At 42.5% G+C, this 72,089-nt stretch overlaps 3 protein-coding genes across 4 annotated transcripts; 2 read left to right on the plus strand and 1 right to left on the minus strand.

Moving 5' to 3' along the window:
- Positions 1-20,497: 20,497 nt before the first annotated feature.
- Positions 20,498-22,466, plus strand: LOC123103954 (F-box protein At1g10780). The gene is made up of 3 exons (XM_044525658.1): positions 20,498-21,499; positions 21,623-21,903; positions 21,996-22,466. Exons 1-3 carry the CDS (start codon positions 20,719-20,721, stop codon positions 22,230-22,232), a joined length of 1,299 nt encoding a protein of 432 aa, XP_044381593.1. The 5' UTR covers positions 20,498-20,718; the 3' UTR covers positions 22,233-22,466.
- Positions 22,467-24,531: 2,065 nt separating this feature from the next.
- Positions 24,532-29,819, minus strand: LOC123107145 (alpha carbonic anhydrase 7). 2 transcript variants are annotated; one of them, XR_006451597.1, is made up of 8 exons: positions 29,534-29,819; positions 28,724-28,929; positions 28,493-28,599; positions 26,360-26,471; positions 26,107-26,277; positions 25,322-25,372; positions 25,010-25,194; positions 24,532-24,757 (listed from the first exon to the last, which is right to left on the minus strand). XR_006451597.1 is itself a non-coding variant. In XM_044529150.1 (7 exons), the coding sequence occupies exons 1-7, from the start codon at positions 29,721-29,723 to the stop codon at positions 25,111-25,113; spliced, it is 921 nt and encodes a 306-aa protein (XP_044385085.1). In that variant the 5' UTR covers positions 29,724-29,819; the 3' UTR covers positions 24,532-25,110. The 2 variants fall into 2 exon arrangements, 1 of the variants encoding a protein (XP_044385085.1); XM_044529150.1 differs by having other exon boundaries at positions 24,532-25,194.
- Positions 29,820-34,051: 4,232 nt separating this feature from the next.
- LOC123107146 (mitochondrial phosphate carrier protein 3, mitochondrial) lies at positions 34,052-36,302 on the plus strand. The gene is made up of 6 exons (XM_044529151.1): positions 34,052-34,499; positions 34,842-35,203; positions 35,311-35,354; positions 35,448-35,662; positions 35,764-35,888; positions 35,977-36,302. Exons 1-6 carry the CDS (start codon positions 34,254-34,256, stop codon positions 36,023-36,025), a joined length of 1,041 nt encoding a protein of 346 aa, XP_044385086.1. The 5' UTR covers positions 34,052-34,253; the 3' UTR covers positions 36,026-36,302.
- Positions 36,303-72,089: the final 35,787 nt, after the last annotated feature.

Consider the following 72,089-nt stretch of genomic DNA (forward strand, 5'->3'; position numbering starts at 1 on the left):
AGAACCTAGTATTGCTATGGTTAAAGATCTCTTGGAAGAAGATATGGATGGGCATGTTATTTACTTTTGTGAAGAAGCTGCTAGAATTGCCAAACCTGATAAAAAGGATAAACATAGACCTGTTGTTGGCATGCTCGTCATCTCAGTTAAAATAGGAGATCACTGTTATCATGGTTTATGTGACATAGGTGCTAGTGTGAGTGCTATTCCTTACACCTTATACCAAGAAATTATGAATGACATAGCACCCGCAGAGATAGAAGACATAGATGTTACTATTAAACTTGCTAATAGAGACACTATATCACCAATTGGGATTGTTAGAGATGTTGAAGTCTTGTGTGGGAAAATAAAATACCCTACTGATTTTCTTGTTCTTGGTTCCCCACAAGATGACTTTTGTCCCATTATCTTTGGTAGACCTTTCTTGAACACCGTTAATGCTAAGATAGATTGTGAGAAACAAACTGTCGGTGTTAGTTTTGGTGATGAGTCTCATGAGTTTAATTTTTCCAAGTTTAGTAGAAAGCTTCATGAAAAAGAATTGCCTAGTAAGGATGAATTAATTGGTCTTGCTTCTATTGTTGTACCACCTACTGATCCTTTAGAACAATATTTGCTAGACCATGAAAATGATTTACATATGCATGAAAGAAATGAAATAGATAAGATTTTCTTTGAACAACGTCCTCTGCTTAAACACAATTTGCCTATTGAAACTCTAGGAGGTCCTCCTCCACCTAAAGGTGATCCTGTGTTTGAATTAAAACAATTGCCAGACACTTTGAAATATGCTTATCTTGATGAAAAGAAGATATATCATGTTATTATTAGTGCTAACCTTTCAGAACATGAAGAAGAAAGATTATTGGAAGTTCTAAGGAAGCACCGAGCTGCTATTGGATATACTCTTGATGATTTAAAGGGCATTAGTCCCACTCTATGTCAGCACAAAATTAATATGGAACCTGATGCTAAACCCGTTGTTGATCACCAACGTCGGTTAAATCCGAAGATGAAAGAAGTGGTAAGAACGGAAATATTAAAACTTCTGGAAGCAGGTATAATCTATCCTATAGCTGATAGTAGATGGGTAAGTCCTGTTCATTGTGTCCCTAAGAAAGGAGGTATAACTGTTGTTCCTAATGATAAGAATGAACTTATTCCACAAAGAATTGTTACAGGCTATAGAATGGTAATTGATTTTAGAAAATTAAACAAAGCAACTAGAAAAGATCATTACCCTCTGCCTTTTATTGATCAAATGCTTGAAAGATTATCTAAGCACACACACTTTTGCTTCCTTGATGGATATTCTGGTTTTTAACAAATACCTGTTTCTCAACCTGATCAAGAAAAGACCACTTTTACTTGTCCCTTTGGAACCTATGCTTATAGACGTATGCCTTTCGGTTTATGTAATGCACCTGCTACCTTTCAAAGAATTATGACTGCTATATTCTCTGACTTTTGTGAAAAGATTGTTGAGGTTTTCATGGATGACTTCTCTGTTTATGGGAATTCTTTTGATGATTGTTTAAACAATCTTGATCGATTTTTGCAGAGATGTGAACAAACAAATCTTGTCTTGAATTGGGAGAAGTGCCACTTTATGGTTAATGAAGGCATTGTCTTGGGTCATAAAATTTCTGAAAGAGGTATTGAAGTGGACAAAGAAAAGGTTGATGCAATTGAGAAAATGCCATGTCCTAAAGATATAAAAGGTATTCGTAGTTTCTTAGGTCATGCTGGTTTCTATAGGAGATTTATCAAAGACTTTTCTAAAATTTCTAGGCCTCTTACAAACTTTTGCAAAAGGATATTCCTTTTGTTTTTATGACGATTGTTTATAAGCCTTTGAAACACTCAAAAAATCCTTAATTTCTGCACCTATTATTCAACCACCTGATTGGAACTTGCATTTTCAAATTATGTGTGATGCTAGTGATTATGCTGTTGGTGCTGTTCTAGGACAAAGAGCTGATAAGAAACTGAATGTTATTCATTATGCTAGTAAAACTCTAGACAACGCTCAAAGAAATTATGCTACTACCGAAAACGAATTCTTAGCAGTGGTGTTTGCTTGTGATAAATTTAGACCTTATATTGTTGATTCCAAAGTAACTTTTCACACAGACCATGCTGCTATTAAATATCTTATGGAAAAGAAAGATGCTAAACCTAGACTTATTCGATGGGTTCTTTTGTTACAAGAATTTGATTTGCATATTATTGATAGAAAAGGAGCTGAGAACCCTGTAGCTGATAATTTATCTAGGCTTGCAAATGTGCTTGATGACCCACTACCTATTGATGATAGTTTTCCTGACGAGCAGTTAGCTGCAATAAATGTTGCTCATAGTACTCTTTGGTATGCTGATTATGCTAATTACATTGTTGCTAAATATTTACCACCTAGCTTTACATACCAACAAAAGAAAAAAATATTCTATGATTTAAGACATTACTTTTGGGATGAACCACATCTTTATAAAGAAGGAGTAGGTGGTATTATTAGATGTTGTGTACCTGAGCATCAACAGGGGCAAATCCTACATAAATGTCACTACGAAGCTTATGGAGGGCATCATGCTGGAGATAGAACTGCTCACAAGGTATTGCAATCTGGATTTTATTGGCCTACTCTCTTCAAGGATGCCCGTAAGTTCGTCTTATCTTGTGATGAATGTCAAAGAATAGGTAATATTGGTAAGCGTCAAGAAATGCATATGAATTATTCACTTGCTATTGAACCATTTGATGTTTGGGGATTTGATTACATGGGACCTTTTCCTTCCTCTAATGGGTATACACATATTTTGGTTGCTGTTGATTATGTTACTAAATGGGTAGAAGCTATTCCAACCAGTAGTGCTGATCACAACACCTCTATTAAAATGCTTAAGGAAGTTATTTTCCCAAGGTTTGGAGTCCCTAGATATTTAATGACTGATGGTGTTTCACACTTTATTCATGGTGCTTTCCATAAAATGGTTGCCAAGTATGATATTAACCATATAATTGCATCACCTTATCATCCTCAGTCTAGTGGTCAAGTTGAACTTAGCAATAGAGAAATAAAATTAATTTTGCACAAGACTGTCAATAGGTCCAGGAAGAATTGGTCTAAGAAATTAGATGATGCACTTTGGGCTTATAGAACAACATATAAAAGTCTTATGGGTATGTCTCCATGCAAAATGGTTTATGGAAAAGCTTGTCATTTGCCTCTTGAGTTAGAACATAAAGCATATTGGGCCATCAAAGAGATCAATTATGATTTCAAACTTGCTGGTGAAAAGAGGTTATTTTATATTAGCTCATTAGATGAATGGAGAACCCAAGCTTATGAAAATGCAAAATTATTCAAAGAAAAAGTTAAAAGATGGCATGACAAAAGAATCTAAAAGCGTGAGTTTAAAGTCGGAGAATATGTTCTTTTGTACAACTCTCGTTTCAAATTCTTTGCAGGAAAACTCCTCTCAAAATGGGAAGGCCCCTATGTTATCGAGGAGGTTTATCAGTCTGGAGCCATCAAAATAAATAATTCCGAAGGTAATAACTCGAAGGTGGTCAATGGGCAACGAGTAAAGCATTATATCTCAGGTACACCCATTAATGTTGAAAACAATGTTATCCAAACTTTGACACCAGAAGAACACATAAAAGAGTCCTTCTGGTACACTCCGGAATCGTGAAAATAAGGAGGTACGTGATACGGTAAGTAAACTGACTCCGAAAAATCTGCAAAAATATTTTTATCAGTTTTGGAATATTTAGAAAATTTGGAAATAAAGAAACTTGTAGGAAGCATCCCCGGGTGGGCACAAGACGCCAGGGCGCGCCAGGCCTGGTGGGCACAAGACACCAGGGCGCGCCAGGCTTGCCTGGCGCACCCAGGTGGGTTGTGCCCACCTGGGACACCTTCCAGACTCCGTTTTTCTTCCGTTTTCTTGTCCCCCAAGATAAAAAAATCTATATATACTTCCCGAACCTGTTGATCACCGTATCGCGAAGAAATCTCATGTTCTTTTTTCTTGCTATTTTCTGCGTAGTTCTGAAAATATGTCGTCCCAAGACTCTGATGGAGAGAGCTATGTCTCACATCTCATTGCTGACCCAAAGACCTATGGGGACCTATCTCCTTATGGTTGAACTACTGATGACGAAGAGGATGCTCATTTGATGAGGATCGATGATTCAAACTCGGAGGAGGAGGATGTCCCTCTACCTCAACCTGGGGATATGCACATGGAGTTCAAGAAGTCAAGTCTCCCTAAGAGAGCTAACCGGTCTAAAAACCGATCTATTCCTCTTCGTTTTCGGTAGAGAAGCAAAGGGGATTTATGTGACAGGATCTTGAAACTGGAGCTGGAAGTCGACGATTTAAAAGAGGAAGTTGCTCTCCTCAACTATAATATGAAAAAGTTGAAGGCACAATTCTCTTCACCACCACCATCTTCACCACAAAAAGAGAACTGAGTATCGGGTATGGGCACTCCCCTTGGCTTCCGCCAAGCTTGGGGGAGGTGCCCCAGTATCGTATCATCCCACTATCTTTTTGTCTTTACTTATTTTAGTTCGATCGTTTGCTTTAGATGAATAAAAGTTAGTTCAGTCCTTTCTTCTTTGAGAGTTTGCTTAGTGATCTATCCTTGTAATCATGTGCAAGTTATATAATAAAGTTTAGTTTGAGTTTTTGCTCTCTTTACTTTCTTATTGCAAATAAAAATGAAAAGAGAAAGGAATCGAAAGAAAGAAAGGAAATAAACAAAGAAACGATCATATACTAATCTTATGGTAGGTGATGACACCACATAAGGAAAAGTATAAGTAGGAAAATTTATTAGAGATTGACAAACATAGCATTAGTCAATGATGCAACTCATGAAATAATTAATGAGGGAAGAGAAGATTCACATATAAATATACTATCCTATAAATCTTTTGTGATTGTGAGCCCTCATCAAAATATTATATGCCAAAATTGTTGACGTTGGACAAGGAAGACAACTTAATGGTTTATGTTTGTTTATATTCACATAGAAGTCATATTGTCATAGATCCTTTAACATGTGGTGCTTGCCCCTATCTTTGCTAGCCAAAAATTCCGCACTGAGTAGAATACTACTTGTGCATCCAAAAACCCTTAAACCCAAATCTTATTTTCAAGTGTCCACCATACCTACCTAGGGATTGACCAAGATCCCTCAAGTAAGTTGTCATCGGTGCAAAAAGGCAATAAAAATTGCTTCTAAATGTGTGAGATCATTTAGTGTAAGGGAAAATTGAGCGTTGCATGAACTTGTGATGGTGAAGAATAAAAGCGACAGACTGCATAATAAAGGTCGCTATCACAAGGGGAATGCAATGTGACATTCTTTTGCACTAAGGAGTTGAGCATACAAACAAATAAGCGCATGGCAACCTGTGCTTCCCTCTGCGAAGGGCCTATCTTTTACTTTTATGTATTTACTTTTATGCAAAGAGTCAAAGTTTTCCTTCTATTCCTTTTTATTTTTCTCCTTTGTCAAGCACGTGTTGAATATGTGGACTTTCCTAAAGGCTTCAACACATGACCCTTCCTGAAAAGATGATGAATTGTAGTTGCAAACTTGAGTGAGAACATAGTTTGTTGGTTTCTAATAGAGTTTTTGCTTTATACTTCAATTGTGTGATGAACTGTCACTTTTTCATGAGAAGTCTATGATAAAAGTCCTATAATAAAATTCTTATGTTTAATTTTGTTGCTATTATAATAATCTACATGATGCTTCTATGTCCGTATTTTGTTTTTATTTACACCTCTCTCTCGAAGCATGTGGACATGTTTTTCGATTTCGGTTTTCGCTTGACAACAAGCAAGGTCTAAGCTTGGGGAGTTGATACATCCATTTTGCATCATGTTTTCTTATTGTTATTTATAAAAAAATCCATAATAATGCTTTTTGGAGTAATTTTAATGCCTTTTCTCTCATAATATGCAAGGTATACACAAAGAGGGAGAATTCCGGCAGTTGGAAATCTGGACCTGGAAAAGCTACGTCAAGCCACCTATTCTGCACAACTCCAAATGAGCTGAAACTTTACGGAGAATTTTTATGGAATATTTGAGGAATATTGGAGCAAATAACTACCAAAGGGGGCCCACCAGGTGGGAACAACCCACCTGGGCACGCCAGGGAGCCCAGGCGCGCCCTGGTGGGTTGTGCTCACCCAGACCCACCTCCGGTGCCTATCTTCTAGTATATAAGTCATTTTGACCTAGAAAAAAAGGAGAGTACTTTCGGGACGGAGCGCCGCCGTCTCGAGGCGGAACTTGGGCAAGAGCACTTGTGCCCTCCGGCGAAGCGATTCCGCCGGGGGAACTTCCCTCTCAGAGGGGGAAATCATCGTCATCATCATCACCAACAAGTCTCCCATCTTGGGGAGGGAAATATCCTCAAACCCTAGTTCATCTCTTGTGTTCAATCTTGTTACAGGAACTATAGATTGGTGCTTGTGGGTGACTAGTAGTTGATTGCATCTTGTAGTTGATTACTATATGGTTTATTTGGTGGAAGATTATATGTTCAGATCCAATATGCTATTTAATACCCCTCTGATATTGAGCATGATTATCGTTTGTGAGTAGTTACTTTTGCTATTGAGGTCACGGGAGAAATCATGTTGCAAGTAATCATGTGAACTTGATATGTGTTTGATATTTTGATAGTATGTATGTTGTGATTCCCTTAGTGGTGTCATGTGAACGTTGACTACATGACACTTCACCAAATTTGGGCCTAAGGGAATGCATTGTGGAGTAGCAATTATATGGTGGGTTGCGAGAGTGACAGAAGCTTAAACCCCAATTTATGCGTTATTCCGTAAGGGACTGATTGGATCCAAAAGTTTAATGCTATGGTTAGAATTTATTCTTAATACTTTTCTCGTAGTTGCGGATGCTTGCGGGAGGGTTAATCATAAGTAGGAGGTTTGTTCAAGTAAGAACATCACCTAAGCACCGATCCACCCACATATCAAATTCTCAAAGTACCGAACACGAATTAAGCCAACATGATGAAAGTGACTAGATGAAATTCCTGTGTACCTCAAGAATGCTTTGCTTATCATAAGAGACCGTTTTGGCTTGTCCTTTGCCTCAAAAGGACTGGGCTACCTTGCTGCACTTTTTTACTACTATCGTTACTTGCTTGTTACAAATTACCTTGCTATCAAACTACTTTGCCACTTACAATTTCAGCACTTGCAGACATTACCTTATGGAACACCACTTGCCATTTCCTTGTGCTCCTTGTTGGGTTCGACACTCTTACTTATCGAAAAGAGCTACAATTGATCCCCTATACTTGTGGGTTGTCAAACCCCTATGCATAGATTACCCCAATGTCACCTCGAGAATCCACGAGTTGAGTGCCAAAACACATATCAAGTGAATCAATATGATACCCCATTATCACCACGAGTATTCATATCAAGACATACATCAAGTGCTCTCAGATCCATAAGAGTATTCAATCCGATAAAATCAAATCTCAAAGGGAAAACTCAATTCATCATAACAAGATAGAGAGGGGCAAACACCATATGATCCAACTATATTAACAAAGCCCCCGATACATCAAGATCATGCCATCAAGAACATGAGAGAGAGAGATTAAACACATATCTACTGGTAGAAACCCTTAGGTTCGAGGGTGGACTACTCCCTCCTCATCATGGTGGCCACAGGGATGATGAAGATGGCCTCCGGTGATGATTTCCCCCTCCGGCAGGGTGCCGGAACAGGCTCCCGATTGTTTTTTTGTGGATACAGAGGCTTGCGACGTCGGAAATTCCGATCTAGGGTTACTTCTGATGGTTTCTCTATTATAGGATTTTTTGGCATCGGTCTCATGCAAAGATGGGCCTCGAGGTGAGCACAACCCACCGGGATGTTGGAAATATGCCCTAGAGGCAATAATAAATTGATTATTATTATATTTCCTTGTTCATGATAATCGTTTATTATCCATGCTAGAATTGTATTGATAGGAAACTCAGATACATATGTGGATACATAGACAACACCATGTCCCTAGTAAGCCTCTAGTTGACTAGCTCGTTGATCAATAGATGGTTACGGTTTCCTAACCATGGACATTGGATGTCATTGATAACGGGATCACATCATTAGGAGAATGATGTGATGGACAAGACCCAATCCTAAGCCTAGCACAAGGTCATGTAGTTCGTATGCTAAAGCTTTTCTAATGTCAAGTATCATTTCCTTAGACCATGAGATTGTGCAACTCCCGGATACCGTAGGAGTGCTTTGGGTGTGCCAAACGTCACAACGTAACTGGGTGGCTATAAAGGTACACTATAGGTATCTCCGAAAGTGTCTGTTGGGTTGGCACGAATCGAGACTGGGATTTGTCACTCCGTGTGATGGAGAGGTATCTCTGGGCCCACTCGGTAGGACATCATCATAATGTGCACAGTGTGATCAAGGAGTTGATCACGGGATGATGTGTTACGAAACGAGTAAAGAGACTTGTCGGTAATGAGATTGAACAAGGTATCGGAATACCGACGATCGAATCTCGGGCAAGTATCGTACTGATAGACAAAGGGAATTATATACGGGATTGATTAAGTCCTCGACATCGTGGTTCATCCGATGAGATCATCGTGGAACATGTGGGAGCCAACATGGGTATCCAGATCCCGCTGTTGGTTATTGACCGGAGAGTCATCTCGGTCATGTCTGCATGTCTCCCGAACCCGTAGGGTCTACACACTTAAGGTTCGGTGACGCTAGGGTTATAGAGATATTAGTATGCGGTAACCCGAAAGTTGTTCGGAGTCTCGGATGAGATCCCGGACGTCACGAGGAGTTCCGGAATGGTCCGGAGGTAAAGAATTATATATAGGAAGTGCTATTTCGGCCATCGGGACAAGTTTCGGGGTCACCGGTATTGTACCGGGACCACCGGAAGGGTCCCGGGGGTCCACCGGGTGGGGCCACCTGCCCCGGGGGGCCACATGGGCTGTAGGGGGTGCGCCTTGGCCTGTATGGGCCAAGGGCACCAGCCCCAAGAGGCCCATGCGCCAAGAGATGAGGGAAAGGAAGAGTCCTAAAGGGGGAAGGCACCTCCGAGGTGCCTTGGGGAGGAGGGACTCCTCCCTGGCCGCACCCTTCCTTGGAGGAAGGGCCAAGGCTGCGCCCCCCCTCTCCCTTGGCCCTATATATAGTGGGGGGAAGGGAGGGCAGCCCAACCTAAGCCCTGGCGCCTCCCTCTCCCTCCCATGACACATCTCCCTCCTCCCGCAGCGCTTGGCGAAGCCCTGTTGGAATCCCGCTACTTCCACCACCACGCCGTCGTGCTGCTGGATCTCCATCAACCTCTCCTCCCCCCTTGCTGGATCAAGAAGGAGGAGACGTCGCTGCTCCGTACGTGTGTTGAACGCGGAGGTGCCGTCCGTTCGGCGCTAGGATCATCGATGATTTGGATCACGACGAGTACGACTCCATCAACCCTGTTCTCTTGAACGCTTCCGCGCGCGATCTACAAGGGTATGTAGATCCACTCCTCCCTCGTTGCTAGATGACTCCATAGATTGATCTTGGTGACACGTAGGAAAATTTTGAATTATTGCTACGTTCCCCAACAGTGGCATCATGAGCTAGGTCTATGCGTAGTTTCTATGCACGAGTAGAACACAAAGTAGTTGTGGGCGTTGATTTTGTTCAATATGCTTACCTTTACTAGTCCAATCTTGATTCGGCGGCATTGTGGGATGAAGCGGCCCGAACCGACCTTACACGTACTCTTACGTGAGACTGGTTCCACCGACTGACATGCACTAGTTGCATAAGGTGGCTAGCGGGTGTCTGTCTCTCCCACTTTAGTCGGATCGGATTCGATGAAAAGGGTCCTTATGAAGGGTAAATAGCAATTGGCATATCACGTTGTGGTTTTTGCGTAGGTAAGAAACGTTCTTGCTAGAAACCCATAGCAGCCACGTAAAACATGCAAACAACAATTAGAGGACGTCTAACTTGTTTTTGCAGGGTATGCTATGTGATGTGATATGGCCAAAGGATGTGATGAATGATATATGTGATGTATGAGATGATCATGTTCTTGTAATAGGAATCACGACTTGCATGTCGATGAGTATGACAACCGGCAGGAGCCATATGAGTTGTCTTTATTTATTATATGACCTGCGTGTCATTGAACAACACCATGTAATTACTTTACTTTATTGCTAACCGTTAGCTGTAGTAGTGAAGTAATAGTTGGCGAGACAACTTCATGAAGACACGATGATGGAGATCATGATGATGGAGATCATGGTGTCATGCCGGTGACAACGATGATCATGGAGCCCCGAAGATGGAGATCAAAGGGAGCAATATGATATTGGCCATATCATGTCACTATTTGATTGCATGTGATGTTTATCATGTTTATACATCTTATTTGCTTAGAACGACGGTAGTAAATAAGATGATCCCTCATTAAAATTTCAAGAAAGTGTTCCCCCTAACTGTGCACCGTTGTGAAAGTTCATCATTTCGAAGCACCACGTGATGATCGGGTGTATAGATTCTTACGTTCGAATACAACGGGTGTTGACGAGCCTAGCATGTACAGACATGGCCTCGAAACACATGCGAAACACTTAGGTTAACTTGACGAGCCTAGCATGTACAGACATGGCCTCGGAACACAAGAGACCGAAAGGTCGAGCATGAGTCGTATGGTAGATACGATCAACATGAAGATGTTCACCGATGTTGACTAGTCCGTCTCACGTGATGATCGGACACGGCCTAGTTGATTCGGATCATGTAATCACTTAGATGACTGGAGGGATGTCTATCTGAGTGGGAGTTCATAAGATGAACTTAATTATCCTGAACATAGTCAAAAGGTCTTCGCAAATTATGTCATAGCTCGCGCTTCAATTCTACTGTTTAGATATGTTCCTAGAGAAAAATTAGTTGAAAGTTGATAGTAGCATTTATGCAGACAGTAGAAGGCTTATGTCCTTAATGCACCGCTCAGTGTGCTGAACCTCGAACGTCGTCTGTGGATGTTGCGAACATCTGACATACACGTTTTGATGACTACATGATAGTTCAGTGTGTAATGCTAAATGGTTTAGAATTGAGGCACCAAAGATGTTTTTTGAAACATCGCAGAACATATGAGATGTTCCAAGGACTGAAATTGGGATTTCAGGCTCGTGCCCACGTCAAGAGGTATAAGACCTCCGACGTTTTTTCCTTAGCCTGCAAACTAAGGGAGAAAAGCTCAATTGTTGAGCTTGTGCTCAGATTGTCTGAGTACAACAATCGTTTGAATCAAGTGGGAGTTGATCTTCCAAATGAGATAGTGATGTTTCTCCGAAGTCATTACCACCAAGCTGCTAGAGCTTCGTGATGAACTATAATATATCAGGGACATATATGATGATCCTTGAGATATTCGCGATGTTTGACACCACAAAAGTAGAAATCAAGAAGGAGCATCAATTGTTGATGGTTGGTGAAACCACTAGTTTCAAGAAGGGTAGGGCAAGAAGGGATACTTCATGAAACGGCAATTCAGCTGCTGCTCTAGTGAACAAACCCAAGGTTGAACCCAAACCCGAGACTAAGTGCTTCTGTAATAAGGGGAACAGCCACTGGAGCAGAATTACCCTAGATACTTGGTAGATGAGAAGGCTGGCAAGGTCGATAGAAGTATATTGGATATACATTGTGTTGATGTGTACTTTACTAGTACTCCTAGTAGCACCAGGGTATTAGATACTGGTTCGGTTGCTAAGTGTTAGTAACTCGAAACAAAAGGCTACGGAATAAACGGAGACTAGCTAAAAGGTGAGATGACGATATGTGTTGGAAGTATTTCCAAGGTTGATCAAATATCGTACGCTCCCTCTACCATCGAGATTGGTATTAAAACCTAAATAATTGTTATTTGGTGTTTGCGTTGAGCATAGACATGATTGGATTACGTCTATCGCAATACGGTTATTCATTTAAGGAGAATAATGGTTACTCTGTTTATTTGAATAATACCTTCAATGGTCTTACACCTAAAATGAATGGTTTATTGAATCTCGATCGTAGTGATACACATGTTCATGCCAAAAGATATAAGATAGTAGGCACTGCCACTGGAGTTGTGTTGGTATAAAACGCATGAAGAAGCTCCATGTTGATGGATCTTTGGACTCACTCGTTTTTGAAAAGTTTGAGACATGCGAACCATGTCTATTGGTGTATATGCATGAAGAAACTCCATGCAAAGGGACCGTTTGGACTCACTTGATTTTGAATCACTTGAGACATGCAAATCATACCACATGGGCAAGATGACTGAAAGCCTCATTTTCAGTAAAATAGAACTAGAAAGCAACTTGTTGGAAGTAATACATTTTGATGTGTGCAGTCCAATGAGTGCTGAGGCGTGTAGTGGATATCGTTATGTTCTTACTTCACAGATGATTTGAGTAGATGTTGAGTATATTTACTTGATGAATCATGAGTCTGAATTATTGAAAGGTTCAAGTAATTTCAGAGTGAAGTTGAAAGATCGTCGTGACAAGAGGATAAAATATCTATGATATGATCATAGAGATGAATATCTGAATTACGAGTTTGGCACAAAATTAAGACATTGTGGAAATTGTTTCACAACTAATACATCCTGGAACACCATGGTATGATGGTGTGTCCGAACATCATAACTGCACCCTATTGGATATGATGCAAACCATGATGTCTCTTATCGAATTACCATGATAGTTTATGGGTTAGGCATTAGAGACAACCACATTCACTTTAAATAGGGCACCACGTAATTCCGATGAGATGACACCGTATGAACTATGGTTTAGAGAAACCTCAGCTGTCATTTCTTAATAGTTTGGGGCTGCGACGCTTATGTGAAAAAGTTTCAGGCTGATAAGCTCGAACCCAAAGCGGATAAATGCATCTTCATAGGACACCCAAAACAGTTGGGTATACCTCCTGTCTCAGATCCGAAAGCAATAAGGGATTGTTTTTACAATCGGGTCCTTTCTCGAGGAAAAGTTTCTCTCGAAAGAATTGAGTGGGAGGATGGTGGAGACTTGATGAGGTTATTGAACCTTCACTTCAACTAGTGTGTGGCAGGGCACAGGAAGTTGTTCCTGTGGCACCTACACCAATTGAAGTGGAAGCTTATGATAGTGATCATGAAACTTCAGATCAAGTCACTACCAAACCTCGTGGGATGACAAGGATGCGTACTACTTCAGAGTGGTACGTGATCCTATCTTGGAAGTCATGTTGCTAGACAACAATGAACCTACGAGCTATGGAGAAGCGATGGTGGGCCCGGATTCCGATAAATGGCTCAAGGCCATAAAATCTGAGATAGGATCCATGTATGAAAACAAAGTGTAGACTTTGGAAGAACTACTTGATGGTCGTAAGGCTGTTAGGTACATATGGATTTTAAAAGGAAGACGGACAATGATGGTAAGTATCACCATTAAGAAATCTCTACTTGTCGTTAAGATGTTTTCCGACAAGTTCAAGGAGTTGACTACGATGAGACTTTCTCACTCGTAGCGATGCTAAGAGTCTGTTGGAATTATATTAGCAATTACTGCATTATTTATGAAATCTTGCAGATAGGATGTCAAAACATTGTTTCCTCGATGATTTTCTTGAGGAAAGGTTGTATGTGATACAACCGGAAGGTTTTGTCAATCCTGAAAGATGCTAATAAGTATGCAAAGCTCCAGCAATCCTTCTAAGGACTGGAGTAAGCATCTCGGAGTTGGAATGTATGCTTTGATGAGATGATCAAAGATTTTGGGTGTATACAAAGTTTATGAGAAACTTGTATTTCCAAAGAAGTGAGTGGGAGCACTATAGAATTTCTGATGAGTACATGTTGTTGACATATTGTGGATCAGAAATGACGTAGAATTTCTGGAAAGCATATAGGGTTATTTGAAAAGTGTTTTTCAATGAAAGCCTGGATTAAGCTACTTGAACATTGAGCATCAAGATCTATAAGGATAGATCAAAACGCTTAATGGTACTTTCAAATGAGCACATACCTTGACATGATCTTGAAGGTGTTCAAGATGGATCAGTCAAAGAAGGAGTTCTTGCCTGAGTTGTAAGGTATGAAGTTAAGACTTAAAGCTCGACCACGGCAGAAGAAAGAGGAAGGACGAAGGTCGTCCCCTATGCTTTTGTCATAGGCTCTCTACAGTATGCTATGCTGTGTGCCGCACCTGAAGTGTGCCTTGCCATGAGTCAGTCAAGGGGTACAAGAGTGATCCAAGAATGGATCACAGGACAGCGGTCAAAGTTATCCTTAGTAACTAGTGGACTAAGGAATTTTCTCGATTATGGAGGTGGTAAAAGAGTTCGTCGTAAAGGGTTACGCTGATGCAAACTTTGACACTAATCCAGATTATTCTGAGTAGTAAACTGGATTTGTATAGTAGAACAGTAATTTGGAATAGTTCCAAATAGAACATGGTAGCTGCATCTAGGAGATGACATAGAGATTTGTAAAGCACACACGGATCTGAAAGATTCAGACCCATTGACTATAACATCTCTCACAAGCATAACATGATCAAACCCAGAACTCATCGAGTGTTAATCACATGGTAATGTGAACTAGATTATTGACTCTAGTAAACTCTTTGGGTGTTAGTCACATGGGGATGTGACCTTGAGTGTTAATCACATATCGATGTGAACTGGATTATTGACTCTAGTGCAAGTGGGAGACTGTTGGAAATATGCCCTAGAGGCAATAATAAATTGATTATTATTATATTTCCTTGTTCATGATAATCGTTTATTATCCATGCTAGAATTGTATTGATAGGAAACTCAGATACATATGTGGATACATAGACAACACCATGTCCCTAGTAAGCCTCTAGTTGACTAGCTCGTTGATCAATAGATGGTTACGGTTTCCTAACCATGGACATTGGATGTCATTGATAACGGGATCACATCATTAGGAGAATGATGTGATGGACAAGATCCAATCCTAAGCCTAGCACAAGGTCATGTAGTTCGTATGCTAAAGCTTTTTTAATGTCAAGTATCATTTCCTTAGACCATGAGATTGTGCAACTCCCGGATACTGTAGGAGTGCTTTGGGTGTGCCAAACGTCACAACGTAACTGGGTGGCTATAAAGGTACACTACAGGTATCTCCGAAAGTGTCTGTTGGGTTGGCACGAATCGAGACTGGGATTTGTCACTCTGTGTGACGGAGAGGTATCTCTGGGCCCACTCGGTAGGACATCATCATAATGTGCACAGTGTGATCAAGGAGTTGATCACGGGATGATGTGTTACGAAACGAGTAAAGAGACTTGCCGGTAACGAGATTGAACAAGGTATCGGAATACCGACGATCGAATCTCGGGCAAGTATCGTACCGATAGACAAAGGGAATTGTATACGGGATTGATTAAGTCCTCGACATCGTGGTTCATCCGATGAGATCATCGTGGAACATGTGGGAGCCAACATGGGTATCCAGATCCCGCTGTTGGTTATTGACCAGAGAGTCATCTCGGTCATGTCTGCATGTCTCCCGAACCCGTAGGGTCTACACACTTAAGGTTCGGTGACGCTAGGGTTATAGAGATATTAGTATGTGGTAACCCAAAAGTTGTTCGGAGTCCCGGATGAGATCCCGGACGTCACGAGGAGTTCCGGAATGGTCCGGAGGTAAAGAATTATATATAGGAAGTGCTATTTCGGCCATCGGGACAAGTTTCGGGGTCACCGGTATTGTACCGGGACCATCGGAAGGGTCCCGGGGGTCCACCGGGTGGGGCCACCTGCCCCGGGGGGGCACATGGGCTGTAGGGGGTGCGCCTTGGCCTGTATGGACCAAGGGCACCAGCCCCAAGAGGCCCATGTGCCAAGAGATAAGGGAAAGAAAGAGTCCTAAAGGGGGAAGGCACCTCCGAGGTGCCTTGGGGGGGGGGAGGGACTCCTCCCTGGCCGCACCCTTCCTTGGAGGAAGGGCCAAGGCTGCGCCTCCCTCTCCCTTGGCCCTATATATAGTGGGGGGAAGGGAGGGCAACCATACCCAAGCCCTGGCGCCTCCCTCTCCCTCCCATGACACATCTCCCTCCTCCCACAGCGCTTAGCGAAGCCCTGTTGGAATCCCGCTACTTCCACCACGCCGTCGTGCTGCTGGATCTCCATCAACCTCTCCTCCCCCCTTGCTGGATCAAGAAGGAGGAGACGTCGCTGCTCCGTACATGTGTTGAACGCGGAGGTGCCGTCCGTTCGGCGCTAGGATCATCGGTGATTTGGATCACGACGAGTACGACTCCATCAACCCTGTTCTCTTGAACGCTTCCGCGCGCGATCTACAAGGGTATGTAGATCCACTCCTCCCTCGTTGCTAGATGACTCCATAGATTGATCTTGGTGACACGTAGGAAATTTTTTGAATTATTGCTACATTACCCAACACGGGACGCGCCTGGGCCCCCTAGCGCACCCCTGGTGTCTTTTGCCCTACTCCTTCACCTTTTGATCCTTCCATGAAGCTTTGGGGGTCTCTTTTGTTCCAAAAAAATCATCAAAAAGTTTCAGCTCATTTGGAGAACTTTTATTTCTGCACAAAAAACAACACCACGGCATTTCTACTGAAAACAGCGTCATTACGGGTTAGTTCCATGAAAATCATACCAAAACCATATAAAATTGTTGTAAACATGGCATGAATACTTCATAAATTATAGATATGTTGGAGACGTATCAACAGACATCAAAACTCTCGTCGCCGCCAATCCCATCCTAGCAGCGCCAGGCGTATGTGAGCCGATTATATTATACATCTCGACCACAAATCAGGTGGTTAGTGTAGTACTCATGGTCGAACAAGACGTGGAGGGTCACAAGTTCCAGGTCCAGAAGCCCATCTATTACATCTCCGAAGTCCTAACCCTGTGTAAGACATGCTACCCTCACTACTAAAAAATAGCCTACTCCGTCTTCACGGCCTCACAAAAACTTCGGCACTACTTTCAAGAGTGCTTGGTGACTGTGGCATCCGACGTCCCATTAAGTGACATTATTAACAACAGGGATGCAACGGGACGTGTAGCCAAATTAGCCACATGTCGACCACGCTGAGCTATTAAATCTTAGGTGTTGGCCGACTTTGTAGCCGTATGGACGGAAGTTGAACTCCCTCGAGAGTACGACACCTATTCGCATTGGACCATGTACTTCAATGGATGCTGGCACTCAGCCTGGATGGAGAAATTGGACGAAAATCACATCCTGTACGCAGCCAAGGAGGCGTACATGAGCTACAAGATGTACAGGCGGATCATTGACATGAGGAACTGCCTCTATCTTCCTCAAAACAGCAAGGGATCCATCCAGAAGTAGAGCAATGGCAAGCGTCACAACAAGAAGTAGATGATTTGATGATCGTTTCTCCTAGTTTATTATGCATGTAATTGTTTACTTTGGTGTGTGCAAGTGTTATGTTTGTAGTCACTTATGTAACTGGATGTTTAATTTGGTTATGCAATCATGTTTTTATAAGTATATATGTTGTTGTTTTGTAGACATAGCATAGATGTTGTGCTGACAGAGCAGATCACATCGCACACGGACTAAACTACGGAACCCGTCAGTGATGATTTCATCTATCGTTGACAATTATATAGCAATAAGTGTTTGCCCATAACACACACGACTTATTAGCAGGAATCGTCTATGTTATTATCGGTCCCACACAATTCTGATTACTGACCTATTTTTCTGGTATTACACACATCTTGTTCAGCTAAACCGTTTGTGTTTATTTTGGCTTATCGCAAATAGTTCATCCAAGTGACGTGTATGCCATCTATCACACACACCTTCATCTGGCTAACCGTTTATATTGTTTTGGTTTATCGCAAATAGTTCATCCGAGTGACCTATATGTCGTCTATCGCACAAACCTTGGTCTGGCTGACCGTTTCTATTGTTTTGGCTCATCACGAACATATCATATGGATCAACTGTATGCCACGATTCGCACATGCAACTCTAATATGAATCATGCTTGATGGATTAGCCATCGCACACAGTTTGTTTTATTGGTGATAGTTTTATTACCATAACGTTTGTGATTCGTGCATCGCACACGTTTGGTCGATTGGTCTCCTATGGATGTGTCGCGTTCGGACCTTCCTGCAGTACTGACATCTGACGCGTCTCACAGGTGCCATTGCCACTTTACCTCACCCTCCTCCTTATTTGTCGTCCTCTCACACGGTCACACCACTTTCCACTTCCACATGCCATAGTTTTTTTGCCACTTGTGACATAGGGTTGATACTCTATTTGATCAAGCCTTTTCTTTGAGTCCAAGGCACTCTGGTGTTGAACATCGTGCTACCGGCTGACTTTTGAGCTAAGATGGCCATCCAACCCCTCTTCATCCTCTCGTCTCCCATGTAAATGCAAAGGGAGCAGATTTATCCTAGGTAACAAATTAATGTATGCCAATATTGCATTGATATATATACGGTTGCATCCATGTTGTGTAGTATATGTGAAGTTTGTTATCACTTCAACGAAAGCAACACAACATGGCCTCGCTGGTCTAATGCAACAACAACAATGCAAATTGTATTCCTTAATGGAGGCATCATATTCATGACTACACTCCTTTACCACCCACCGACACATATTTGCCATTGCTTGTGGATAATCTCTTGGTAGCACTTGGCATAGAGACCATGTATTTGTGGTTGGCAACCTACCATCACATGCAATTTCCTTTTTCTTTTTAGGGGTGCATAGCATGTGTAATAACGTGGCTATACACACCCTTAGTTGGCGCAAAATTGGAGGTAATGAGTGTTTCACTTTATAAGAAAAACCTTTGTAGAAAGCAACATGGGAAACAAGTTTGTGTGTATCACTTTTTGGGTGCGTTTTAGAGTGACGATGCCATGCCCTCGAGGTGTACCGGCCGGAGGTAGGAGTTGGCCTGTTGGCCACTGGTGGCCCAGACCCACGACACACACTGGAGCGCATCATCAAACTTGACGTACAAGAAAAGACATCTAGAAGACCCAGTGCAATCCCGTAGGATTAAGCTAAATCATAACCTACATGGATACCTATAAACCCTAGCCTCACCCCTCCTATATAAGGCAAGAAAAGAGGCATCCGAGCGGGCTCTCTTCGACCTTTTCCATAGCTACCTGATCCTATCGATCTCACCATTGCACGCCAAACCCTAGTTCTCATATGGGGCTATATCCATATTATACATCAAAGCAGGCGTAGGTATTAACGCGATCGTGAGGGCCCAAACTTTGGTAAAAGCTTTGCTCGTGTGAATCTCATTTGGGCATCCAACTACATGCAACGCCCCATCATGAATACCGCCGGGCTTATACCACAACACGATGTTACAATTCAAAAGGCTTGCGGCGGTAGTGAATGCCATTGCGTTTGAAAAAAATAAATAACAGAAATGGTATGACATCAAAGATAGATGTCTGACATTAAAGATAGTCATAGTGCATAAAAAGTTATGATTCTTTTGAGTATATAGTTACAACATAATTGTAAGGTTTCATAAAACCCTATTCGATCCCACCCTAACCGAAATATGTGTTTCTGTCCATTTTTCTTTCTTTCTTTCTAGTGTTTCACATGCATGAATAACTATTAAACTTTTGTCCATGAGATAATGCGCACACAATCGTCGAGGAGGCACAACTAGTTGCGCAGATTGTTAATACAACACATTGATTCGACATCCTAACATCCAGTGCATGATCCACCGACATGACACCGTATTCTTACGAGAATCATAAATTCACAATACCAACACATGACAAAACATCATAAAAAACACATAGAAGATATACTAAAACAACATATACACTTTTCTCATCCATCCTTATTCATATCCGCTTTGTCGTACGATCTCCTTTATCACTTCCCCTTTTCGTCTTTCTGGCATGGTTGCCCTCTCTCTTCTTTCCCGTCCTCCGACTTCCACACGTCACAGATCTGCCGCCACTGGTGACATCAAGTTGGGACTAGTTGATTAGGCATTTTTTTTGAGTCCAAGACACGCCGGAGTTGAACATCTGGCTATCAAGTCGCCGTTGAGGTTAGCCGCTCATCAACCCCTTCTTCATCCTCTCGGCTCCCAAGAATTCCTTTTGAGGGGATATTCAATTTTTCTTTTGAGAGAGAATTCGACGTTTTATTTTAGGAAAGCATTCCACGTTTTCTTTAGAACGAGCCACGTTTGAGAAGGCATTCGGTAGTTTTCTTTCTTTCTTCTGAGCATTAGGCATTCGGTAGCCAGTTTTCCACAGAAGAATGCAGCCGGTTCAGGCCCATGGCCCAGCCTCAAGAATGACCTAAAATTTCTGCACGCCGCCGCCGCCGCGTCGCGCCGCTACCCCCAAAACAGCGAAGGAAACCCTTTGCCCCATTTCAAACTCGCGAAACCTCCCGAATCCGAGCACCAAACTTGAAAATTTTCGCCTCACAACGGGCGGGCTCCCGACGCAGCCTCCCACTTTCCACCCGGTTTAAATTTCAAACCCCCCTTCATTCCCCACAAGCAGACGCAGCCCCCCACACTCGCCTGCTGATCTGACCGTCTGTCCGATCCGCCGCCGTCCATGGCGATGGAGTGCGACGACTGGGGCGACGGCGGCGGCGACATGAACGCCGTCCCGGACGGCGTGGTGCAGCACATCCTGTCGATGCTCAGCAACGTCCGCGACGTGGCGGCGTGCGCCTGCGTCTGCCGCCGCTGGCGCGACTGCGTCCCCTACCTCCCGGCGCTCTTCTTCCCGCGGAACGCCTTCGACGCCGCCGCCGTGGGCGGGGGCGCCGCGGACGAGGCCATCGGCCGGATGGTGGCCGCCGTCTCGCGGCTCAGGGAGCTGGTCATCTACTGCCCCTTCTCCATGGCCCGCCTTCCCGCCTGGCTCGCCATGCGGAGCGCCTCGCTCCGGGTGGTCGAGCTGCGGATGGACGCGGCCGCCGACAAGGAGGCGGCGGGCGGCGGCCACCTGGACTGCGTCGCCCTGGCGACGGGCCTGGAGGAGCTGAGGCTCTGGGGGGTGCTGATGACCAACGCGCCGGCGTGGGGCCGGCTGCAGCACCTCCGCGTGCTGGAGATCGTGGGCGCGCCGCTGCGCGATACCGCGATCACGGAGACCGTCGCCGCGTGCCCCAACCTCACCGACCTGTCGCTGCTTGGCTGCGACTGCTCTGGCGATGTATCCATCCAGCTCGCTATGCTCCAGCGGTGCCGGCTCGACTTCCTCGGCGGCGGCAACTGCTCGCTCTTGCTCTCCGCGCCCCGCCTCGAGTCACTCGAGGCCCAGGGCTTCACCTGGATCAGCCTGCGGGGCGGCCACAACCTCCGCCGCCTATCGATCGCCAAGAGCACAGGTGCGCAGCATACCTTGAAATCGATTTCGATTTCGAATCATCTGCCGCATCGTCATAACTTTGCAAGATTGTGTTGTTCGGATGCAATAAATTGTGTCGTGAATTGTGATGAAAACGATGCAGGGAGGGTGTATAAGGTGGACACCGGGAGGCTCCCAGATCTGGAATACCTCTCGCTGCGCGGTGTCCAGTGGAGCTGGGCCGCCGTCAGCTCGGTGTTGCAGTGTGCGAGCGAGGTGAAGCACCTTGTGATGAAGATTGAATTCTGCGGTGATTTTGATGTGCTCCAGCCGTTCCCGGAGATCGATTTGGTCGATTTCTTCAACGGCCATCCCAAGCTCACCAAGTTTGAGATCCATGGTGCGATGTTTGCTGCTCTGTGCCAGAAAAACAGCCTGAAAAACGTGAGTGGCACGCCGCCTTTATTGCTGTATCGTATACTAATATTAGCATGACTTGTGTGACCATGGTTAATTCCTGTGATTTCTCAATGCAGTTGGATTCAAGATTCTGCATCCCTTGCTTGGAAGAGCTTTTGATCACCGTGCGCTCGCCTCTCAATGCCGAACAGAAGTTGAGCACTCTTGAATCGCTTGTGAAGTACAGTGTCAGGCTGCAGTCGATGGTCATCCGAATCTCACAGATGAAGAATTGCCATGGTGCTGCTGATGATTTCTTTGAGGAGATATGTAAGTTCAAGTACATCAACTACAGGAAAGTGCGGATTGAATAAAAGGAGACCCTGTGTGTTTTATTCTTCAGTCAATTTGATTGAGGACTTCATTTTTTTACTGCATTCCCTGATTTTGATTGTTGTCATTACTGGAGGATGCATGTGTAGCCCTCTTGAATAACTTTGGAGTTGTGGTGTTTAGTCGATTGATATTCATCTAGTCGTTGGTTTGATGACTAGAACTTGTTGAAACAATTTTGATTAAATAATTGAGGACTTCATTTTTCCTCGTCATATACCCTGCTTTGAATTATCCACATTGTTGATGGAGGATGCCTTTTAGCAATTTTGAGTAATTACTAAGTTATGTTGTTTACATCATGTTCATCTGGTTGATAGTGTGGTGACTACACCCTCCTGATAAGACTATTTTGATTTGGTTCATGTACTTGGAAGCTCCTTAAACATTTCTATCCTTATTGAACAATTTTGTGCATGGAAACTCTTATACATGAACATCAATGCGTGTATTAACTTGATTCTTTTTATTTTTCACTATTTATTTATTTACCGATTTAGATCCATTGAGATGACTTTTACATTCCATTGCTGTTTATTTTGGAACAATTTAGATACTCGTGAATTTAGTACGTTTCTGTTATCTGTGGTCTGCTATGAGTATATGCTTATCGCTAGGGAAATCTCTACGGAATACCAAAAGAGTAATGTGTACTCCCTTTGTTACGAAATACTTGAAGTTTTAGATTTGTTCCTAACTCAAACAATTTTAAGTTTGACCACGTATATACTACCTCCGTCCCAAAATAAGTGTCTTAACCTTAGTACAACCTTAGTACAAAGTTGAGACACTTATTTTGGGATGAAGGGAGTAGAAAAAATATTCTACTCCCTCCGTTCCTAAATATTTGTCTTTCTAGAGATTTCAACAAGTGACTACATACGAAGCAAAATGAGTGAATTTACACTCTAAAATATGTCTATATACATCCGTATGTGGTAGTCCATTTGAAACTCTAAAAAGACAAATATTTAGGAACGGAGGGAGTAACATCTAAAACATCAAATTAGTCTTGATAGTTTCATCATAAATATATTTTCATACTATATATGGTTATTATTGTAGATGTTGATATATTTTTCTATAGACTTGGTCAAAGTTAAAGTTGCTTGACTTGGGACAAACCTAGAACTTCAAATATTTTGAGACGGGGGAGTATATTCTACCCAGGCATCACTCCAATTAAGTAACAATAGCCCTGTGCTTGTTTTTGTTTCTGTCAATTATTGGTAGTAATCACTTGGATACCACCAAAAAGATGTGAATTCAGTTTTGATTTTGAATTATGCAACAATGTTAAAACATCAAATCTTCTGGATTAGAATTGCACTCCAATTTAGGATATGAATAGTTTTGTGCTTGGTTTTGCAAAAGAAAATAAAATATATTGTAGGTGGTAATCGGTGGCCACCACCAAATATATGTAGATTTAGTTTTGATTTTAAATTCCACAAATGGTTTAAAATTCACATACTGAATGTTAATCTCCCAAATTATAACTGTACTCTAATTTAGGAAACAAAATAGCTCTATGCTTGTTTTTGTTATATTTTGTCAATTATTGGCGGTAACCGTTTGAATACTGTTAAAAAAGATGTGAATTTAGTTTTGGTCTTGAATTCTGTAGCCAAATTAAAGTAGTCACATATTGAATGTTGAGTCTCATGGATTCCAACTGTAGTCCAGTTTAGGAAACAGAATGGCTGTCTGTTTGGTTTTATTTATTAATTATTGGAGGTAACCTCCCCGCAAAAAAAATAATTATTGGAGGTAACCGCCCTGATACCAGCAAAAAGATGTGAATTCAGTTTCGATCTTGAATTAGGTAACTAAATTAAACTAGTCAAATGTCGGATGTTAAATCTTTGGGTTCCAGTTATACTCCAGTTTAGGAAACAAAATGGCTTTGTTATGATCCTTTTTTGCGTTTGTTTTTTGTGCCAACTGCTTGTTTAGTGGGGTTGGCGGTAACTACTGGAGGGCCGCCAAAAAGTTGTTAATTTAATTTTTATTTTTAATTTCGTAACTGGATTAAACCAGTCACACGTTGAACCTTTTTTTTTGTGGGGGTCACATATTAAATGTTGAATTCCTTAGATTCCAACTATATTTTGGATATCTCTGTTCAACATATAAAATCTTCATAAAAACATCCCCTACAGACCTGATGAGCCCTTCACTCAGTCCAACATATAAAATGTTCATCAAAAACGTCCCCTCCCGACCAGGTGAGCCCTTCATTCAGTCCAACAGAGAAATGCTCACATAAATGATGATACATTTTCATGAAAAATTTGTACTAGCAATAATTGGTTTACACCTGCACACAAATAATACAAGGTGCAATATTGAAAGTTTTTCTCTCCGTAGCAATATGGCCCATGTTAACAAAATTTTGCATCTCAATTCCCCTATCACCTTTGCACCATAGCAGCAAAGAGATGAAGAAAATCCATGATATCCACCATTGGGTCCGCTGTTTCGCCGTCCACAGCTGCAGCTTTAACTATGATGCAAATTTTACTGCAAAAAAATATATATCAGCAGATGAAAGAACTGACCCATCGGCTTGTAGGTGTATTACTTTGCACCAGTTATCCCGAATTTCTACCGTAAAAGGAAAATATTTTGAAATTGTTCCTTTTGTGAGTATTTCGCACTACCTCCGTAACTAAATATAAGACGTTTTTGAACTGCAAACGCGCCTTATATTTAGTTATAGAGGGTGTATGTGCTTATAGTTAAGCTCGGCTCAAACCTCGGAGCTGAATCGGAGGGCAAACGGAGCCACAGCTCCACGGCCCCGGAGAGCATTACCCCTACTTAAGCTTTCTTCTCTTTCTTGGCACCCTTTGCTGGTCAATCTTTTGCTTCTTCGCCTTCAAAGTAGCGAACAACTCGACCATTCATTTTCTGAGCCGGCCGGTCATTTGGCTCAGGTTCCTGCGTCAAAAAGGGAAATGATCATGGATTCACCAATGCAAATGATCATTCCAAGAGTGAAGTCAGATGAACCATGGTTCCTGTTCACTCGCGCATGCTCGCTAGCTTCGCAATCAAATTAACGTACCTCGCTCACCGACTCCATCATCTTGATATGCTCCTTTGATACGTGTTTTACCTGGCAGATAAATCAACAGTCGGTAAACAAAACACACAGCTTTTAAAAACTTGTGGTATGGTTGCTCTCCTCTGCTGGTCAGGTCCTTTGTGCATGTGCTGCCTGAGAGTGTGGGGGGTGAGATGCTTGGGAGTATGATGTTGGGTTTGCTGGTGACATTCTTGGCTATGTCTGAGAGTGCGCCTGTTGGTGCTTGTTTTGCTTTACTTTGGGTCATGTAGTAGTGATAGCTCAACGAGCGCAGTGCGGTGGCGCCGTTGGGCGCCGTGGTGGCGTCGACGAATGGACGGACTGGCAATGACGATGCAGATCTCTCTGCTGAAGATGGATCAGTGGTTCGATGATGATGGCGGCTTCTAAAACGTGTGCATATGGTGTACGCTTTAGGTCTGTTGCATCAGTTTTAGTTCCGATACGTTATGTGAATGGATCGACGACGACACCGATTTTAGATATGGGGAGTAAGAGCACTCAACATTATCGAGTTTTGTAGGTGTGAGTGATGGCTTTGGATGGCTTCCTGTATGCCTTTATTAGACATTTGTTGAATAATAAATAAAGATGGCTGCAGAGGCCGGGGTTTTTAACCTACTTTATAAAAAAAAGTAGTGATAGCTAAACTGGTGCTTGTAGCTCGTATTATTGGCTTCCCTTCGTGAAAATCGGAAGGGAAAAACCCTTCTTTTCTTCAACAAATAAATAAATAAACAAAACGCACAGAGTAGTGTGCATACCTTGCTGAGGATGTTCCAAAGAACCCCTTCGGTGCAAGGCGGCGTGGTGAGGGAGCCGTCGTATCTGTAGTAGCCCGAGGCCTTGTCGATCCAGACGGACGGATCAACGGGCTCCTTCACGTCCTCGTCCTCGTTGTCCTTGCCGGCGAGCCTCTTGAAATATGGCGCCAGCTGCATGAACATATACGCATATATTATGTCAGCAAACTAAAGCTCACACCGTGAATTTTTGCATGAGGAGGCACGTACGTACATCAGTCAGCGTCTTGTCGGGGTCGCCGGCCTCTTTGGTGGAGTAGAGCACGGAGATGACGGCGCGCGCCTTGCTGGAGTCCTCGTGGACCATGTGCAACTCCATGTCGAACCTATCCTGACACCGCTAGCCAGTAAGAGCATCTACAGCCGGACATTACTAATTTGACCCCTCAAATGCCCACGGACACGCCCGGACAGTGACCGGACGTGTCCGTTTTGATTCCGCCGAGCACACTGCGTGCGGAGCTCATAGAGCACGTAGGAGGCCAGCGGCTGCGGTGGCTAGCAGCTACAGCTAGCACGCTAGCACGGCTATGGGAGCACGGCGGCCAGCTCAAGCACGCCAGAACGCATAGCTGGGTGAGCACGCGACCGCGGTGTTGCTAGCACAACGGACATGCCGTGCTCCGACCTGGGCACGCGCGAGCTCATTCCCGGGCGCGCACGAACTCCGGCCTGGGCGCGTGAGAGCTTCGGCTTGGCCGCGGTACGCAAGAGCTCCGTCCTCGGCGAGTGCGAGCTCCGCCTTGGCGTGCCAGAGCTCCCTCGGCCGCGGCGCGCGCGAGCTCCGGCCTGGGCACGCGAGAGCTCCATCCCCGGTGTGCGCGAGCTCCGTCTCTAGCGCGATGCAAGCTACGACGGGGCGCGGGCGAGCTCCGGTGGCCTTCCTCCCTGATGCGGACGAGTCCCGGTGGCCTACCTCCCCGCAGCGAGGCGCCTGCAGGTGGGCCCGCAGCTGACGTGGGTAGCCTCATATTGCTCCATATTTCAGACGAGTTTGAGATACGCCGGTCAGTTCGAACGTTTAGCGAGGAAGTGAGGAGTCCGGTTGTATCATTTTTTTTAGAGTGAATTCTGGTTTTTACCCCCTATTTTGAAAATTTTGACAGCATTTACCCCATCTAACGTGAATTCATCCGTTTTATCCTATTTAGCGAAATTGTTGCCACAATTTACCCTGTTTAATTTTTTTGTGTGTGTTATCATCAGCGGATCCCAATTATCTGGTCCAGCTAGCACGTCAGATTGACGGTTTTCTCCTTGCTGAACGTGTCCTTGTAGCTTCTCCCGACCGGTCCGGCCTGATATGAGCTCACCAGATCAGGTCGCTCATGTCCAATGCACAACGCTCGAGTTGGGCCGCACCATGTTGGCCTCCATTATTCACTGCACACATCACTCGTATTAATTCCTTCCAATCACACACACAATCCTGCCCCAAACCACTGCCTCCTTTGCTAGGATGGGGCAGGATGACGTAGCCGACGAACGGCAGGCAATGGGTGGCAGCCGGTATATGACATGTCTTCTCCACTCCCATATGCATGACCGCATTCCCAGTTTCTCACCCTTGGTAGTTAGGTTTGAAGAAGTATTCTGATGAGATGACTGAACTTGATTAGCATGACATGTTACCATTGAATAAATTACAGGAGAAATTGTTAATGATATAATCTGAAATCATGTATGTTTTTCTTCAGTACTACCATATATAACCTTAAGTATGGATGATTCTGTGGATCAGATTAAAGTGATGTAAATATATGCATGACTTTGTGGATCAGATTAAAGTGGTGTAAATATACTGATATAATATGAAATCATGTATTTTCGAGCGAGCCTGGCGGGAGCGTGCAGCGGAAGCTTGGACGGGCGATGCATCAATTGGGGGTGAGCAACACAAGCTAGAAGCGACTGGAGGCGAGTGGCTGACTCGAGCGCTGTGTGTTGGACACGACATGAGCGGCCTTCATCGGGCCGGGCCGGTCAGGAGAAGCTGCGTGGCCCGGTTCAGCGGTGAGAAAAATAGCCAGGAAAAACTACTGATGTGGCATGCCAGCTGGACCAGACAATTGTGACACACAAATCAGAACGCTCACAAAATTTTAAACGGGGTAAATTATGGCAACAATTTTGCTAAATGGGGTAAAACGGATGAAAACTCGCTAAATGGAGTAATTAGTGTTAAAAATGTCAAAATAGGGGGTAAAAGCCGGAATTCACTCTTTTTTTTTATGGGGCATTTGACCGGACGGACGTTTCCAACATTTAGAAGGGAAATGTGAAGTCCGTCTGTAGATGCTCTATGACGAACGATCGATGGTGTGCTCGCTGTGGCATGGATGCTCACCTGGTGCCATTGACGGTGTGCTCCGAGGGTACGTGCCAGTGCACCTGCTGGAGCACGTAATCCTTCTTCTTGATCGTCAGCTTGCCATTCCCACCTTTCCATTGCAGCTACAAGACAACGACCACACATTCATTTTTTCATTACACACGTTAAGAAGTAAAGATTTATCTCCGACAACAAGTATATGTAGTATATTGGTAAGAAATGTATGGTTCTTGGAGAAGGAATTACGATGAAGTCGTGCCCGCGGTTTTTCAGTGTGCAGGCGCTTGAGTTGTAGGTCTGCTCCAGAGGGCCCATGTCCTTGTCGATCTTCACTTTGCAGATGTCGATCGGGGACTGCTTCTTGCCGTCGCCACAGGCAGCCCAGGCCTTATTCAGCTTGGCCCATTGGTCAGGCCCAGTTGGGTCTTTCTCCTCGTAGTTGAACAGAGCGTCTGTGCCAGCCAAATTAAACATGGGCGTTACTGATTTCGAACCACTTTATCCAGAGAAGAAGTCACACGCAAATTGCAGGTGAGTAAAAAACAAACGATAACATGCTTAAAATTTAAAATAGGCTTTGAATTTTTTTCAGATCTAACATGTTTTTTGAACGAACAATTAAGAAACCGGAAGAACATGTAGAATTTCATATTGGAAACAGTAACCGAGACAGTAACCCGTGTGCACAGGTTACACTACCACGACCTCCGCTCATGAACTGCTAAAACATTTTATATTTAGAAACGAAGGGAGTAGTTTGCAATGCATGCACTTAGATGGATTTTATTTACTCAAAATCAAACACCAAAGGGATACAAACACAATGGTCGCACATGCGGCCTCTGCATAGTTATGCATACAATCAACACCAACACACATCCATAAGCATGTTGGCATGCACTTAATAGAAGCTACAGTGGGCCGGTCCAGGCGCTGGCGCAAAGCAAAGATCACAAGGATGGCCCAAGTGAAAGCAGGACGGCGGCTGGAACGTGTCTCCGGCGAGCCGTCTCCGTTGATTGGTCAATTTTAAACTTTACCGGTGCATTCACTTACGAGAAGCTACCGCCTGAGCAGGCCCAGACGCAGGCGCATGGGCAGGTGCCGACGCCGGTCCAGACGCATCCCCTGGCGTTCGCGCCCGCGCCGGTTTAGATTCCACACATGAGAAGGCGAAGATCACAAGGATGGCCGAAGCGAAGGCAAGGCCGGCGGCTCCAGCATGTCTCCGGCGAGCCGTCTCCATTGATCGGTCAATGGCAGACAATCGACCGCGAGCTTGAACCCATCCATTGGAATATGATCAAGAGAGAATTGGAGAAAGCAGCAACAGCTGAGCCCGCGCGAGAGGGAGGCCTTCAAAGTAGGACGCGGGTAACTAGCGGACCTCACGTATCTTTAGACTTTAGCATGGTCCGGTCCGGTGTTACTGCGACCTGTATGTACATCGGACGATGTATAAGCATCGGACCGGGCAACCGCTACGTATAAATGATGTCATCGGGGCGTAGAATTAATATAGTGTGGTGTGGGTGTTGATGAGATGTCGTAGCAGGCCTACCACATGAATGATCACCATGCATGCGCGATCGAACCACGCCACGCACACACGTCATGCTATTTTTTTAGGGTAAAAAAATCCCAAAAAAAGTTTCAAGGGCTAAAAAAAAGATTTAAAAGCATATCCCTCTCTTTATTTACGATTCAACCATCTTTACATCACTTAATAAGAGAGGGATGAGCTCGTTAGGAGGCTCAACAAAGAAACTATTACGAGCCCTTAGCCAAATTTGCTAATTCATGAGCAACAAAATTAGCCTCCCTGGGACAGTACACAAACGAGGTATAACGGGAAGCTGCAAGCAATATGGTAGCAGTCATCAAAGATTGCAGCCGCTGAACCTACAAATTGCCCTCCTTCATTCATCGTATTGATAACCTCAAGATTGTCTGAATTGACAATAACCTTATTTGCAACCGATTGTTTGTGCTTGGCAAAGACCATATTGCAATGCAGTAGCTTTAGCGGATAGCACATTGTAACATATATCAATTTGTCAGTTCCTTGCATTTTTTATAAATTTGCCCCTATTATCTCGAATAATTGCATCAGCTAACCCCTTAAGAAGGTCCTGATCAAAGGAAGCGTTCACATTGAGCTTCACATGTCCATTAGGAGGTAGCATCCATCCTCCCGATTTCGTCAACTTTTGGCTGCGTTGCGGAAGTGTAGTTTGATGTGAACCCAAATCATCGCTATTATAGAGTATAGAGACGGTCGGTATGCCTTTCAGCACAAACTCCATGCACACCATCGACAAGACTAGTTTTGGGGTCACCCACAAAAGTGTCATCGTCATCACATCTTCTCGAGCAAGCCACTCCAACTTCATCACAACCAACCACTAAAGTAGTGATTTGCACAACAGCCATACAAAATGCGCGTGGGTCTATGCCAAAAAACAAGCTACTCGTGTTGACGACTAGGCAACTCCAAGTTCGATGATCCATGCTATTCAAGGCTCGCACGACAGAGGTTCACTGCAACTAGACCATCGATCACTATCATCGTCACCACCAGGACCACACAACAACTTCGACTCCATAGCAATAGAAGAAAAGCACGAAGACCCGACAAACATGCCAAGAAATCGAGTACCAATACCTCATCGCGACCCAAATACCGAGTTCAGCATCATTGCCACAACAACCACAACGACAAACCTTCTGCACCGGCTGTTTAGCGCCCACCTACTGCATGCCATGTAACTCCAAGAAAAGTATGGGAGGGATCAAAGATCTTCAAAATGGCACATCAAAGGACAAACCAGGGTTAAAAACAATGCCGCTGCCTGGCCCTACACCATGATCTTAGCTTTCGCCACAAGAACAAGAGTCGGGGTTGTGGATCGAAGAACCATAACCAACCGACAAGAGCCAAGCAAAACCTTCACCCAGAGCATCACCACCACCCAACATCCCCAGACAAACGACTTAAGGGACGAGCCACCAGTCTCCAATCGTAGCTGACCACGAGCATCAGGGGTGGACTCAATCCCAAAAATGAAATGGGGGCCCAAGCTGAGTGGGGCCTAGGCTCCACTCAGCCCTACGTTGGTTTGCCCCTGATGAGCACTACAAACTTTGCGTCCCCGCTGCCCGTATACCCTCGAACCCATGCATCTCTCGTACGACAACAACACCACACTACATAGGAGCCACCTCCTGCCTCGCCTTTAGCAACTGTCGGAGGGCCAAATCTAGCTGAACCCGCCCAGAGTTGAATCGTCGTCAGGGGCAATAGCGCCTATTCGTAGCTCTTAATATGATAGTTAATACTTCCTTCGTTCCGAATTACTTGTCGCAGGTATGGATGTATCTAGATGTGTTTTAGTTCTAAATACATCCATTTCTGTGACAAGTAATTTGGAACGGAGGGAGTAGTTAATACGCGCTCCACTTTATTGTGGCTCTTAACATTTTTTCCTTTGGTACACTTATTTTTCTTAAAAAATGGATTAACCAGGACTAGCCCTTGGTAGCATTTTTTTATATATCTATCTATCCACTAAGACATTAAGCTCCCTAGATTTGAAGCCTCCTGGTGCGTCGAGTACTGTGGGGGTAGCTGGGCCCCATCTCTAAGGGTGTTGTTGGTTGATGTCCTTTTTGTTTATTATTATTACTTTCTTCTCTTCTTTATCTTATAATTTTCCTTTTTCACATTTTAAAATTCACTTAAAGTTTATTAACATTGCCTAAGTCCATGAGCTTTTTAAAACAATTGAAATTTATTTCAGATTTGCGAATATTTATTGAAATCCGTGAAAATTCATTAAATAACCTAATATTTCTTTTTAAAAAATCATGTTTCTTTTGGTTATGAACATTTGTAAACATCCAAGATTTCTATCCAAGACACTAAGCTCCCTAGATTTGAAGCCTCCCGGTGCGTCGAGTACTGTGGGGGTAGCTGGGCCCCATCGCTAAGGGTGTCGTTGGTTGAGGTCCTTTTTGTTTATTATTATTACTTTTTTTTTAATTTTCCTTTTTCACATTTTAAAATTCACTTAAAGTTTATTAACATTTTTTAAGTCCATGAGCTTTTTCAAACAATTGAAATTCATTTCAGATTTGTGTATATTTATTGAAATCCATGAATATTCATTAAATAACCTAATATTTCTTTAAAAAATTCATGTTTCTTTTGGTTATGAACATTTTTAAACATCTAAGATTTCTACCAAGACACCAAGCTCCCTAGATTTGAAGCCTCCTGATGCGTCGAGTAATGTGGGGTTAGCTGGGCCCCATCGCTAAGGGTGTCATTGGTTGATGTCCTTTTTGTTTATCATTATTACTTTCTTCTCTTCTTTATTTTTTAATTTTACTTTTTCACATTTTAAAATTCACTTAAAGTTTATTAACATTGTTTAAGTCCATGAGCTTTTTAAAACAATTGAAATTTTATTTCAGATTTGCGAATATTTATTGAAATCCATGAATATTCATTAAATAACCTAATATTTCTTGAAAAAAAATCATGTTTCTTTTGGTTATGAACATTTTTAAGCATCCAAGATTTAAAAAAAATCATGAACATATTGTGATTTAATAAACATTTTCATAAAAAACAGCCAGGTTTTCGTAAGATAGCAGTCGAGCGAGCCAAAAAAATGGCTAAGCAAGCGATTGAAGCAGGGAGCCGAACTGAGCAAGCAAGAGGTTTGTTGGTTGGCCCATGTGAATGTTATAGAAACAATTGATGGTTTTAACATGGAATAGGCTCACACACCAATCACTAGCTGACACTAAGGCCGCAATGTGTATTGAACACCACAACCACAAAGCCGAACAACTATATTCTCTTTTTTTTGCGGTTAACAACTACATTCTCTTCTCAGAACAATTAACGTCTCTAGCGGCACCCAACACGATGTGCAAACGCAAAAAAAACACCACGCGAACATAATTAAAACCTAACAAACGAAGAAAAAATCAAAACAAAATAATTGATCATAATAACCTGCTATAGGAAAAAGACTTAATCTCATGAGTAAACGACACGACGAAGTGCATGTATTTAGTATATACTCCCTCCGTTCCAAAATAGATGACTCAACTTGTACTAGTAGGAGTAAGAAACAACATGAGCAGCGTGCACTCCCGCACAACTGACCAACGAAGCATCGCCCTGTTCTCTGTTACGCTTCTCCGTGCCATAGAACTTTTGGCGCAAATTGACGGCATATGGCATAAATTTCACGTGATGGAAGCACCCAAAAATTTAAGGTGTTGGATGGTCAAAACACCTGAACCTGAACCTTCCCTGCAGCATGCAGGCATCGGAGAAAAGTTTACAACGAAACGAAAGAAGCTGCATGGTCAAAACACGCACGCTCGTGTAACATTCTATAGCTCTAGAGAGCTTTGATTTGGCATGTCGGCGAGTAAAATTAAGCAGGGACCAATCTCTCCCCTGCAGCGGATCAAAGAACCCACTGATGAAACGCAGTTCCGCACGCCTCTCCCGTTCCGGTTCCACCACCTTGCTTCCCAAGCCGCCGAACGGTCAAAAGATGCGTGAGCACGACGGGCAACCCACTCGCGCGCGCGCTTCTCCGTATAAAATGGCGGTCGACCACGGCCAGCCCAGCTATCCTCTCGCTCCAAGCGGCCGGGAAAGCACGGAGAGCTAGCACCAGCAGCAACTTGCCGGCGAAAAAGCAAGCAAACTGATCGTGACACTTTCAGTAGCCGGCGGGGGAATCCTTCGATGGCGTCGCGGCAGTCGCTCCTCCCGAGCTTCCTCTACGCGGCGTCCAGCGGCGCCGGCATGCCGGGCGGGAGGGCCGCGCAAGAGCCGCCCGTCGTCGCCAGGGCGCCGAGCGAGCCGCCGTTCGGGAAGATCGAGATGTTCTCGCCGGCGTACTACGCGGCCTGCGGCTTCGGCGGCGCCGCCGCGTGCGGCCTCACGCACGCTGCCGTGACGCCGCTCGATGTCATCAAGTGCAACATCCAGGTACGCAAAGAATCGCACTCTTCTGTTTGAGAATCTCCCCTTAATCTTAATTTGCTTCTTGGGTCGATCACGGGAGGACTTTTCTTCCGCTGGACCTAAATTATTGGGGTGTCGCGGTCGAAGCCGGCTGCCACGAAAGCTGGGACCTGAGCCTGATTGTGAGGACTGAGCGCATCATCCGTGACGTGGCTGGAATGAAATTTGACGGGAGTGCAAACTAACAAGAGGAAAATAAAATCAATTAGCCGAGCAGACAGTTCAGACCACGCCTGACCAGACTTCTGTGCGGCGGCCATTATTTCGATTTCAGATACTGATACAGCAGCGAAAACATGATCGCAGATCGACCCGGCCAAGTACAAGAGCATCTCCTCGTCGTTCAGCATCGTGCTCAAGGAGCAGGGCGTCCGCGGCTTCTTCCGGGGCTGGGCGCCCACGTTCCTGGGGTATAGCGCGCAGGGCGCGTTCAAGTACGGCCTGTACGAGGTGTTCAAGAAGGAGTACACCGACATGGCCGGCCCGGAGTACGCCGCCAAGTACAAGACCCTCATCTACCTCGCCGGCTCGGCCACCGCCGAGGTCGTCGCCGACGTCGCGCTCTGCCCCATGGAGGCCGTCAAGGTGCGGGTGCAGACGCAGCCCGGCTACGCCAGGGGCCTGCGCGACGGCTTCCCCAAGATCGTCAGGGCCGAAGGCTATGCAGGGTATGTCAGCTCAGCTCAGCTCGGCGTATCTTCCTTCGTAATGCATATGATTTGCATTGATCGAACGGGGGCGCTAGCTAAACTGGTGTTCTGCTTGTGAACTGCAGGCTGTTCAGAGGAATGGTTCCTCTTTGGGGGCGACAGATTCCTTGTAAGTACTACTCCTATATGCTTTCTTCTGTTCGAATTGTTTGAACTGTAAAAAATACGTAGGTTGACTGGATTTTCTGAACCTCGGTTGCAGACACCATGATGAAGTTCGCAACCTACGAGAACATCGTGGAGATGGCGTACAAGCACCTCATCCCCACCCCGAAGGAGCAGTGCAGCAAGCCTCTTCAGCTCGGGGTGAGCTTCGGGAGCGGCTACATCGCCGGAGTCTTCTGCGCCGCCATCTCGCACCCCGCCGACAACCTGGTCTCCTTCCTCAACAATGCCAAGGGCGCCACCGTCGGAGACGTACGTACCATAGCCCTGCAGCATCTGAACTGAACTGAAATCCGTTTGCTCTTTTGCCAAAATGTGTGTGCTTATTACTGTTGCTCTGCTGATTTCTTCAGGCTGTCAAGAACCTCGGCCTCTGGGGACTCTTCACGCGCGGCCTTCCGCTCCGCATCGTCATGATCGGCACACTGACCGGCACCCAGTGGGTGATCTATGATTCCTTCAAAGTCATGGCTGGACTGTGAGTATTTTACCTACATTTTTATGGTTTGTGATTTTCATTGGTGGTATCTTTTGGGAGAATTCTGAAACAATGTCTTATTTTGCAGGCCAACAACCGGTGGAACTCCTGCTGTTGCCCCAAGGGAAGAAGCGTGAGCAGTGAAAGCCTTTCCGGAACTTCAAGAGAAAAATATGTTTTATTATTGACATCGCATAATCAGTAGTGGATTGATGTTTGTAACAGTTTTCCTCGGCACTGTGCCACCATTTACCGATTGATGAAATTTGTCATTAGATTGGTCATTAAGGTTCCAAACAATAGTTACTTAGCGAGAAGAGTGGTTCACAGTCACACTCGATGGAACCATTCAAAGTTTGTACCCATCAAAACAGTCTTTCGTCCCGCTTTATAATAAAATAATCATCATGTCCATACGGCAAGTTTAAGGCAAGCCAGTACAAAATAAGCCTGCTGGGGCAACTAAACATGCATTAAGAATAAAAACGTCAGGAGATGACCCCCGCGTAGGCTCAAGTAGGCAAGTCAATATTTCAAAACATCGGGACGGCTCAACTCCCTCAAACCGGCTTTCCCTTCGACCGGCTCCACCCGCTGGAGGTCGGCAGGGCGTAGCGCCTCGGCCGGGCCGGCTTGCAACAACCAGCAGCCAGTGGGGTCAACGCCTGTCAAATTCAACCGTACCAGGCTACCAGCAATAGGAACGAGATGTCTCCAACATCGTGGAGAGCGTGGCTACAATGTCGCCGATACTGTTGACCGTGACGGCCTACATCAGAGCGGCCCGACATTGTAGAAGCATCTTGCCACCCACCCCGTGACGCCACAGTCTACGTGCCAGAATACCAAGCAGCAGGCGGGCCCCAGCAGCCGGCAGGCCTGGCGACCAACAGGACCCCGCAGCCCGCAGGCCCCACTGGAGGCCAGGGATGCTGACAACGGGGGACCACCCCTCTTTCTCAGGCATTTTGTAACCTGGGAGGCCCGAGTATAAGACCTCCCGGGAGCCCCCCTAGCAGGGGGTCGGCTCATTCATTAAACTACACACATTTACTCGAGGGAGAGAGCAGAGCTAGAGCTCTCTTCTTCCTTCTCCGATACAGCTCTAGGAGCAATCATGTACACCTTGTGTTCATCATGGTGATTCTTGCAGGAGTAGGGGTGATACCTCTACGCGAGGGCCCTGAACCTGGGTACGTCTCTGTGTCCATCAGTGCTCGTGTCTAATCCCGCATCCGAATGTCGTCGACGCTCAAGATATCCCATGGCATCTGCCATGCAAATACCACGGGAAAAAAGAGAAAAAAACGCCACCAAGCGGCCAATAGATCAGAGGCTATGCCGCGAGGCAAGATGACTTGCTGCCACCGTCATCACGTCCATCATACTACCAAGCTGGTCCTAATCCCATTGCCTAGAGAGCGACTGCCGGAGATATGTCGTCTAGAGGGTTCCGGTCATCACCACGAACACTAACCAGAAGAGGCACCTCCTCCTCCTGGTATGACCGGCCCGAGTTTCAAAAACCCCTGCCGGGTCCAGGGCCTCCCAATCAGGTCCTAGAGCCTCACATACAAAGCACCATAGAAACCGAGTAGCGGAGAAGGTGAAGGAGATGTGGGTCACAGTCTCTGGGACACCACAAAGAGGACACAATCCATCACTAGCCCATTCTTATTGATCACCTCCATCTCCTTCTAGTATCTTACACTTACTTAGAAGTTGTCACACTAATATCTTACACTTACTTAGGGCACAACGGCAACCTGTAAATTTCCTCATGCATCCGTCTGTTTAGAGAGACTATCAAAATAATATAAGTGAAGCAAGAGAGTTCAATAATTTCTATAAAATAAAACCACCGCCGTGCTCTAAAAAGATATAAGTGAAGCACTAGAGAAAAATTGCCTAGCTCAAAAGATATAAGTAAAGCACATAGAGTATTCTAATAAATCACGATTCATGCGTGTCCCTCTCAAAAGCTGTGTACAACAAGGATGATTGTGGCAAACTAAAAAGCAAAGACTCATATCATACAAGACACTCCAAGAAAAACACATATCATGTAGTGAATAAAAATATAGCCTCAAATAAATTTACCGATAGACGAAGACGAAAGAGGGGATGCCTTCCGGGGCATCCCCAAGCTTAGGCTCTTGGTTATCCTTGAATATTACCTTGGGGTGCCTTGGGCATTCCCGAGCTTAGGCTCTTGCCACTTCTTATTCCATAGTCCATCAAATCTTTACCCAAAACTTGAAAACTTCACAACACAAAACTCAACAGAAAACTCATGAGATCCGTTAGTATAAGAAAATAAATCACCACTTTTGGTACTGTTGTGAACCCATTATTTATTTATTGGTGTAATATATACTGTATTCCAACTTCCTCATGGTTCACACCCTCCGATACTACCCATATATTCATCAAAATAAGCAAACAACACATACAAAACAGAATCTGTCAAAAACAGAATAGTTTGTAGAAATCTGTAAATCTCGAATACTTCTATAACTCCAAAAATTATGAAACATTAAGATAACATAGGAAATTTGTATATAAATCTTGTTCGAAAAGAATCAATATTTTATCGCGCTTCTGTTAAAAATAAAAATTATTTTACTGGGCGCAAAAAATTTCTGTTTTTCAGCAAGATCAAATCAACTATCATCGTAAGCCATCCCAAAGGTCTTACTTCACACAAACACTAATTAAAATATAAAAACACATCTAACAAGAGGCTAGAGGAAAAATTTATTGAAAAACAGTAACAAAAAAGCAAAAATAAAAATAAAATTGGGTTGCCTCCCAACAAGCGCTATTGTTTAACGCCCCTAGCTAGGCATATTGCAATAGATCTAGGTATTGTCATCTTTGGTATGCGATCCATAAGTAGCTCTCATAATAGATTCATATAGCAACTGTATTTTCTTTCTAGGAAAGTGTTCCATGCACTTCCTTAACGAAAATTGAAATCTAATGTTTCCTTCTTTCATATCAATAATTGCACCAATTGTTCTAAGGAAAGGTCTACCAAGAATAATAGGACATGTAGGATTGCAATCTATATCAAGAACAATGAAATCTACGGGTACATAATTCATATTTTCAACACTAGTAACATCATTAATCCTTCCCATAGGTTTCTTAATAGTGGAATCCGCAAGATGCAAATTTAAAAGAACAATCATCAAATTCGGAATCGTGGAAATGCTAGCACCCAAATCACACAAAGAATGGCACACATAATCTTTAATTTTAATCTTAATGGTAGGTTCCCACTCATCATAAATCTTTCTAGGGATAGAAACTTTCAACTCAAGTTTTTCTTCAAAAGATTTCAACATAGCATCAACAATATGTTTAGTAAAATGTTTATTTTGATTATAAGCATGAGGAGAATTTAACATGGATTGCAACAAGGAAATATAATCTATCAAAGAAAAATTATCATAATTAAAATCCTTGAAATCCAAAAGAGTGGGTTCATTGCTACTTAAAGTTTTGGCCTCTCCATCCCCACTTTTATCAATTTTTGCATCAAGATCTATAAACTCTAAATCATTGGGACGCCTTCTAGCTAAAGTTGACTCATATCCAGTCCCATCTTTATCAAGATTTATATTGGAATACAAATATTCAATAGGATTCACATCAATCACTTTAAGATCTTCATCATTATTATCATGAGAAATCGAAGAACACGCTTTTACAAACCAATCTCGCTTAGCACATATCCTAGCGGTTCTTTCTTTGCATTCATCAATAGAAATTCTCATAGCTTTTAGAGACTCATTAATATCATGCTTGGGTGGAATATATCTAATTTTAAAAGAATCAATCTCAAGAGAAATTCAATCCACGTTCCTAGCCAAGCCATCAATCTTAAGCATTTTTTCTTCAACCGAAGCATTTAAATTATTTTGAAAACTAATAAATTCTTTAATATTGTTCTCAAGATCAGAGGGAATCTTATTATAATTTCTACATGAATTGTTGTACGAATTACCATAATTAGTAGAGGAATTACTAGGAAACGGCCAAGGGTTGAAATTACCTCTATACGCGTTATTACCAAAATTGTTCCTACCAACAAAATTCATATCCATAGATTCATTATTATTCTCAATCAAAGTGGACAAAGGCATATCATTAGGATCAATAGGAGCACTCTTACTAGCAAACAATTTCATAAGTTCATCCATCTTTCCACTCAAAACATTAATTTCTTCAATCGCATGCACTTTTTTACTAGTAGAGGATCTTTCGGTGTGCCATTGAGAATAATTAGCCATAATATTATCTAGGAGTTTAGTAGCTTTTCATAATGTGATTTCCATAAACGTACCTCCTACGGCCAAATTTAAAAGATTTCTAGAAGCAAAATTTAATCCGGCATAAAAAATTTGTATGATCATCCATAAACTTAAACCATGAGTAGGGCAATTTCTTACCATAAATTTCATCCTCTCCCAAGATTGTGCAACATGTTCATGATAAACTTGCTTAAAATTCATAATATCGTTCCTAAGGGAGATGATCTTAGCGGGAGGAAAATACTTGGAAATAAAAGCATCTTTACACTTGTTCCATGAATCAATACTACTTTTAGGCAAAGATGAGAACCAAGTTTTAGCTCGATCTTGAAGTGAGAACGAAAATAGCTTCAATTTAACAATATCATTTGTTACGCCCCCGATTCAATCATACACTAATGATACGTCTCTAACATATCTATAATTTTTGATTGCCCCATGCTATATTATCTACTGTTTTTGACATTATTGGGCTTTATTATCCACTTTAATATTATTTTTGGGACTAACCTATTAACCGGAGGCCCAGCCCAGAATTGCTGTTTTTTTGCCTATTTAGGGTTTCGAAGAAAAGGAATATCAAACAGAGCCAAAACCCTAATTCCACCGTCGTAACTTTCTGTATCCACGAGATCCCATCTTGGGGCCTGTTCCAGAGCTCCGCCGGAGGGGGTATCCATCACGGAGGGCTTTTACATCAACACCATAGCCTCTCTAATGAAGTGTGAGTAGTTTACCTCAGACCTTCGGGTCCATAGTTATTAGCTAGATGGCTTCTTCTCTCTTTTTGGATCTCAATCCAATGATCTCCCCCTCTCTTGTGAAGATCTATTCGATGTAATCTTCTTTATGCGGTGTGTTTGTTGAGATCGATGAATTGTGGGTTTATGATTAAGTTTATCTATGAACAATATTTGAATCTTCTCTGAATTCTTTTATGTATGATTGGTTATCTTTGCAAGTCTCTTCGAATTATCAGTTTGGTTTGGCCTACTAGATTGATCTTTCTTGCAATGGGAGAAGCGCTTAGCTTTGGGTTCAATCTTGCGGTGGCCTTTCCCAGTGACAGTAGGGGCAGGAAGGCACATATTGTATTGTTGCCATCGAGGATAACAAGATGGGGTTTTTATCATATTGCATGAATTTATCCCTCTACATCATGTCATCTTGCTTAAGGCGATACTCTGTTTTCATGAACTTAATACTCTAGATGCATGCTGGATAGCGGTCGATGAGTGGAGTAATAGTAGTAGATGCAGGCAGGAGTCGGTCTACTTGTCTCGGACATGATGCCTATACACATGATCATACCTATATATTCTCATAACTATGCTCAATTCTGTCAATTGCTCAGCAGTAATTCGTTCACCCACCGTAAAACACTTATGCTCTTGAGAGAAGCCACTAGTGAAACCTATGGCCCCCGGGTCTATCTTCATCATATTAATCTTCCAATACTTAGTTATTTCCTTTGTTTTTAGTTTGCTTTTATTTTACTTTGCATCTTTATAACAAAAATACCAAAAATATTATCCTATCATATCTATTAGATCTCACACTCGTAAGTGATCGTGAAGGGATTGGCAACCCCTTATCGCGTTGGTTGGCAACCCCTTATCGCGTTGGTTGCGAGGAGTTATTTGTTTTGTGCAGGTACTAGGGACGCGCGTGCAACCTCCTACTGGATTGATACATTGGTTCTCAAAAACTGAGGGAAATACTTACACTACTTTGCTGCATCATCCTTTCCTCTTTGGGGAAATCCAACACAGTGCTCAAGAGGCAGCAAGAAGAATTTCTGGCGCCGTTGCCGGGGAGGTTCGCGCAAGTTAATATTTGATTTCCAACAATGAGCCATTTCCGGCGCCTACGCAAAAGTCAACATACCAAGTACCCATCACAACCCTTATTTCCCGCATTACATTATTTGTCATTTGCCTCTCGTTTTCCTCTCCCCTACTTCACCCTTGCCGTTTTATTCGCCCTCTCTCTCTCTATCCTCCCTCTCTTTCTCTATTTGCCTCTTTTTGCCCGCTTGCTTTTTGTTTGCTTGTGTGTTGGATTGCTTGCTTGTCACGATGGCTCAAGATAACGCTAAATTGTGTGACTTTACCAATACTAACAACAATGATTTTATTATCACTCTGATTGCTCCTCTTACCGATGCTGAATCTTGTGAAATTAATGCCGCTTTGCTAAATCTTGTCATGAAAGATCCGTTTTCCGGCCTTCCTAGTGAAGATTCCGCTACCCATCTAAATAGCTTCATTGATCTGTGTGATATGCAAAAGAAGAAAGATGTGGATAATGATATTGTTAAATTGAAGCTATTTCCTTTTTCGCTTAGAGATCGTGCTAAAGCTTGGTTTTCGTCTTTGCCTAAAAATAGTATTGATTCTTGGAACAAGTGCAAAGATGCTTTTATCTCTAAGTATTTTCCTCCCGCTAAGATCATCTCCCTTAGAAATGATATTACGAATTTTAAGCAACTTGATCATGAACATGTTGCACAAGCTTGGGAGAGGATGAAATTAATGATACGTAATTGCCCTACTCATGGTTTGAATTTGTGGATGATTATACAAAACTTTTATGCCGGGTTGAATTTTGCTTCTTGAAATCTTTTAGATTCGGCCGCGGGAGGCACTTTTATGGAAATCACTTTAGGAGAAGCTACTAAACTCCTAGATAATATTATGGTTAATTATTCTCAATGGCATACTGAAAGATCTACTAATAAAAAGGTGCATGCGATAGAAGAAAATAATGTTTTGAGTGGAAAGATGGATGAACTTATGAAATTATTTGCTAGTAAGAGTGTTTCTTCTGATCCTAATGATATGCCCTTGTCTACCTTGATTGAGAATAATAATGAATCGATTAATGTGAATTTTGTTGGTAGGAATAATTTTGGTAACAACGCGTATAGAGGAAATTTTAATCCTAGGCCTTATCCTAGTAATCCCTCTAATAATTATGGTAATTCCTACAACAATTCTTATGGAAATTATAATAAGATGCCCTCTGATTTTGAATCTAATATTAAAGAATTTATTACTTCGCAAAAGAATTTCAATGCTTTGATTGAAGAAAAATTGCTTAAGATTGATGATTTGGCTAGGAACATTGATGGAATTTCTCTTGATGTTGATTCTTTGAAACTTAGATCTATTCCTCCTAAGAATTATATCAATGAGTCTCTCAAAGCCATGAGAATTTCCATTGATGAGTGCAAAGAAAGAACCGCTAGGATGCGTGCTAAGAAAGATGCCTTTATAAGAGCGTGTTCTTCTAGTTCCTACGAAAATAAAGATGAAGATCTAAAAGTTATTGATGTGTCCCCTATTAAATCTTTGTTTTGCAATATTAATCTTAATAATGATGGGACTGAATATGATCCACCTTTACCTAGAAGGTGTTCCAAAAATTCGGAGTTTTTAGATCTTGATGCTAAATTTGATGAAAGTGGGATCGAAGAAATTAAAACCCTAGATGTTGCTAAACCCACTATTTTGGATTTCAAGGAATTTAATTATGGAAATTGCTCTTTGATTGATTGTATTTCCTTGTTGCAATCCGTGCTAAATTCTCCTCATGCTTATAGTCAAAATAAAGCGTTTACTAAACATATCGTTGATGCCTTGATGCAATCTTATGAAGAAAAACTTGAATTAGAAGTTTCTATCCCTAGAAAACTTTATGATGAGTGGGAACCAACTATTAAAATTAATATTAAATATCATAATTTCTATGCTTTATGTGATTCGGGTGCTAGTGTTTCCACGATTCCAAAGACTTTGTGTGATTTGTTAAGTTTCTGTGATTTTGATGATTGCTCTTTAAACTTGCACCTTGCGGATTCCACTATTAAGAAACCTATGGGAAGAATTAATGATGTTCTTATTGTTGCAAATAGGAATTATGTGCCCGTAGATTTTATCGTTCTTGACATAGATTGCAATCCTTCATGTCCTATTATTCTTGGTAGACCTTTCCTTAGAACGATTGGTGCAATTATTGATATGAAGGAAGGAAATCTTAGATTCCAATTTCCGTTAAGGAAAGGCATGGAACACTTTCCTATAAATAAAATTAAATTACCTTATAAATCTATTATGAGAGCCACTTATGGATTGCCTACCAAAGATGGCAATACCTAGATCTATCCTTGCCTTTTATGCCTAGCTAGGGGCGTTAAACGACGACGCTTGTTGGGAGGCAACCCAATTTTATTTTTATTCCTTGATTTTTGCACCTGTTTAGTAATAAATAATTTATCTAGCCTCTGTTTTGGTTGTGTTTTTTGTGTTTAATTAGTGTTTGTGCCAAGTAGAACCGTTGGGAAGACTTGGGGAAAGTTTTGATATCTTGCTGTAAAAACAGAAACTTTAGCGCTCACGAGAAATGCTGCCATTTTTATTTGTAAAGTGATATTTAGTTAATTATTTTTGAATATGATTAACAGATAAATTCCTCACGTCCATCAATTTATTTTAGAATTTTTGGGGTTCCAGATCTTGCGCTAGCTACAGATTACTACAGACTGTTCTGTTTTTGGCAGATTCTGTTTTTCGTGTGTTGTTTGCTTATTTTGATGAATCTATGGCTAGTAAAATAGTTTATAAACCATAGAGAAGTTGGAATAAATTAGGTTTAACACCAATATAAATAAATAATGAGTTCATTACAGTACCTTGAAGTGGTCTTTTGTTTTCTTTCGCTAACGGAGCTCACGAGATTTTCGACTTTGAGTTTTGTGTTGTGAAGTTTTCAAGTTTTGGGTAAAGATTTGATGGATTATGGAACAAGGAGTTGCAGGAGCCTAAGATTGGGGATGCACATGGCACCCCCAAGATAATCTAAGGACACCTAAAAGCCAAAGCTTGGGGATGCCCCTGAAGGCATCCCCTCTTTCGTCTACTTCTATCGGTAACTTTACTTGGAGATATATTTTTATTCACCACATGATATGTGTTTTCTTGGAGCGTCTTGTATGATTTGAGTATTTGCTTTTTAATTTACCACAATCATCCTTGCTGTACACACCTTTTGAGAGAGCCATACATGATTTGGAATTTGCTAGAATACTCTATGTGCTTCGCTTATATCATTTGAGTTATATAGTTTTGCTCTAGTACTTCACTTATATCTTTTAGAGCACGGTGGTGGATTTGTTTTATAGAAACTATTGATCTCTCATGCTTCACTTAGATTATTTTGAGAGTCTTAAATAGCATGGTAATTTGCTTAAATAATCCTAATATGATAGGTATTCAAGATTAGTAATTTTTTTTCTTATGAGTGTTTTGAATACTAAGAGAAGTTTGATGCTTGATGATTGCTTTGAGATATGGAGGTAATAATATCAAAGTCGTGGTAGTTGAGTAGTTGTGAATTTGAGAAATTCTTGTGTTGAAGTTTGCAAGTCCCGTAACATGCACGTATGGTAAACGTTATGTAACAAATTTGAAACATGAGGTGTTCTTTGATAGTCTTCCTTATGAGTGGCGGTCGGGGACGAGCGATGGTCTTTTCCTACCAATCTATCCCCCTAGGAGCATGCACGTAGTGCTTGGTTTTTGATGACTTGTATATTTTTGCAATAAGTATGTGAGTTCTTTATGACTAATGTTGAGTCCATGGATTGTACGCACTCTCACCCTTCCATCATTGCTAGCCTCTTCGTTACCGTGCATTGCCCTTTCTCACATTGAGAGTTGGTGCAAACTTGGCCGGTGCATCCAAACCCCGTGATATGATACACTCTTTCACACATAAACCTCCTTATATCTTCCTCAAAACAGCCACCATACCTACCTATTATGGCATTTCCATAGCCATTCCGAGATATATTGCCATGCAACTTTCCACCATTCCGTTTATCATGACATATTCATCATTGTCATATTGCTTAGCATGATCATGTAGTTGACATAGTATTTGTGGCAAAGCCACCGTTCATAATTTTCATACATGTCACTCTTGATTCATTGCATATCCCGGTACACCGCCGGAGGCATTCATATAGAGTCATCTTTTGTTCTAGTATCGACTTGTAATCATTGAGTTGTAAATAAATAGAAGTGTGATGATCATCATTTTCTAGAGCATTATCCCCAAAAAAGAGAAAGGCCATAAAAAAAGAGAAGGCCCAAAAAAATAGAAGGGACAATGCTACTATCCTTTGCCACACTTGTGCTTCAAAGTAGCACCATAATCTTCATGATAGAGAATCCTTTGTTTTGTCACTTTCATATACTAGTGAGAATCTTTCATTATAGAACTTGGCTTGTATATTCCAACAATGGGCCTCCTCAAGTGCCCTAGGTCTTCGTGAGCAAGCAAGTTGGATGCACACCCACTTAGTTTCTTTTGTTGAGCTTTCATACATTTATAGCTCTAGTGCATCCGTTGCATGGCAATCCCTACTCCTTGCATTAACATCAATCGATGGGCATCGACATAGCCCATTGATTAGCCTCGTTGATGTGAGACTTTCTTTTTTTGTCTTCTCCACATAACCCCCATCATCATATTCTATTCCACCCATAGTGCTATGTCCATGGCTCGCGCTCATATATTGCGTGAAAGTTTATAGGTTTGAGATTACTAAAGTATGAAACAATTGCTTGGCTTGTCATCGGGGTTGTGCATGATGAGAGCATTCTTGTGTGACGAAAATGGAGCATGACTAAACTATATGATTTTGTAGGGATGAACTTTCTTTGGCCATGTTATTTTGAGAAGACATATTTGCTTAGTTAGTATGCTTGAAGTATTATTATTTTTATGTCAATATGAACTTTTACCTTGAATCTTTCGGATCTGAATATTCATGCCACAATTAAGAAGAATTACATTAAAATTATGCCTAGTAGCATTCCACATCAAAAATTCTGTTTTTATCATTTACCTACTCGAGGACGAGCAGGAATTAAGCTTGGGGATGCTTGATACGTCTCCAACGTATCTATAATTTTTGATTGCTCCATGCTATATTATCTACTGTTTTGGACATTATTGGGCTTTATTATCCAGTTTTATATTATTTTTGGTACTAACCTATTAACCGGAGGCCCAACCTAGAAATGTTGTTTTTGCCTATTTTAGGGTTTCGAAGAAAAGGAATATCAAACGGAGCCAAAACCCTAATTCCACCGCTGTAAATTTTTGTATCCACGAGATCCCATCTTGGGGCCTGTTCCGGAGCTCCGCCGGAGGGGGTATCCATCACGGAGGGCTTCTACATCAACACCATAGCCTCTCCAATGAAGTGTGAGTAGTTTACCTCAGACCTTCGGGTCCATAGTTATTAGCTAGATGGCTTCTTCTCTCTTTTTGGATCTCAATACTATGATCTCCCCCTCTCTTGTGGAGATCTATTCGATGTAATCTTCTTTTTGCAGTGTGTTTGTTGAGACCTATGAATTGTGGGTTTATGATCAAGTTTATCTATGAACAATATTTGAACCTTCTCTGAATTCTTTTATGTATGATTGGTTATCTTTGTAAGTCTCTTCGAGTTATCAGTTTGGTTTGGCCTACTAGATTGATCTTTCTTGCAATGGGAGAAGTGCTTAGCTTTGGGTTCAATCTTGCGGTGTCCTTTCCCAGTGACAGTAGGGGCAGCAAGGCACGTATTGTATTGTTGCCATCGAGGATAACAAGATGTTTTTTTATCATATTGCATGAATTTATCCCTCTACATCATGTCATCTTGCTTAAGGCATTACTCTGTTTTCATGAACTTAATACTCTAGATGCATGTTGGATAGCGGTCGATGAGTGGAGTAATAGTAGTAGATGCAGGCAGGAGTCGGTCTACTTGCCTCGGACGTGATGCCTATATACATGATCATACCTAGATATTCTCATAACTATGCTCAATTCTGTCAATTGCTCAACAGTAATTCGTTCATCCACCATAAAATACTTATGCTCTTGAGAGAAGCCACTAGTGAAACCTATGGCCCCCGGGTCTATCTTCATCATATTAATCTTCCAATACTTAGTTATTTCCTTTGTTTTTACTTTGCTTTTATTTTACTTTGCATCTTTATCACAAAAATACCAAAAATATTATCTTATCATATCTATCAGATCTCACTCTCGTAAGTGACCGTGAAGGGATTGACAACCCCTTATCGCGTTGGTTGCGAGGAGTTATTTGTTTTGTGCAGGTACTAGGGACGCGCATGCAACCTCCTACTGGACTGATACCTTGGTTCTCAAAAACTAAGGGAAATACTTACGCTACTTTGCTGCATCATCCTTTCCTCTTCGGGGAAATTCAACGTAGTGCTCAAGAGGTAGCAACTAAGCATACACGCAAACGTGTACGATCAAGATCAGGGACTCACGAGAAGATATCACAACACAACTCTATAAATAAAATAAGTCATACAAGCATCATATTGCAAGCCAGGGGACTCGAGGGCTCGAATACAAGAGCTCAATCATAGACGAGTCAGCGGAAGCAGCAATATCCGAGTACAAACATAAGTTAAACAAGTTTGCCTTAAGAAGGCTAGCACAAACTGGGATACATATCGAAAGAGGCACAGGCCTCCTGGCGGGGATCCTCCTAAACTACTCCTGGTCGTCGTCAGCGGCCTGCACGTAGTAGTAGGCACCTTCAGTGTAGTAGGAGTCGTCGTCGATGGTGGCGTCTGGCTCCTGGACTCCATCATCTGTTTGCAAAAATCGGGTATAGAAAGGGGAAAAGGGGGGAAGCAAAGCAACTGTGAGTACTCATCCAAAGTACTCGCAAGCAAGGAGCTACACTACATATACATTGGTATCAAATGAAAGGGGTAGTATATGTGGACTGAACTGCAGAATGCCAGAATAAGAGGGGGATAGCTAGTCCTAACGAAGACTACACTTCTGGCAGCCTCCATCTTGCAGCATGTAGAAGAGAGTAGATGGTAAGTTCACCAAGTATCATCGCATAGCATATTCCTACCTGACGATCTTCTCCTCGTCGCCCTGTTAGAGAGCGATCACCGGGTTGTATCTTGCACATGGAAGGGTGTGTTTTATTTAGTATCCGGTTCTAGTTGTCATAAGGTCAAGGTACAACTCCGGGTCGTCCTTTTACCGAGGGACACGACTATTTGAATAGATAAACTTCCCTGCTGGGGTGCACCACATTTCCCAACACGCTAGATCCCCTTTGGCCGGACACACTTTCCTGGGTCATGCCCAGCCTCGGAAGATCAACACATCGTAGCCCTACCTAGGCACAACAGAGAGGTCAACACGCCGGTCTAAATCCTATGGCGCAGGGGTCTGGGCCCATTGCCCATTGCACACCTGCATGTTGCGAACGCGGCCGGCGAGCAGACCTAGCCTCCCTTATACAAGAGCAGGCATTCCAGTCCAACCCGACGCGCGCCGCCCAGTCACTAACGTCAAGAAGGCTTCGGCTGATACCATGACGTCGAGTGCTCATAACTGTTCCCGCGTAGTTGGTTAGTGCGTAAGGCCAATGGCCAGACTCAGATCAAATACCCAGATCTCGTCAAGCGTGTTAATTGAATTAACCACGGACGTCGACCGGGGCCAGTCCCACCTCTCTCCTAGGTGGTCTCCACCTACCCTGTTGCTCCGCCATAAAGGTTCACTCAGAGGGCCGTCAGGACAAACGTCCTTTCGGACCCAATCTGTGAATCACTCGCGGGTACTCTACGAGCCGACTCGACTTTAGTCACCACAAGTATCATATAATATGTATATAAGTATATACTCGTGATCACCTCCCGAGTGATCACGGCCCGATAGTATAGCATGGCAGACGGACAAGAATGTAGGGCCACTGATGGAATACTAGCATCCTACACTAAGCATTTAGGATTGCAGGTAAGGTAACAACAGTAGTAGCATGGACAGGCTATGCATCAGAATAGGATTAACGGAAAGCAGTAACATGGTACACTACTCTAATGCAAGCATTAGAGAGAAGAATAGGCGATATTTGGTGATCAAGGGGGGGGGGGGCTTGCCTTGTTGCACTGGCAAGTAGGGGTCGCCAACAACATAGTCGGTCGGGGCACCAGTAGCGGCGTCAGTCTCGTAGTCTACCGGAGAGAAGATAGGGAAGAAACAATGAATACAATGCAAACTGATGCATATCAATGCATGACATGACAAGTAACGGTGCTAGGTGTGCCCTAACGCAGTAGGAGGTGATACCGGCGAAGGGGGAAAACATCCGGGAAAGTATCCCCGAAGTTTCGCGTTTTCAGACAGATGAACCAGAGGGGAGAAGTTGTGTGTTCGCTATGATAGCGATGTGTGGCAGACGAATGGGCTGCGTATCAGGATTCGTCTCGTCGTTCTGAGCAACTTTCATGTACAAAGTTTTCCCATCCAAGCTACGGCTTATTTTATATTAATTTTAAAAGATTTAAATTGTTTTTAGCATTTATTTAATTACTTTAATTCAACATTATCCAGAATAGTGCTTGCTGATGTCAGCATCACGTCAGCAGTCAACTGTGACCGTTGACCGGTCAAACTGACGTGTGGGTCCTACATGTCATAGGCTGAAGATGAATTATTTGTTAACATTTAATTAGCAGGTTAATTAGAGTTAATTAGTTAACTAAGTAGTGTTAATGAAGTTAATTCATTAATTAACATTTAATTAGCAGGTTAATTAGAGTTAATTAGTTAACTAAGCAGTGTTAATGAAGTTAATTCATTAATTATTATTTTAATCATTATTTATTTATTTAATTCTTTTAATTAATTTTTTTAACAAACGTTCTGGGGCGCGGGGCCTACTTGTCATAGGCCCATGGCCTTAACGGGTGCGTGGGTTCGGGCAGAACCGGGCGAAGGGCGCCTAGGCGGGTGCTCGCCTGCAGGGATTGCGGCGGGGCAAGGCTAGTGGCCAGGCGGGCGCACCCAGGTAGGTGCGCGAGCGGGAGGGCGCGGCCAGCGCCGGCGAGCGGCGGAGCCGGACCGGCAGGAACGGCGCCGGGTCCTAGCGGGAGGAGGCTCGGGCAGCACGGGGAAGAAGCAAGGGAGAGCTGCGGGTGGAGGCGGGCACGGCGATGGCGGCGGCCAGCGGCATTAGCAGGGGTAGCAGCAGCATCACACAGCGGTGGAGCGCGACGGAAGGAGGAGCCAGCGGCAGCGTCGAACGGCGGCAGCAGCAGTAGAGGCGGGACGGCGCGGTCAGAGCGGGGCGGGACCCGCGGCGGGCGTAGCCGGGCGCGACCAGAGGTGCTGGCGACGGCAACTGAGCGGCGAGGCGCACGGGGCGGCAGTGGGAGCAGCGGGGCGCGGGCGCAGGCGGGCTAGGCGGCTTCGAGCATGCGACCCAGCGAGGCCGCAGCAGCGGGCGTCGATCGGAGCACAGCCGCGGATGCGGTGACTGCGGGCGCGAGCGGCGCAAGTGCGCGGTGAGCAGGGGGAAGAGAGGCGGGGCTCACTAGGGCCGTAGGGCAATGGCAGCTGGGCTTGAGGTGGGGGACGGGGACGATGCGCGCAGGGGAGGCAGTCCGGCGGGGAAGGCTCGGCGAGGTGGCCTCCGGCGAGGTCCAGCGGTGGGGCGGCATCGAGCGAGGGCGAAGGGATCGGGGCGCCAAGGAGCAGCGTACGGCGATGGGGATCGGGGCAGTTGCTCGATCCAGATGGGGGGGGGGGGAGTGGGAGTCGTGGGTGAGGATTAGGGTTCAGGAGAGTGGGAGGGAGGTTATGTAGTGGGGTGGCCGGTTGGGCCGGTGTGTGGACAGCTGGGCCACATATGGCTAGTTGGGGGGGGGGTTCCTTTTTTGTAATTGTTTGTTTTCTGTTTTATTTCTTTTCTTTTATTTCTTTTCTTTTACTATTTTAATTCAACTGAGGGCATTTAAGTATTTTATAAATTTGTGTTTTCTTTACTATAATTACCTTTGTAATATTCGGCACAAACCGAACATTTTTGTTTCGATGTTTGAAAACTATTGATGTTTGACAATATTTTGAATTTGAAAAGTTTCGAACCGACGCGAGATTAAATAGTGACGGAGGTGACGTGGCATATGTAGCATAGGTTTACTGTAGCATAATTATCCGGGCGTTACAAAACTCCTCCACTACAAGAAATCTCGTCCCGAGATTTAGGAGGTAGAAGGAAACAGTGCGGGGTATTCATCACGCAGGCGGTCCTCGTGCTCCCAAGTGGCTTCATCTTCAGAGTGATGCGACCACTGGACCTTGAGGAACTTGATCACCTTCTGACGTGTGCGGCGTTCAGCTTGGTCGAGAATGCGGACCAGATGTTCTTTATAGGAGAGGTCCTGTTGCAATTCGAGCACTTCATGATCCACTGCTCGGATTGGGTTCTTGAAGCAATGGCGGAGCTGTGACATGTGGAACACATCGTGAACCTGAGAAAGGTTCGGCGGAAGCTCCAGTTGATATGCCACTTTTCCACGCCTTTCGAGAATAGTGAATGGGCCAATATAGCGAGGAGCTAGCTTGCCCTTATTCCCAAAGCGGTGAGCACCCTTCATTGGTGTAACTCGAAGATAAGCCTTTTCGCTAGGTTGATAGTGAAGGAAATATGCCCTAGAGGCAATAATAAAGTTGTTATTTATATTTCCTTATATCATGATAAATGTTTATTATTCATGCTAGAATTGTATTAACCGGAAACTTAGTACATGTGTGAATACATAGACAAACAGAGTGTCACTAGTTTGCCTCTACTTAACTAGCTCGTTGGATCAATGATGGTTATGTTTCCTAACCAAAGACATGAGTTGTCATTTGATTAACGGGATCACATCATTAGAGAATGATGTGATTGTATTGACCCATCCATTAGCTTAGCACGATGATCGTTTAGTTTATTGCTATTGCTTTCTCCATAGCTATACATGTTCCTATAACTATGAGATCATGCAACTCCTGAATACCGGAAGAACACTTTGTGTGCTACCAAACGTCACAATGTAACTGGGTGATTATAAAGGTGCTCTACAGGTGTCTCCGATGGTGTTTGTTGAGTTGGCATGGATCAAGATTAGGATTTGTCACTCCGATTGTCAGAGAGGTATCTCTGGGCCCTCTCCGTAATGTACATCACAATAAGCCTTGCAAGCAATGTAGCTAATGAGTTAGTTACGGGATGCAGCATTACGTAACGAGTAAAGAGACTTGCCGGTAACGAGATTGAACTAGGTATTGAGATACCGACGATCGAATCTCGGGCAAGTAACATACTGATGACAGAGGGAACAACGTATATTGTTATGCGGTTTGACCGATAAAGATCTTCGTAGAATATGTAGGAACCAATATGAGCATCCAGGTTCCGCTATTGGTTATTGACCGGAGATGAGTCTCGGTCATGTCTACATAGTTCTCTAACCCGTAGGGTCCGCCCGCTTAACATTCAGTGACGATCGGTATTATGAGTTTATGAGTTTTCATGTACCGAAGATAGTTTGGAGTCCCGGATGTGATCATGGACATGACGAGGAGTCTCGAAATGGTCGAGACATAAAGCTTGATATATTGGACAGCTATATTCGGACACCGGAAGTGTTCCGGATGATTTCGGAGAAAACCGGAGTGCCGGAGGGGTTACCGGAACCCCCCGGGAAGTATTGGGCCTTAGTGTGCCTTAGGGGAGAGAGAGGGCAGCAGCCCACGAGGTGGCGCGCCCCCTCCCATGGGGAGTCCGAATTGGACTAGGGGAGGGGGTGCGACCCCTCTTTCCCTCTCCCTCTCCGTCTCCCTCCCTCTCTTTCCTTCCCCTTTCCCTCTTCCTAGTAGGACTAGGAAAGGATGAATCCTCTTCCTAGTAGGAAGAGGATTCCCCTCTCCTTGGGGCGCACCAAGGCCGGCCGGCCTCCCCCCTTGCTCCTTTATATACGGGGCCGGGGGGCACCCTAGGACACATAAGTTGATTGTTCCAAGCCGTGTGCGGGGCCCCCCTCCATCATATTCCACCTCGGTCATATCGTAGCGGTGCTTAGGCGAAGCCCTGCGTCAGTAACATCATCATCAACATTATCACGCCATCTTGCTGACGGAACTCTCCCTCGAAGCTCTACTGGATCGTGAGTTCGTGGTACGTCACCAAGCTGAACGTGTGCAGATCGCGGAGGTGTCGTACGTTCAGTACTAGGATCGGTCGATCGTGAAGACGTACGACTACATCAACCGCGTTTTCATAACGCTTCCGCTTACGGTCTACGAGGGTACATAGATAATACTCCCCCTCTCGTTGCTATGCATCACCATGATCTTGCGTGTGCGTAGGAAAATTTTGAAATTACTACGTTCCCCAATAGTGGCATCCGAGCCAGGTTTATGTGTAGATGTCATATGCACGAGTAGAACACAAAGGAATTGTGGGCGTGGGTATATACATATTGCTTGCCGTCACTAGTTGATTCTTGATTCAGCGGCATTGTTGGATGAAGCGGCCCAGACTGACATTATGCATACGCTTACGCGAGACTGGTTCTACCGACGTGCTTCGCACACATCTTGCTAGTGGGTGTCTGTTTCTCCAGCTTTAGTTAATTCATATTCAGTGAACAAGGTTCTTTCTGAAGATCAAAAAGCAATCACTATACCGCGTTGTGGTTTTTTGATGCGTAGGTAAGAACGGTTCTTGCTCAGCCCGTAGCAGCCACGTAAAACATGCAACAACAAAGTAGATGACGTCTAACTTGTTTTTGGAGGGCATGTTGTGATGTGATATGGTTAAGACATGATGCTAAATTTTATTGTATGAGATGATCATGTTTTGTAACATAGTTATCGGCAACTGGCAGGAGCCATATGGTTGTCGCTTTATTGTATGAAATGCAATCGCCATGTAATTGCTTTACTTTATCACTAAGCAGTAGCGATAGTCATGGAGGCAATAGTTGGCGTGACGACAACGATGCTTCGATGGAGATCAAGCTGTCAAGCCGGTGACAATGGTGATCATGATGGTACTTTGGAGATGGAGATCACAGGCACAAGATTATGATGGCCATATCATATCACATATATTGATTGCATGTGATGTTTATCCTTTATGCATCTTATTTTTCCTAGTTCGACGGTAGCATTATAAGATGATCTCTCACTAAATTTCAAGGTATAAGTGTTCTCCCTGAGTATGCACCATTGCTACACTTCATCGTGCCGAGACACCACGTGATGATCGGGTGTGATAAGCTCTACGTTCACATACAACGGGTGCAAGCCAGTTTTGCACACGCAGAATACCTGGGTTAAACTTGACGAGCCTAGCATACGCAGATATGGCCTCGGAACACTGAGACCGAAAGGTCGAGCATGAATCATATAGTGGATATGATTAACATAGTGATGTTCACCATTGAAAACAACTCCATCTCACGTGATGATCTGCTATGTCTTGAGCTTGCATTGGTTTTCCCCGAAGAGGAAGGGATGATGCAGCAGAGTAGCGTAAGTATTTCCCTCAGTTTTTGAGAACCAAGGTATCAATCCAGTAGGAGGCCACGCTCAAGTCCCTCGTACCTGCACAAAGCGATAGCTACTCGCAACCAACGCGATTAGGGGTTGTCAATCCCTTCACGGTCACTTACGAGAGTGAGATCTGATAGATATAATATTTTTGGTATTTTTGGTATAAAGATGCAAAGTAAAAAGTAAAAGCAAAGTAAAAAAGCAAAGCAAGATTAAGTGATGGAGATTGATATGATGAGAATAGACCCGGGGGCCATAGGTTTCACTAGTGGCTTCTCTCAAGAGCATAAGTATTCTACGGTGGGTGAACAAATTACTGTTGAGCAATTGACAGAATTGAGCATAGTTATGAGAATATCTAGGCATGATCATGTATATAGGCATCACGTCCGTGACAAGTAGATCGAAACGATTCTGCATCTACTACTATTACTCCACTCATCGACCGCTATCCAGCATGCATCTAGAGTATTAAGTTAAAAACAGAGTAACGCCTTAAGCAAGATGACATGATGTAGAGAGATAAATTCATGCAATATGAAATAAACCCCATCTTGTTATCCTCGATGGCAACGATGCAATACGTGCCTTGCTGCCCCTTCTGTCACTGGGAAAGGACACCGCAAGATCGAACCCAAAGCTAAGCACTTCTCCCATGGCAAGAACTACCAATCTAGTTGGCCAAACCAAACGGATAATTCGAAGAGACTTGCAAAGATAACCAATCATACATAAAAGAATTCAGAGAAGATTCAAATATTATTCATAGATAGACTTGATCATAAACCCACAATTCATCGGTCTCAACAAACACACCACAAAAAGAAGATTACATCGAATAGATCTCCACAAGAGAGGGGGAGAACTTTGTATTGAGATTCAAAGAGAGAGAAGAAGCCATCTAGCTACTAACTATGGACCCAAAGGTCTGAGGTAAACTACTCACACTTCATCGGAGAGGCTATGATGATGTAGAAGCCCTCCGTGATGACGGCCCTCTCCCGGCGGAGCTCCGGAACAGGCCCCAAGATGGGATCTCGTGGATACAGAAAGTTGTGACGGTGGAATTAGTTTTTTGGCTCCTGTTCTGATCATTTGGGGGTAAGTGTGTATATATAGGAGGAAGAAGTACGCCGGAGGAGCACCGAGGGGCCCACGAGGCAGAGGGCGCGCCCCCACCCTCGTGACCGCCTCTTTTATTCCTTGGAGCAGGGTCCAAGTCTCATGGATCATGTTCGGTAAGAAAATCACGTTCCCGAAGATTTTATTCCGTTTGGACTCCGTTTGATATTCCGTTTCTTCGAAACACTGAAATAGGCAAAAAACAACAATTCTGGGCTGGGCCTCCGGTTAATAGGTTAGTCCCAAAAATAATATAAAAGTGGAAAATAAAGCCCAATATAGTCCAAAACAATAGATAATATAGCATGGAGCAATCAAAAATTATAGATACGTTGGAGACGTATCAGGCATCCCCAAGCTTAATTCCTGCTCGTCCTCGAGTAGGTAAATGATAAAAAGAGAATTTTTGATGCGGAGTGCTACTTGGCATAATTTCAATGCAAATCTTCTTAATTGTGGTATGAATATTCAGATTCGAAAGATTCAAGACAAAAGTTTATATTGACATAAAAATAATAATACTTCAAGCATACTAACAAAGCAATTATGTCTTCTCAAAATAACATGGCCAAAGAAAGTTATCCCTACAAAATCATATAGTCTGGCTATGCTCTATCTTCACCACACAAAGTATTTAAATCATGCACAACCCCGATGACAAGCCAAGCAATTGTTTCATACTCTAACTTTTTCAAAACTTTTTCAATCTTCACGCAATACATGAGCGTGAGCCATGGATATAGCACTATAGGTGGAATAGAATGGTGGTTGTGGAGAAGACAAAAAGGAGAAGATAGTCTCACATCAACTAGGCGTATCAACGGGCTATGGAGATGCCCATCAATAGATATCAATGTGAGTGAGTAGGGATTGCCATGCAACGGATGCACTAGAGCTATAAGTATATGAAAGCTCAAAAAGAAACTAAGTGGGTGTGCATCCAACTTGCTTGCTCATGAAGACCTAGGGCAATTTGAGGAAGCCCATCATTGGAATATACAAGCCAAGTTCTATAATGTAAAATTCCCACTAGTATATGAAAGTGATAACATGAGAGACTCTCTACTATGAAGATCATGGTGCTACTTTGAAGCACAAGTGTGGTAAGAGGATAGTAACATTGTCCCTTCTCTCTTTTTCTCTCATTTTCTTTATTTGGGCCTTTTCTCTCTTTTTTTATGGCCTCTTTTCATTTGGGCTTCTTTGGCCTCTTTTATTTATTTTTCGTCCGGAGTCTCATCTCGACTTATGGGGGAATCATAGTCTCCATCATTCTTTCCTCACTTGGGACAATGCTCTAATAATGATGATCATCACAGTTTTATTTTTCTTACAACTCAACAATTACAACTTGATACTTAGAACAAAATATGACTCTATATGAATGCATCCGGCGGTGTACCGGGATATGCAATATGACAATGATGGAGTGTGTCATGATGAACTAGATGGTGGAAAGTTGCATGGCAATATATCTCGGAATGGCTATGGAAATGCCATAATAGGTAGGTATGGTGGCTGTTTTGAGGAAGGTATATGGTAGGTGTATGATACCGGCAAAAGGTGCATGGTATTAGGGAGGCTAGCAAAGGTGGAAGGGTGAGAGTGCGTATGATCCATGGACTCAACATTAGGCATAAAGAACTCATATACTTATTGCAAAAATCTAGAAATTATCAAAGCAAAGTATTACGCGCATGCTCCTAGGGGGATAGATTGGTAGGAAAATACCATCGCTCGTCCTTGACCGCCACTCATAAGGAAGACAATCAATAAATAAATCATGCTCCGACTTCATCACATAACGGTTCACCATACGTGCATGCTACAGGAATCACAAACTTTAACACAAGTATTCTTTAAATTCACAACTACTCAACTAGCATGACTTTAATATTATCACCTCCATATCTCAAAACAATTATCATGCTTCAATCTTTTCTTAGTATTCAACACACTCAAAAGAAAGTTTCACAAATCTTGAATACCAAGCATATTATTATTAAGCAAATTACCATGCTATTAAGAGACTCTCAAAATAATTTAAGTGAAGCATGAGAGATCAATAGTTTCTTTAAAACAAATCCACCACCGTGCTCTAAAAGATCTAAGTGAAGCACATAGAGCAAAATTATAACGCTCAAAAGATATAAGTGAAGCACATAGAGCAAAACTACTTAGCTCAAAAGATATAAGTGAAGCACATAGAGCAAAATTACTTAGCTCAAAAGATATAAGTGAAGCACATAGAGTATTCTATCAAATTTTAATTCATGTATGGCTCTCTCAAAAGGTGTGTACAGCAAGGATGATTGTGGCATACTAAGACACAAAGACACAAATAATACAAGACGCTCCAAGCAAAACACATATCATGTTGGTGAATAAAAATATAGCTCCAAGTAAATTACCGATGGAAGTGGACGAAAGAGGGGATGCCTTCCGGGGCATCCCCAAGCTTTGACTTTTTGGTGTCCTTGGATTATCTTGGGGGTGCCATGGGCATCCCCAAGCTTAGGCTCTTGCCACTCCTTGTTCCATGATCCATCAAAAGAATTCACCCAAAACTTGAAAACTTCACAACACAAAACTCAAAATAGAAAACTCGTGAGCTCCGTTAGCGAAAGAAAACAAAAGACCACTTCAAGGTACTGTAATGAACTCATTATTTATTTATATTGGTGTTAAACCTACTGTATTCCAACTTCTCTATGGATTATAAACTATTTTACTAGCCATAGATTCATCAAAATAAGCAAACAACACACGAAAAACAGAATCTGTCAAAAACAGAACAGTCTGTAGTAATCTGTAGCTAGCGCAAGATCTGGAACCCCAAAAATTCTAAAATAAATTTCTGGACGTGAGGAATTTATCTATTAATCATCTGCAAAAATAATTAACTAAATATCACTCTTCAAATAAAAATGACAGCAGTTCTCGTGAGCGCTATAGTTTCTGTTTTTTACAGCAAGTTCAACAAGACTTTCCCCAAGTCTTCCCAATGGTTCTACTTGGCACAAACACTAATTAAACACAAAAAAACACAACCAAAACAGAGGCTAAATAATTTATTTATTACTAGGCAGGAGCAAAAAGCAAGGAATAAAAATAAAATTGGGTTGCCTCCCAACAAGCGCTATCGTTTAACGCCCCTAGCTAGGCATAAAAGCGAGGGTAGATCTAGGTATGGCCATCTTTGGTTTTGGAGAAAAAGAGAGAAAACTTGTTATCTATGGAATTAATCTTTCTATTTTGACAGAGCACATGTCCATTAATGGTAGAAGAAAGATTAAGAATGTTGCGGAAATTGGCATCTAGGCTAGCTTTTATCTCTTTAATAGATTCGTTTTGGTAAGAAAGCAAGAGAGATGTAATTTCAGTTTTCTCATTAATGGGGTGCCCAAATATTGTTTTCATCCTCTCATAGGTATCTATGGGGTCCCCTTCAAGAAAAACCCCCTCGAAAATAGAATCTAAGACTTGTTTGAACGAAGCGGGTAGCCCAACATAAAAGCTTTTTAAGTAAACCTCAATTTGATATTGGGGTACATAGCTAGCCCGGATCCTTAACAGCCTATACCAAGCATCTTTCAAAGATTCATAAAGTAAATAACGAAAAATTCCAGAATCATCTTCATCAAAATTACTAAGGTTCTCATTGATAACTCCGGCAAGTTGTTCTATAGCATTCCGATTTATGAGTTTAGATAAGATAGCAGGATTGTCTAAAGCACTAGAACTTGGGAGAGAACCCCCAACTCTTTTTGGTTCTGACATGGCGAGGGAAAAAAGGCAAACAGAAAAAGAGAGGGAGGATAGAGAGAGAGAGGGCGAATAAAACGACAAGGGTGAAGTGGGGGAGAGGAAAACGAGAGGCAAATGGCAAATAATGTAATGCGAGAGATAGGGATTGTGATGGGTACTTGGTATGTTGACTTTTTGCGTAGACTCCCCGGCAACGGCGCCAGAAATCCTTCTTGCTACGTCTTGAGCTTGCGTTGGTTTTCCCCGAAGAGGAAGGGATGATGCAGCAGAGTAGCGTAAGTATTTCCCTCAGTTTTTGAGAACCAAGGTATCAATCCAGTAGGAGGCCACGCTCAAGTCCCTCGTACCTGCACAAAGCAATAGCTACTCGCAACCAACGCGATTAGGGGTTGTCAATCCCTTCACGGTCACTTACGAGAGTGAGATCTGATAGATATAATATTTTTGGTATTTTTGGTATAAAGATGCAAAGTAAAAAGTAAAAGCAAAGTAAAAAAGCAAAGCAAGATTAAGTGATGGAGATTGATATGATGAGAATAGACCCGGGGGCCATAGGTTTGACTAGTGGCTTCTCTCAAGAGAATAAGTATTCTACGGTGGGTGAACAAATTACTGTTGAGCAATTGACAGAATTGAGCATAGTCATGAGAATATCTAGGCATGATCATGTATATAGGCATCACGTCCGTGACAAGTAGACCGAAACGATTCTGCATCTACTACTATTACTCCACTCATCGACCGCTATCCAGCATGCATCCAGAGTATTAAGTTAAAACAAAGTAACGCCTTAAGCAAGATGACATGATGTAGAGAGATAAATTCATGCAATATGAAATAAACCCCATCTTGTTATCCTCGATGGCAATGATGCAATACGTGCCTTGCTGCCCCTTCTGTCACTGGGAAAGGACACCGCAAGATCGAACCCACAGCTAAGCACTTCTCCCATGGCAAGAACTACCAATCTAGTTGGCTAAACCAAACGGATAATTCGAAGAGACTTGGAAAGATAACCAATCATACATAAAAGAATTCAGAGAAGATTCAAATATTATTCATAGATAGACTTGATCATAAACCCACAATTCATCGGTCTCAACAAACACACCGCAAAAAGAAGATTGCATTGAATAGATCTCCACAAGAGAGGGGGAGAACTTTGTATTGAGATCCAAAGAGAGAGAAGCCATCTAGCTACTAACTATGGACCCGAAGGTCTGAGGTAAACTACTCACACTTCATCGGAGAGGCTATGATGATGTAGAAGCCCTCCGTGATGATGGCCCTCTTTCGGCGGAGCTCCAGAACAGGCCCCAAGATGGGATCTCGTGGATACAGAAAGTTGCGGTGGTGGAATTAGGTTTCTGGCTCCTGTTCTGATCGTTTGGGGGTACGTGTGTATATATAGGAGGAAGAAGTACGCCAGAGGAGCACCGAGGGGCCCACGAGGCAGGGGGCGCGCCCTAGGGGGGGGGCGCCCCCACCCTCGTGACCGCCTCTTTTGTTCCTTGGAGCAGGTTCCAAGTCTCCTGGATCACGTTCGGTGAGAAAATCACGTTCCCGAAGATTTTATTTCGTTTGGACTCTGTTTGATATTCCATTTCTTCAAAACACTGAAATAGGCAAAAAAACAGCAATTCTGGGCTGGGCCTGCGGTTAATAGGTTAGTCCCAAAAATAATATAAAAGTGGAAAATAAAGCCCAATATAGTCCAAAACAGTAGATAATATAGCATGGAGCAATCAAAAATTATAGATACGTTGGAGACGTATCATGACCAGACATGGTTTAGTTGATATGGATCACGTGATCACTTAGATGATTAGAGGGATGTCCATGTAAGTGGGAGTTCTTAAGTAATTTGATTAATTGAACTTTAATTTATCATGAACTTAGTACCTCATAGTATTTCTCATGTCTATGTTGTTGTAGATAGATGGTCCGTACTGTTGTTCCGTTGAATTTTAATGCGTTCCTTGAGAAAGCAAAGTTAAAAGATGATGGTAGCAATTACACGGACTGGATCCGTAACTTTAGGATTATCCTCATTGCTACACAGAAGAATTACGTCATGAAAGCACCGTTAGGTGCCAAACCTGCTGTAGGAGCAACACCAGATGTTATGAATGTCTGGCAGAGCAAAGCTGATGACTACTCGATAGTTCAGTGTGCCATGCTTTACGGCTTAGAACCGGGACTTCAACGGTGTTTTGAACATCATGGAGCATATGAGATGTTCCCGGAGTTGAACTTGATATTTCAAGCAAATGCTCGGATTGAGAGATATGAAGTCTTGTTACGTCTCCAACGTATTTATAATTTTTGATTGTTCCATGCTATTATATTATCAACCTTGGATGTTTTATATTCATTTATATGCTATTTTATATGATTTTTGGGACTAACCTATTAACCTAGAGCCCAGTGTCAGTTTCTGTTTTTTCCTTGTTTTAGAGTATCGCAGAAAAGGAAAATCAAACGGAGTCAAATTGACCTGAAACTTCACGTAACTTATTTTTGGAACGGAAGCAATCCAGGAGACTTGGAGTAGACGTCAGTGAAGCTTCAAGGTGGCCACGAGGCGGGGAGGCGCGCCTGCCCCCTGGGCGCGCCCCCACCCTCGTGGGCCCCTCGTGGCTCCCCTGACCGACTTATTTTGCCTATATATGTCCATATACCCTAAAAACATCAAAGAACATAATACATCGGGAGTTCCGCCGCTAGAAGCCTCTGTAGCCACCGAAAACCAATCTAGACCCATTCCGGCACCCTGCCGGAGGGGGGAATCCCTCTCCGGTGGCCATCTTCATCATCCCGGCGCTCTCCATGACGAGGAGGGAGTAGTTCACCCTCGGCGCTAAGGGTATGTACCAGTAGCTATGTGTTTGATCTCTCTCTCTCTCATGTTCTTGAGGTGGTACGATCTTCATGTATCGCAAGCTTTGCTATTATAGTTGGATCTTATGATGTTTCTCCCCCTCTACTCTCTTGTAATGGATTGAGTTTTCCCTTTGAAGTTATCTTATCAGATTGAGTCTTTAAGGATTTGAGAACACTTGATGTATATCTTGCATGTGCTTATCTGTGGTGACAATGGGATATCACGTGATCCACTTGATGTATGTTTTGGTGATCAACTTGCGAGTTTCGTGACCTCGTGAACATATGCATAGGGGTTGGCACACATTTTCGTCTTGACTCTCCGGTAGAAACTTTGGGGCACTCTTTGAAGTTCTTTGTGTTGGTTGAAATAGATGAATCTGAGATTGTGTGATGCATATAGTATAATCATACCCATAGATACTTGAGGTGACATTGGAGTATCTAGGTGACACTAGGGTTTTGGTTGATTTGTGTCTTAAGGTGTTATTCTAGTACGAACTCGATGATAGATCGAATGGAAAGAATAGCTTTGTGTTATTTTACTATGGACTCTTGAATAGATCGATCAGAAAGGATAACTTTGAGGTGGTTTTGTACCCTACCATAATCTCTTTGTTTGTTCTCCGCTATTAGTGACTTTGGAGTGACTCTTTGTTGCATGTTGAGGGATAGTTATATGATCCAATTATGTTATTATTGTTGACAGAACTTGCTCTAGTGAAAGTATGAACCCGAGGCCTTGTTTCCTAGCATTGCAATACCATTTACGCTCACTTTTATCATTAGTTACCTTACTGTTTTATATTTTCAGATTAAAAAAACCTATATCTATCATCCATATTGCACTCGTATCACCATCTCTTCGCCGAACTAGTGCACCTATACAGTTTACCATTGTATTGGGTGTGTTGGGGACACAAGAGACTCTTTGTTATTTGGTTGCAGGGTTGTTTGAGAGAGACCATCTTCATCCTACGCCTCCCATGGATTGATAAACCTTAGGTCATCCACTTGAGGAAATTTCCTACTGTCCTACAAACCTCTGCACTCGGAGGCCCAACAACGTCTACAAGAAGAAGGTTGTGTAGTAGACATCAAGCTCTTTTCTGGCACCGTTGCCGGGGAGGTTAGTGCTTGAAGGTATATATTTAGATCTTGCAATCGAATTTTTTAGTTTCTTGTTTTATCACTAGTTTAGTTTATAAAAGAAAACTACACAAAATGGAATTGAGGGTGCCTCATATGCTTCATCTTTTTAATATCTTTCATGAAAATAAGGATTCTGATAATTGTGCTCAATTGCTGGAGCAAGAATGCATTAGAATGTTTGGCACTAAATCTTTGAATGATGAGCATGATTGCAATGTTATTAGTATGAACTCTTTGAATATCCATAGCACTAATGAGGATTGCACTAGTCATGATGAAAATGTCTCTTATAAGCATGTCAATTTTTGTGGAATACATAGAGTTTGCAAGTACACACCAAATAGGGAAGATAGATTTTGCAAGAGGCATAAGTATTTGGAAACTAAATGGTTGCAAGAAAGGCTAGATGATTGTGCTGAAAGATTCAATATTTATCGCCATCCTTGTGAACTTTGCAATGAACTTGGTCATTTAAAGCTACAATGCTATTTGTTTCATGATCAAATCGTGTACAAAATTTGTGATAACTTGATTACCCTTGAGCATCATAAAGAGCTTAGTCTTCTTTTGGGGTATGAAGAAATGAAACGTATAACTAAGCATATTCCAAAATATAACCTTGAGAAATTCCTCGATATTGATCTAGAAGAAATTTTTATGTATTGCGTGGTGACTTGCATTGAAAATCCTTATATTTCCAATTACATAAAGTCAAGAAAACAAATAGAAGATGGAGAGAATACTAATGAAAGGGTAGAGACTTCCCAATATCCTCATATTATTTCTTATGATGAATTAGGTAACGAGGAGGAGCCTTCTATTCAACCAATCTCATTAATAAGGAGCTCCAAAAAGAGGGTTAAACCCACACATGATCTGAAGAAGAAAAATAAAAGACAGAGAAGCAAAGGTAAAAAGGTATCCCTCACAAATGATGTTGCTCCTATTACTCATTGTGATGATGATAATTGCTATACTATTGGTGCTATCCATACTATTAATGATGAGAGTGATTATGCTTATGATATGAAAAGGCCCAAGCTTGGGGATGCTATGTTTGATGAGAATGACAAGTTTGAGAATATATTTGCTGCAATTAATGTCTGTCCCAAGCTTGGGGAGGCTATGTTTAATGAAGATGATATTTCTAGCCTCCCAAGTTTTCATATGCAAATCTGTTATGATGATAGCATGCCTCCTACTTATGATGTTGATGAAAGTGGGTTTGGAAGAGTGTCAACTTTAGGAAGTAGTAATCCCACTATTTTTGAGGATGTTGAATCTTATTCTGATGATTATGAAAGTGGATTTGGAGAGGTCATGACTTTATTTAGTAATGATTCCACTATCTTTGAAGAGGTTTCAATTGATTATGACGAGAACCAAGTTGCTACTTATGATGATTATTGTGATGACACTTATGCTATAAAAAGTAGTGATGATTATATTTACAAAACTTGTCATGATTATGAGTACCCTTTTTCTGAACATTACTCTTTTAATGTGGAAACAATTTATGGTATTCGAGTCTTTTATGATACTCCCACTATTCCGAAAGAGAAGAAGTTCGCTTATGTGGAGAGTAATAAAAATTATATGGTTGTAGATCGTGAAAAGAATGCTTTATGTGATGGTTATATTGTTGAATTTATTCATGATGCTACTGAAAATTATTATGAGGGAGGAGTATATGCTTGTAGGAATTGCAATAATATCAAGTTTCCTCTCTATGTGCTTAAAGTTCTGAAGTTATGCTTGTTTTGCCTTCCTCTGCTAGTTGATTATTGTTCCCATAAATTGTTTGCTCACAAAATCCCTATGCATAGGAAGTGGATTAGACTTAAATGTGCTAGTCATATTCTTCATGATGCTCTCTTTATGTCTCAATTCTTATCCTTTATGTGAGCATCATTGAAATCATCATGCCTATGCCTAGCCAGGGGCGTTAAACGATAGCGCTTGTTGGGAGGCAACCCAATTTTATTTTTGTTCCTATTTAGTAATAAATAAATCATACATCCTCTGTTATGATTGTGTTTTTATGTTTTAATAAGTGTTTGTGCCAAGTAAAGCCTTTAGGATCTTCTTGGGTGATTGTTATTTGATCTTGCTGCAAAAAACAGAAAGTATGCGCTAACGAGAATAATTTTCATTTTTTTACCAGAGATCGATAAAATACCCATTCCAATTGAAGTATATTAATAAAAAAATTCCTAGGACTTCCTAATTTCTCAGGATTTTTGGAGTTACAGAAGTATTCGAAACCTACAGATTATTACAGACTGTTCTTTTTTTGACAGATTCTGTTTTCTATGTGTTGTTTGCTTATTTTGATGAATCTATGAGTAGTATCGGAGGGTATGGACCATAGAGAAGTTGGAATACAGTATATATTACACCAATATGAATTTATAATGAGTCCACAACAGTACCAAAAGTGGTGATTTATTTTCTTATACTATCGGAGCTTACGAGTTTTCTGTTAAGTTTTGTGTTGTGAAGTTTTCAAGTTTTGGGTAGAGATTCGATGGATTATGGAACAAGGAGTGGCAAGAGCCTAAGCTTGGGGATTCCAAAGGCACCCCAAGGTAAAATCCAAGGACACCAAAAAGCCTAAGTTTGGGGATGCCCCGGAAGGCATCCCCTCTTTCGTCTTCGTTTATCGATAACTTTACTTGGAGCTACATTTTTATTCACCGCATGATATGTGTTTTGCTTGGAGCGTCATTTTATTTTCTTTTGTTTTGCTTGCTGTTTGAATAAAATGCCAAGATCTTAAATTCTTAAATGTTAGAGAGTCTTCACATAGTTACATAATTATTCAACTACTCATTGATCTTCACTTATATCTTTTGGAGTAGTTTGTCCTTGCTCTAGTGCTTCACTTATATCTTTTTAGAGCACGGTGGTGGTCTTATTTTATAGAAATAGATGAACTCTCATGCTTCACTTATATTATTTTGAGAGTCCTAAATAGCATGGTAATTTGCTTTGGTTATGAATTTAGTCCTAATATGATAGGCATCCAAGAGGGATATAATAAAAACTTTCATATAAAGTGCATTGAATACTATGAGAAGTTTGATACTCGATGATTGTTTTGAGATATGAAGATGGTGATATTAGAGTCATGCTAGTTGAGTAGTTGTGAATTTGAGAAATACTTGTTCTAAAGTTTGTGATTCCCATAGCATGCACATATGGTGAACCGTTATGTGATGAAGTCGGAGCATGATTTATTTATTGATTGTCTTCCTTATGAGTGGCGGCCAGGGACGAGCGATGGTCTTTTCCTACCAATCTACCCCCCTGCGAGCATGCGCACAATACTCCGTTTTGATAACTAATAGATTTTTGCAATAAGTATGTGAGTTCTTTATGACTAATGTTGAGTCCATGGATTATACGCACTCTCACCCTTCCACCATTGCTAGCCTCTCTTGTGCCACGCAACTTTCGCCGGTACCATATCAGCCACCATTTACCTTCCTCAAAACAGCCACCATACCTACCTATTATGGTATTTCCATAGCCATTCCGAGATATATTGCCATGCAACTTTCCACCATTCTGTTTATTATGACACGCTTCATCATTGTCATATTGCTTTGCATGATCATGTAGTTGACATCGTATTTGTGGCAAAGCCACCGTTCATAATTCTTTCATACATGTCACTCATGAGTCATTGCACATACCAGTACACCACCGGAGGCATTCATATAGAGTCATATTTTGTTCTAAGTATCAAGTTGTAATTCTTGAGTTGTAAGTAAATAAAAGTGTGATGATCATCATTATTAGAGCATTGTCCCAGTGAGGAAAGGATGATGGAGACTATGATTCCCCCACAAGTCGGGATGAGACTCCGGACGAAAATAAAAGAAAAAGAAAAAAAGAGGCCATAAAAAAAGAGAAGGCCCCAAAAAAGAACAAAAAATGAGAGAAAAAGAGAGAAGGGGCAATGCTACTATCCTTTTTCCACACTTGTGCTTCAAAGTAGCACCATGATCTTCATGATAGAGAGTCTCCTATGTTGTCACTTCCATATACTAGTGGGAATCTTTCATTATAGAACTTGGCTTCTATATTCCAATGATGGGCTTCCTCAAAATGCCCTAGGTCTTCGTGAGCAAGCGAGTTGGATGCACACCCACTTAGTTTCTTTTTGAGATTTCATACACTTATAGATCTAGTGCATCCATTGCATGGCAATCCCTACTCACTCACATTGATATCTATTGATGGGCATCTCCATAGCCCGTTGATACGCCTAGTTTATGTGAGACTATCTTCTCCTTTTTGTCTTCTCCACAACCACCATTCTATTCCACCTAAAGTGCTATGTCCATGGCTCATGCTCATGTATTGCGTGAAGATTGAAAAAGTTTGAGAACATCAAAAGTATGAAACAATTGCTTGGCTTGTCAATGGGGTTGTGCATGATTTAAATATTTTGTGTGGTGAAGATAGAGCATAGCCAGACTATATGATTTTGTAGGGATAACTTTCTTTGGCCATGTTATTTTGAGAAGACATGATTACTTCGTTAGTATGCTTGATGTATTATTGTTTTTATGTCAATATTATACTTTTGTCTTGAATCTTATGGATCTGAATATTCTTGCCACAATAAAGAAGATTACATGGATAAATATGTTATGTAGCATTCCACATCAAAAATTATGTTTTATCATTTACCTACTCGAGGACGAGCATGAATTAAGCTTGGGGATGCTTGATACGTCTCCAACATATCTATAATTTTTGATTGTTCCATGCTATTATATTATCAACCTTGGATGTTTTATATGCATTTATATGCTATTTTATATGATTTTTGGGACTAACCTATTAACCTAGAGCCCAGTGCCAATTTCCGGTTTTTCCTAGTTTTAGAGTATTGCAGAAAAGGAAAATCGAACGAAGTCCAATTGACCTGAAACTTCACGGAACTTTTTTTTGGAACGGAAGCAATCCAGGAAACTCGGAGTAGACGACAGGGAAGCTTCGAGGTGGCCACGAGGTAGGAAGGCGCGCCCCACCCTCGTGGCTCCCCTAACCGACTTCTTTCGCCTATATATGTCCATATACCCTAAAAACATTAGAGAGCATAATAGATCGGTAGTTCCGCCGCTAGAAGCCTTTGTAGCCACCGAAAACCAATCTAGACCCGTTCCGGCACCCTGCCGGAGGGGGGAATCCCTCTCCGGTGGCCATCTTCATCATCCCGGCGCTCTCCAAGACGAGGAGAGAGTAGTTCAACCTCGGGGCTGAGGGTATGTACCAGTAGCTATGTGTTTGATCTCTCTCTCTCCCTCTCGTGTTCTTGAGGTGGTACGATCTTGATGTATCGCGAGCTTTGCTATTATAGTTGGATCTTATGATGTTTCTCCCCCTCTACTCTCTTGTAATGGATTGAGTTTTCCCTTTGAAGTTATCTTATCGGATTGAGTCTTTAAGGATTTGAGAACACTTGATGTATGTCTTGCATGTGCTTATCTGTGGTGACAATGGGATATCACGTGATCCACTTGATGTATGTTTTGGTGATCAACTTGCGAGTTCCATGACCTCGTGAACTTATGCATAGGGGTTGGCACACGTTTTCGTCTTGACTCTCCGGTAGAAACTTTGGGGCACTCTTTGAAGTTCTTTGTGTTGGTTGAATAGATGAATCTGAGATTGTGTGATGCATATCGTATAATCATACCCACAGATACTTGAGGTGACATTGGAGTATCTAGGTGACATTAGGGTTTTGGTTGATTTGTGTCTTAAGGTGTTATTCTAGTATGAACTCTATGATAGATCGAACGGAAAGAATAGCTTTGTGTTATTTTACTACGGACTCTTGAATAGATCAATCAGAAAGGATAACTTTGAGGTGGTTTCGTACCCTACCATAATCTCTTTGTTTGTTCTCCGCTATTAGTGACTTTGGACTGACTCTTTATTGCATGTTGAGGGATAGTTATATGATCCAATAATGTTATTATTGTTGAGAGAACTTGCACTAGTGAAAGTATGAACCCTAGGCCTTGTTTCCTAGCATTGCAATACCGTTTACGCTCACTTTTATCATTAGTTACCTTGCTGTTTTATATTTTCAGATTACAAAAACCTATATCTATCATCCATATTGCACTTGTATCACCATCTCTTTGCCGAACTAGTGCACCTATACAATTTACCATTGTATTGGTTGTGTTGGGGACACAAGAGACTCTTTGTTATTTGGTTGTAGGGTTGTTTGAGAGAGACCATCTTCATCCTACGCCTCCCATGGATTGATAAACCTTAGGTCATCCACTTGAGGGAAATTTGTTACTGTCCTACAAACCTCTGCACTTGGAGGCCCAACAACGTCTACAAGAAGAAGGTTGTGTAGTAGACATCAAGTCTCCAATAAGTTCTATAGCTACAAAAGGTTTTCGACAGGTTCAAGGAGTTGACTACGATGAGACCTTCTCACCCGTAGCGATGCTTAAGTCCGTCCGAATCATGTTAGCAATTGCCGCATTTTATGATTATGAAATATGGCAAATGAATGTAAAGACTGCATTCCTCAATGGATTTCTGGAAGAAGAGTTGTATATGATGCAACCTGAAGGTTTTATCGATCCAAATGGTACTAACAAAGTGTGCAAGCTCCAGCGATCCATCTATGGACTGGTGCAAGCATCTCGGAGTTGGAATAAACATTTTGGTAGTGTGATCAAATCTTATGGTTTTATACAGACTTTTGGAGAAGCCTGTATTTACAAGAAAGTGAGTGGGAGCTCTGTAACATTTCTAATTTATATGTGGATGACATATTGTTGATTGGAAATGATATAGAATTTCTGGATAGCATAAAAGGATACTTAAATAAGATTTTTTTCAATGAAAGACCTCAGTGAAGGTGCTTATATATTGGGCATCAAGATCTATAGAGATAGATCAAGACGCTTAATTGGACTTTCACAAAGCACATACCTTGATAAAGTTTTGAAGAAGTTCAAAATGGATCAAGCAAAGAAAGGGTTTTTGCCTGTGTTACAAGGTGTGAAGTTGAGTCAGACTCAATGCCCGGCCACCGTAGAAGATAGAGAGAAAATGAAAGGTGTTCCCTATGTTTCAGCCATAGGCTCTATCATGTATGCAATGCTGTGTACCAGACTTGATGTGTACCTTGCTATTAGTTTAGCAGGGAGATACCAAAGTAATCCAGGAGTGGATCACTGGACAACGGTCAAGAACATCCTGAAATACCTGAAAAGGACTAAGGATATGTTTCTCGTATATGGAGGTGACAAAGAGCTCGTCGTAAACGGTTACGTCGATGCAAGCTTTGACACTGATCCGGATGACTCTAAGTCACAAACCGGATACGTGTTTTTATTGAACGGTGGAGCTGTCATTTGGTGCAGTTCTAAGCAAAGCATCATGGCGGGATCTGTGTGTGAAGCGGAGTACATAGCTGCTTCGGAAGCAGCAAATGAAGGAGTCTGGATGAAGGAGT

Source organism: Triticum aestivum, chromosome 5A (assembly GCF_018294505.1).
Source record: "Triticum aestivum cultivar Chinese Spring chromosome 5A, IWGSC CS RefSeq v2.1, whole genome shotgun sequence".
NCBI lineage: Eukaryota > Viridiplantae > Streptophyta > Magnoliopsida > Poales > Poaceae > Triticum > Triticum aestivum.

Coding starts and splice junctions, on each gene's coding strand:
- LOC123103954 (XM_044525658.1), top strand. CDS start 20,719: ATGGCGATGGAGTGCGACGACTGGGGCGACGGCGGCGGCGACATGAAC. Junction 21,500..21,622: donor ATCGATCGCCAAGAGCACAG/GTGCGCAGCATA, acceptor AAAACGATGCAG/GGAGGGTGTATAAGGTGGAC. Junction 21,904..21,995: donor AGAAAAACAGCCTGAAAAAC/GTGAGTGGCACG, acceptor TTCTCAATGCAG/TTGGATTCAAGATTCTGCAT.
- LOC123107145 (XM_044529150.1), bottom strand. CDS start 29,723: ATGGAGACGGCTCGCCGGAGACATGCTGGAGCCGCCGGCCTTGCCTTC. Junction 28,600..28,723: donor ACCGCGGGCACGACTTCATC/GTAATTCCTTCT, acceptor GTTGTCTTGTAG/CTGCAATGGAAAGGTGGGAA. Junction 26,472..28,492: donor CACACCGTCAATGGCACCAG/GTGAGCATCCAT, acceptor GTGTCAGGATAG/GTTCGACATGGAGTTGCACA.
- LOC123107146 (XM_044529151.1), top strand. CDS start 34,254: ATGGCGTCGCGGCAGTCGCTCCTCCCGAGCTTCCTCTACGCGGCGTCC. Junction 35,355..35,447: donor TTGGGGGCGACAGATTCCTT/GTAAGTACTACT, acceptor CCTCGGTTGCAG/ACACCATGATGAAGTTCGCA. Junction 35,663..35,763: donor AGGGCGCCACCGTCGGAGAC/GTACGTACCATA, acceptor TGATTTCTTCAG/GCTGTCAAGAACCTCGGCCT.